Here is a 66,309-nt window from a genome sequence, read left to right as displayed (position 1 = left end):
CTGCTGTTTTTTTCAAGTATATAAATACTTATTAAATTATTTTTGTCATATTTTCGGAAATAATTTTTAAAAATCTTTAACTTTCGCGAAATTAAATTCGCTTTTCACCCGTCAAGATTTTTAGATAAGCTTCTCTAATTATCACAGCTTTTGATTAATCTATATTTTATTACAGATTTTTATCCATTCTAATATATAGAGAAAAGTTTGGACAGTTATCAAAATAAAATTCTATTTAACTAATGAATCAACTTAATTTATTTTCTATAAACAGTTATAATAATCTTACGGATGATACACAATAAAAAAATCATTATAAATATTACAATCAATATTAAAAGAAATAAATAAACCACATACAGTCACAGTCAACCTTCCTTGAACACATCTGCAATTTTCTTCCATCAACGTTCATTTTTTCCTCGGTTAGGACACTTCGTTTAAATTAGGAGTGAACAGTTAACAATCGATAAAATAAATATATTATCATTAACAATTAATACAACGAACGTGAATAAATTTTTCAACGATGAAATCAATCGAATTCTCATCTAAAAACTAAAACAGTTAATGACGAATGTGCTGGTCTAATTCTCGACATACAATGTCATGAATGTGTGATTGATAATTGTTGCCTTTTTAAATAAAATATAAAAATTATTATTAAATTGTATTTAAATATATTTTTTATCATTAAATTTTAAATATATATATATATAAATTAATTATTAATTTTATTAAATTATTATAAAATAATTATTAGACTTATATGTTCTGAAAATGATCTTTAAATTTATTAAAATTTATTATTATTTTGTAATGTATAATAATAATTTGATAAATTTAATAATTATTTAATAATAAAAAATTATTTTAATTGAATATAATGGTCATTTGTATAATGTTTTTTTCTTCGAAATATATTACGTTTTAGGGTAAAATACGTCATTTGTTGTAAGCCTCTTTTTTTTAAATTCAAAGTAAAGGAAACTTGTTTCCTCGTACTGAGGTTCAGATCTTATGCTTGTAAAATTGAATGGGTAAACTACACATTTAATGTCTGAACTTTGATTTTTATTCTGTTTTATTACCTAAATTTTATTTTATTTTCAAAATTATATCTAACATTTAGTTTAGATTTTAGTTTGGTACCCATTGTTAACAATTTAACAGTGATGTTGATGTGTCACCATAAGGTAATTTTACATCATCATTAAAAAATTAAAAATGTCACGTCAATATTACTGTTAATTATTTAACAGTAAGGTACCAAATTGAAACATAAACTAAATATTAGGTATGATTTAAAAAATATAAATTTATGTACCAAATGAAACAAAAATAATAGTTTAAGTAGTATACGTATAGTTTACCCAAATTTTATTGTTTCCAAGTTAATTTTTTTAATTTAAATAAATCCTAACTTTGTTTTGGGTTTTGTTTCTCTAGTTTTCTACATGTTGTATATAAATTCTGTTTATGTGAAAAAGAGTTATTCATACTCTCACTTAAAATTTTACATTTTTCACTCAAGTAAATCCTTTAAAAACTCTAAAGGATACAAAAGATAAAACGTGTTTAATTAACAGTAAATCTTTTTGATAAAAAAAAGAGAGCCTTTGACTTGGTCTTTGGATTGACAAAAGAAGTCTTGTTTTTGTTGAAGAAAGCTCTCGAGTAAAGTAGTAAATCTTGATCATGCTTCGAGACCTAAAAGATATAGATAATGATTAATGAAGGGAAAGATGGGTTTAAGAATGTAATTACATAATTAATCTTTAATTTTAGATTTAAAGAGAAAAAGAAAAGGTATATTATAATTATGACAAAACTTGTCTTTTAAATTCCCTATATATTTTGTTGTCTACTCTTTCAACGACAAACCGCACAAAACCGTGTTGTATAAAGTTGTTGCCTAACCTTATAAATTAGAGAAAATAAATTAAGTGAACAAAAATCTCATATAATATACGATTTTAACCAATTTTTTTTCGGATTTGCCAAAATGACCAAAAAAATCGCAATGCGATCGCTAATTCGCAATGCGATCTCCATTATCGCAAATCAGTTTCTAGATTCGCAACGCGATTATGACTATCGCAATGTGATTTTCCAATTTCGCGTTGCGATTTTCCCAATTCGCAATGCGAATAAGTAAATCGCAATGCGAATTTGGAAAATCGCAACGCGGTACTGACTATCGCAACGCGATAATACAAAATCGCAACGCGATACTGACTTTCGCAACTCGGTACTTAATTTCGCAACTCAATACTTACTTTCGCAACGAGATAATACATAATCGCAATGCGATTTTCAAAGCGCCATTAGTATCGCAAAGCGTATTTTATTTTCAAATTCCAAACACGAATATTTAATATATTGGAACACTGAACCGTCCACAGTATATCCCGTAATCGCAACTCATAACCTAAAACCTAAAATCACAACTCAGTCCCATCTCCATCTCTCACTCTCTCACCCATCTCCGACGAAATCCGTCTCCATCTCCGGCGAAATCCGTCTATCTCCATCTCTCAAAGCCACCCTCACAATCAGAAATGGAAAATCAACCAAATCAGCCACCGAGGGTTAGTTTTTTTAATTATTTTCTTTTTGAAATTGTTGCATTATTATTAAGTTTTTCATATTGAAATTGATGATAAGTTTACTGGTAATTTCAATAATAGATTAACCATTTCACTTAGATTGCTTATTAAATCAACCGAGAATCGCAACGCGAAATGAAAATCGCAACGACAAAATCGCAACGCGATTTTATTCTCTCGTTGCGATAGTCAAATTTGCGTTGCGATTTTCATTTTCGTGTTGCGATTTTCATTTTCAGAAATTATTCTTCTTCTGCAAATTGAAACTTGAATGAATTGCATTACTTCAACCAAAAAACAAAGACAAATAAGAAATTCACAGTGTTGCAAATTTAAGTTTGAAGAATAAACTACTACTCTTTATGTTTATTATTGTTTTTGGTATATCTTCACAGTGTAGTTTTTGGTATATCTAACTTAGTATGTTTATTGTTTTTGTAGAACTTTTATTCGGCTCAATTGATCTTAAGAAATAAAGTCAGCCTGGCCAAAACAATTGCGTCGAAGCTTTCACCTGCACAAAGAAAAATGTTTGAGGATACTTGCTTCGGGCCATGGCTGAAAGTACAACATCCCGGTGGAGATACGATGTTGACACACCTGTTTCTTCAAACCATGACTAAGGATCTACCAGATACTATACAACGTCGTGATGAAGAGATATGGTTTGATTTTCCACCGGCGTATACGTGTTTTGGGCGGGAGGAGTTTTGCTTAATCACCGGTCTACGCTTCGGACACGATGATGTAGGTCGGTACACTAGACACATTACCCGCCCATCATGGTTATCCCGGGTTTTTCCTGAGCTGGAGAGACCGAATCTACACGTGGAAGACCTGACGATATTATTGAATAAGAAAGATGGTTTTACTCGGATGGATGACGTCGATGTTGTCCGAGTATGCCTTCTATACTTTTGCATGTCGGCTTTTTAGGAAGAGGCCAGACAACCTATTCCGAATGATCTAATCAAATTGGTAGAAGACCTAATGCGTGGAACCTGTTTCCATGGGGCTCGTATTTATGGAAAGCTACATGGAATAAGTTATCGTCTGCCTTGGATGATCGAAAAAGTTTGCATGGCGATGGTTCCAAATACACTTTGACAGACTTATTTGGGCCTTTAAGGTAAGAATTTTTATATAATGTTTCCAAAATTATAAGTAATTATTTAACAATTACTAATGTTTGTTATTATATTGTTTGTAGATTGGATATTTGAGGCCTTTCCCGCCATGAAGATATGCAATAAAACTTCAAATGATATTCCCAGGGCTATTCCCTGGAAGAGGAAACGGACCCTGCAATGGGAAGATTTACTACGGTATACGACAATAAATAATGTAAGTTACATAAATACTACCATATGTTTATAAACAGTTATTACTAGTACACGTTTAACTTTGTTTGAGCTTTTATATTGTTAGGAGGCCAACACTCCATTACAGAGGCTGACACCCACGGAAGCTGAGCTTGCCACTGATTGGTGGCAAACTAGTAAGCGTTTTTTTTGATGGCACGGATGATGAGCAGCCTCCACTTCGGGAGCCTCACCTCACCCAGAGCTATCACCTCACCCAGAGCCATCACCTGATCGACCCGACTATACACCTCCACAACGACAGCCATCACCTATTCTATCACATCATCGAGCTTCTTCTCTCCACCATCACCGCAAGATAGGCGACCGACAAAGATGCCACGACGTTTATCTCCCTGTTCTCCACCTCCACGGGATGATTAGGAGAGTTACGTGATGAGGTCATGCCTTGCGTGAGGAGGTCGGTACTTTTACGCAAAGACGATGGTGCATGGCGTGTTGAGGTGTCTACTTTACGCGGTAGGTAGCCGCTCTACGTGAGATGGTAGCATCGTTGCAGAATGAGGTTCATACTACTCAACGAGGTAAGTTTAAGATTTTTCATATTTAACTTGATGATAATTACTCGTAATTTCACTTAGATTAACCATTTCACTTAGATTGCTTAATAAATTCATTCGGTTGCTGCCAATACTGCTAAACTGTTTTTGTTAGTATTTGTTTTTTGATTTTGTTTTTGTCTTTTGGTTGAAGTAATGCAATCCATTCAAGTTTCAATTTGCAGAAGAAGAATAGTTTACTTTCGCAACACGAAAATGACTATCGCAACGCGAAATGGCTATCGCAATGCGAAATGAAAATCGCAACGACAAATCGCAATGCGAAATGAAAATCGCAATGCGAAATGAAAATCGCAACGACAAATCGCAACGCGAAATGAAAATCGCAATGCGATTTGTGTTTTCGCGTTACGATTTTGTCGTTGCGATTTTCATTTCGCATTGCGATAGCCATTTCCGCGTTGCGATAGTCATTTCCTTGCAATAGTCATTTTCGCGTTGCGAAAGTAAGTTTCGTGTTTGCGAAAGTAATTATTCTTCTTCTTGAATGTTTATATATGTTGTCCTTTTAAATGTTTATATAAGTGCTTACTTCTGGAATGTTATCTGATGCATTTTGTGAACTATGATAGAATAATAACTTGGGTGAATCAATGCAAGTTTGAAACATATTTGTCTTTGTTTAATATCATGTCTGTTTATTTACTGATTTATGTATTAATTTTTTTTTAGCGACCCGATAAAGTGGATGCTTTACGTCGGGTTTTTTCCTTACACGACGGAGTTCACGCATCAGACGGCGTGCACGTGCTATTACGTCTCCGTTCACCCTAATGGTGCGAAGACTCCGCAAGAAGAAGCCCGACTCACCTGCATTCCTCAAGAGTCCCCTCCAATCGTTCAGAGGCCCCTATCATCCCTCAAGAGTCCCCCCCACCGTTCAAGAGGCCACTATCATCGTTGAAGAGGTCCTTCCCACCATTCCAGAGCCCGATTCACATGGGGTATATATCAAATTATGAGAAACCCCCACCGTTGCCGTACATGATGGATGAGAGTTGGCTCTCGTATGGTTACCGGCTGTACCCTTCCGGTATCTGAAGTGGAAGGAGACCAACTACCGGAAACACCGGAAACAATTCTGGATAATACCCTTTGGGCTAAGACCGCAGTTGATTTTTATCTACATGAGCGGAGCCAAGGGTGTTACACTGACATAAGCAAACTCAACGATGAGATGTATTTGTTGCTTAATCGGTCTTGGTGGGGTGTGTTATTAGGGGTTGAAGACAGTGGCTATTTCGATGGGGAGGTAAGTCTTATATTTGACTTATATATGATTTTGATTAATTTTTTTAAAAATTAATGTAATTCACTAATATATGTCTTTTCTTGTAAAACAACATATCGATGTGTGGGTGTCACGTCTTCTAATAATAAGGAAGCTTAGGAAAAATAAAAAAAATTCGCGATATACAATAATGCCGGCGGCTTTTCACGCAGTTCACTTTAAGAATCAACGAGATGAATCATTTCGTTGGGCAACGGACAAGCTAAACTTTATCCTGCATGGTGGGAGGTCGATAAGGTTAGTGTTTATTTTTTAAATTTTTTAAAAGTGTTCATAAATAAGTGCGCAAATAAATGAATTATTACTTATGATTGTAGGTGTTTATCCCTGTTTTGGAACGTCGTCATTGGCTTCTCGTCCAACTTCAGCTCCCATCCCTGAAGATAATAGTATATAACAGCATGATAAATTACATATCACTGTCTGATTTGAGAGATATTATCAAGGGTTGGAGCTCTCATTTGGTAAATTCTTGGATGGATTAATTATTGGACTCATTCTGGACACAATAAGCCAAAGAAGTTCAATGTCACAGTTGTCAGAGACGAGACCGTGCCACAACAATCGTCGGGAGCCAGAGGGGATTGTGGTCCTCTCGTATGCATGTTCTTGGCGCGTTTGACGACGGGAAGCACAGAGTTTCTACCTCCCACCGATAGAGATAGAGCTGCAGTAGGCTTGTGGTTTCGGCATTATATGGCTAGAGCGATATATTCTAGACGCTGCCTACCTGCATCCGCGTTATGAAAGTATCCATTGTTAATTGGTAAGTCAAATGCAAGTTTTGTTAACATATATACTCCTTTTGGTTTGAAAATGTTTGGTTAAGTACCTATAATTCATAATTTGCTGTTTGTAGGTTTAGATGTGTAGGAAGTCTTGTTTGAGCAAATGTTTGGTTTTTGCAGGTTAATCCTTAAGTGAGTGCGTGAAATGGATGTACGGGTGCAAAAGTTGATTCATTGATTCAATAATTGATGAGGAAATAAGAATTATTATTATTTTTGATTGTTTAATTGATTTAAAAAATGATTTGTAAATGTTGATTTGTTTAATTGGTGTGTACATAATTCTTATTTGTGCTTGTTTAATTGATTGAAATGTAATAGTTGATTTGTTGATTTTCAATCTGCATTATGTTGAAGGCAAAACAGACTATCGCAACACGAAACTGATTATCGCAATGAGAAAATCGCAATGCGAAATGAAAATCGCAATGCGAAATGAAAATCGCAACGAGAAAATCGCAATGCGATTTTCATTTCGTATTGCGATTTTCTAGTTGCGATAGCCATTTTCGCGTTATGATTTTTCATTTCGAATTGCGATAGCCATTTTCGCGTTGCGATAGCCATTTTTGCGTTGCGATTTCCCCGTTGCGATAGTCAAATGAATGTCTAATAAGTGATAACAACTGAACAGATCATAGCAATGTTCAAACTCAAGTTACTAATACATGCCTAACTGAAATGTTAAAAGTGACACATAAAATACACATAATACAACGTTTGCATTTAAAAATCACCTAAGTTAACAGTCCCAAAAGGTGAAGCCGGTTGTGATTGGGATTTTGAAGATGATTGCGATTTTCAGAATCTCATTGCGAAAGTCAGAATCTCGTTGCGATTTTGTATTATCTCGTTGCGATAGTCAGTATCGCATTGCGATTTTCCAAATTCGCATTGCGATTTACTTATTCGCATTGCGAATTAGGAAAATCGCAACGCGATACTTACTTTTGCAACGAGATAATACAGAATCGCAATGCGATTTTCAAAGTTCGCAATAGGTTTTAGTTTCGCAACACAAATATTTTGTGTATATATCTACGCAGAAGCAATAACTCATAACCTAAATCCGATAGATTTGTGTTTTGGAGGGTCATAGGAGAATGTTCATGGTGTTTACAATATATGCCTTTACCTATGAATCTTCAACTAAAACTGTCATTAAAAAAGTTAACTTATGAAACTCTAATGTTACGTTTTTCAAAGAAATTGAATTTAGAGCCCCTAAGTGGATTTAGGCTATCTTATTAGAAATGGTAAAGTTTATTTGTTAACGACAATGAAGATGTTGAACGATTCATTGCTTACATTAGTGTTTCAAGTAATGATGTTTGTATGTTGAACCTAGAAGTAGTATGTTGGGTCAGTAGCGGGTAGTAATCAACTAAGTTTTTCTCAAAACCCACAACCTTTCTCTAATCCAAATCCCAATCAACTTTCAGCACCAAATTCTGGTTTTCGTATTGACCAATTAGACGATGATGAGCCAACAGAAAAAATTGTGAGTACTAGTCAGTATTCGAAATTTGATCTTGGTCAATACCGGACTTGATATTGGTCAATACTCGGATTTTGATGTGTTTCAGAAGAAGAAACAGACCCTGCGTGTAATGATTTGATATGGTCAATACCCAAATTTTTGATGATGAAATAACCGTTGCGAGGAAGATGTTGTTGATGATAATGAGGAGGAAGTTACGACTGTGAATGAACATGTTGAACATCCATTCTGTAATTCATATAATCCTGAAGAAGAAAAAGAAGAAGAAAAAGTCCCCGAAGAAAAGAAAATGCCACGGGAGTATAACTGGAATAGCCAGAATTACTTCAGATACCGGAAGAAGAGTTGGTAAAGAAAAACAATGATTGTTACACAAAAGTTATTCGTATCAAGAAAGATGATTGTTTTGATACAAAGGAATACTTGAAGATAGCTTTGTATACGAAATGTGTGGAAGATGGCTATCAAACTAAAAGTTAACAAATCAAGCAAAAGATCGTTTCGAAACAAGGTGTATGATGACAAAAATGTACGTGGCGTATGATTGCAAAGAGGATAAAGATTGCGAAATATTTCAAGTTAGGACTTTTATTGATAAACATACATGTTCAAGAACCCAAGTTTTCCTCACCATAGACAGGCAAACAAAAAGGTGTTGGGTGGTTTTCTGGCTGAGTTAATGTTTTTGAATGGCAGGGTATATCGGGGACATGAAATTATGACTGACATGAATGCTCGGTTCAAGATTAGTATATCATTCTCAAGCTTGGAGAGTCAAATGTTATGCCTTGGAATTGTTGAGGGGGTCGCCAGAAGCATCGTTTGCCCAACTGCCGGCTTATTGTCACATTTAAAGCTGAAAAATCCTGGGTCGGTAACTCATATCAAAACAGATAGAGATGGACGCTTTGAGTTGCTGTTTATCGCCATTGGTGCTGCGGTTAGTAAATCAATAATTTTGTTGACTCATTTTTGTTAGTTACATGCATTTCACATTTAAATGATTATATTTCTTGTGTATATTATTTTGTAGATTCGTTCGTTTATTACTTGCATGCGCCCAGTTATTATAGTTGACGGAGCACATTTGAAAGGTCGATACCTTGGAGTAAACTTATTATCAGTAGCCATGGATGCTAACAATGGGATATTGCCAATAGCTTACGGGGTTGGCAAATCTGAAACCTCTGATTCATGGACATGGTTTATGGGGCATCTTAGGGATTATATAGGTCTTATTAGCAATCTGACAATCATATCCGATAGGGCAAACTCAATTGACAACGCTGTTAGAAGGTGTTTCCCAGATGCTTTTCATGGACTTTGTGGTGTTTATTTGTATAGAAATCTAAAATCAAGGTCTGCTGGTATAAAAAAGCACAAATGGACATACTGGAATGCTGTAAAAGCTTATCGGGAAGTGGATTTCAATAAGCATATAAACTGTTTAAGACGTGTTTTGCCTCAGTGTGCTCAAACACTAGAAGATGTCGGGTTTGAAAGATGGTCAAAAGTACATCAACTTGGAGCAAGATATGGTTTGAAAAACCCGACGTAAAGCATCCACCTTATCGGTCCGCTAAATAATTAAATACAAATATCAGTAAATAAACAGACATGATATTTAAACAGTGAAAACAAAGACAAATATATTTCAAACTTTCAACCAAAAGACAAAACAAAGACAAATACTAACTTCACAGTGTTAAAGAATACACAGTTTAGCAGAATTGGCAGCAACCGAATAAATTTACTTCAACCAAAAGATAAAACAAAAAGACAAATACTAACTTCACAGTGTTAATAAACAGTTTAGCAGTATTGGCAGCAACCGAATAAATTTACTAAGCAATCTAAGTGAAATGGTTAATTTAAGTGAAATTACGAGTAAATTTATCATCAAGTTAAATATGGAAAATCTTAAACTTACCTCATTGCGTAGAGTATGAACCTCATTCTGCAACGATACTACCATCTCACGTAGAGCGGTAACCTCACCACGTAAAGTAGACACCTCCACACGCCATGCACCATCGTTATCGCGTAGAGTACCGATCTCCTCACGCAAGGCATTGACCTCATCACGTAACTCCCTTGACTCATCCCGTGGATGTGGAGAACAGGGAGATAGAAGTCGTGGCATCTTTGTCGGTCGCCTATCATGAGGTGATGGTGGAGAAGAGGCTCGATGATGTGACGGGATAGGTGATGGCTCTCGTTGTAGAGGTGTATAGTCGGGTCGATCAGGTGATGGCTCTGGGTGAGGTGATGGCTCTCGAAGTGGAGGAAGTGGAGGCTGCTCATCATTCGTGCCATCAAGAAAACGCTGACTAGCTTGCCACCAATCAGTGGCAAGCTCAGCCTCCGTGGGTGTCAGTCTCATTAAATGGAATGTTGGCCTCATAAAAATATAAAAACTCAAACAAAGTTAAACGTCTACTATTAATAACTTGTTTATATATGATAGTATTTGTGTTAACTTACATTATTTATTGTCGCATATGGTATTAAGTCTTCCCAATCCAACAGACGTTTCCTCTTCCAGGAAATAGCCCTGGGAATATCATTTGAAGTTTTTATTGCATAAGTCTTCATGGCGGGAAATGCCTCGAATATCCAAATCTACAAACAATATAATAACAAACATTATTAATTGTTAAATAATTAATTATAATTTTGAAAAAATTATATAGAAATTCTTACCTTAAAGGCCCAAACAAAGCCTGACAAAGTGTATTTCGACCCATCGCCCCGCAAACTTTTACGGTCATCAAAGGCAGACGACAACTTAGTCCAGGTAGCTTTCCATATATACGAACCCCACGGAAACAGATTCCATGCATTTAGGTCCTCTACCAATAATATTAGCTCCTAAGGAATAGGTTGTCTGGCCTCTCTGCCTAAAAAGCCGGCATACAAAAGTAGTAGAAGGCATACTCGGACAACAACGACGTCATTCATCCGAGTAAAACCATCTTTCTTATTAAACAATTTCTTCATGTCGTCGACGTGTAAGTTCGGCTTCTCTATTGACTCATCAGGAAAAACCCTGGATAACCATGATGGGCGGGTGATATGACGAGTGTACCGGTCTACATCATCGTGTCCGAATCGTAGACCAGTGATTAAGCAGAACTCCTTCCCGCCCAAAACAAGTATACGCCGGTGGAAAATGAAACCATATCTCTTCCTCACCACGTTGTATACTGTCGGGTAGATCGCTAGTCATAGTCTGAAGCCACGAATGGGTCAAATTAGCATCTCCACGTCATAGTCTGAAGCCACGAATGGGTCAAATTAGCATCTCCACCCGGATGTTGTACTCTCAGCCATGGCCCGAAGCAGGTTTCCTCAAACAATTTTCTTTGTGCAGGTGAAAGCTTCGAAGCAATTATAGTGGCTAGGCTAACTTTATTCCTTAATGTCAATGAAGCCGAAAAAAAAAAATTTCTACAAAACAATAAACATACCAAGTTAGATATACCAAAACTACACTGTCAAGATATACCAAAAACAATAAACATAAATAGTAGTTTATTCTTGAAACTAAAATTTGCAACACTGTTTTGTTTTTGGTTGAAATGAAAATCGCAACGAGATAATGAGAATCGCAACGCGGAAATGACTATCGCAACGAGAGAATCGCAACGCGAAATGACTATCGCAACGCGAAATGAAAATCGCAACGAGAGAATCGCAACGCGAAATGAAATCGCAATGCGATTTTTATTTCGCGTTGCGATTCTCTCGTTGCGATAGTTATTTCCGCGTTGCGATTTTCATTCTCGAAACTATTCTTCTTCTGCATTACTTCAACCAAAAGACAAAACAAAGACACATACTAACTTCACATGCTAAACAGTTTAGCAGTATTGGCAGCAATCGAATGAATTTAATAAGAAATCTAAGTGAAAGGTTAATCTATTATTGAAATTACCAGTAAACTTATCATCAATCTCAATATGAAAAACCTAAAATAATGCAAAATTTTCAACAACAAAAAAAAACTAACCCTCGGAGGTTGATTTTCCATTTCTGAATGATTGTGAGGGATTTTTGACTGTGAATGGTTGTGAGGGATTTCGTCGGTAATGGGGACGGAAATCTTCGGAGATGGGGACGGATTTCGCCGTAGAAAGTGAGAGATGGAGATGGGACTGAGTGTTGTGATTTTAGGTTTGAGGTTATGAGTTGCGATTACTGTGGACGGTTCAGTTTCCGATTTATTAAGAAAAAATTCGTGTTTGGAATTTGAAAAAAAATACGCGTTAATACGAATGGCGCTATGTAAATCGCATTGCGATAGTAAGATTCGCATTGCAATTTACGTATTCGCATTGCGATTTTCCTAATTCGCATTGCGATTTACTTAATCGCGTTGCGATTTACGTACTCGCATTGCGAATTATGAAAATCGCAACGCGAATACGTAAATCGCAATGCGAATTAGGAAAATTGCATTGCGATAGTCAGTATCGCATTGCGATTTTCCAAATTCGCATTGCGATTTACTTATTCGCATTGCGAATTGGGAAAATCGTAACGCGAAATTGGAAAATCGCATTGCGATAGTCATAACCGCGTTGCGAATCTGGAAACTGATTTGCGATAATGGAGATCGCGTTGCGAATTAGCGATCGCATTGCGATTTTGTTGGTCATTTTGGCAAATCCGGAAAAAGTTGGTTAAAATCGTATATTATATGAGATTTTTGGTCACTGAGGTTATTTTCTCTATAAATTAACAAGTGGCAGTGGCGTTTATTAATAATACCGGTCGATACAAAATAAATATAAAAATATGTAAGGTGATATTTTTTTATGTAAATAGAAATTATTAATTTTATTAAAGATTAAATATTTAAAATTATAATAAAAATTTTATAATGATAAGCGTAAATCAAAAAAAGAACGAACATATTTTTATATAATCATTACACAAGAAATTAATTATTTGAGATCATATAATACTCATACAAGGAAAATGTTAAAAATTCGAACAAAAGATCGATACGAACATATCTGACTGCATCGTAAACAAATCACAACAAATGATGAAACTATTGAAAAGACCATCAACAACCGTAAATCAGAGTCGAGTGTCGTGAGACGACTATCTTCGAACGCAAACCGTGTATCCAAATACAATCTGAGAGTTCAAAGCGGAGAAGATCAGCAAGATAATCAAATAGTTTCATCTTGATCAGTCGATGCGATGTCAAATCCAACTCATCAAAAATTAAACAAAAAGAACGATCAAACGGCAAATAGAAAAGATCGAAAACGTGTCAAAAGAAATAAAAATGTGTCATAAAAATATAGAAATATATATCATAAAAATAGAATTATTAAAATCTAAAATATAATAATAAAAAAATTGACAGCCACCAAATCAACACTAAGGTTGATGTTGTTGTTTGTTAACAAAGATGAAAAATAAAAGAACAAACCAACTGCGCTAAAAAAATTAATAATATAAAATATATATTTTATATAAACGTATATTATAAAAAAGTATTATCAAATAAACTTTTTAATTAAATTTATTTTATTTGTAACATCAAAAGTTTAAATTTTAAATATTATTTTAGAGACATTACATATCATCAGACTCCTTGTCCATATAGGATAATAAGAAAAATGATTTTCTCATATATCATATTATTTTCTGAATTAAGTCAATGCAACAGAGTTAATGGGAAGTCACAATATTATTTTCGTGCGCCTTCAATTTTGTAGAGTAGAAAAAAATGGTGAAAACGTGGAGCAATTTTGAAGTATTTTTAGAAGTCATATAGAACTCTATGTATCTTCTAAAAATACTGTGGCAAACATCCTAATCTAGGAAATAATCGATGAGTAGAACATTTGGGGATTTTTTTTTCAAACACGCTATTAGAACTATTTTCCCACATATAATCCTATTAGCTAATACAAGTTATTCTTATTAATATCTCAAGTTATTTTCATATTTCATATTTTTTTCTTCTATTTTTTCATATAGCATTTTGTTTTTTCTTTATTTTTTTAATGACATATTTTCCTTTTTTCCCTTTTGGCACGTTTCAGTTGTTTAAAAATATTATTTATATTAAAAATATAATTTCACTAAAATTACAAAAAAAATTCCTAACCCTAATTTTATTTCCCCTTTCCCACATCAGTCGTTGTTGCACTTTTTATCTGCTTTGCTGGTAACCACTGTCGTCACCTTTTCCATGAATGGATGTTTAGTTAAAAATTAGGTATGAATAGAGGTTTAAGGTTAAAAAATTAGGGATTTAAAATTTAATTTTCTCGTTGTCATGAATGGAGGTTCGGTCGATAGTAATGTCAATGATGATGAGGTTTGGTCAGGTGACTGTTCATCGTCAATAACAACAGCAAAAGATGACGGCTAACATGAGTAAAGATTTTTGGAATTAAAATTTTTAAAGTTGAGATTTTTTAAAAGATTTAAGAAAAATTTAAGTTTTTTTATAATTATAATTTTTTTATTTAAAAAAAATCAAAATTTTATAAACCAATGTTTTTTCTTTTAACAACCATGACGAACGAGGCACCTAAATGTTAATCTTAGTAACATTAGACATTTAAATTTACAGAAAAAAATTGGCACACCAAATAAAAAATATATAATTTGAAAAATATTTTATATTAAACTTTAATATTATTATAAAATTTATTTATACATAGTTAAAAAAAACAATTTCTGTAATTGGTGTCGTGTATAGGCGTCTCTTGTGCTTTTAAGCGATATGATTACTGATTGAACGTTGAGGAACTAAGTGTGACTCAAACCATCAGCAGCAAATTTCTTATCCTTTCCCCCAATACATAAATGGAAATGAAAAAGAAACAATGGGGAAATGGCCTAATCGTCTTCAAACGCCATTTTTGAAATCCAATGTAAAGAAAAAAATATATTTAATTTGTCTTTTTTCGAGATCCAGATGCCCCAGGCACACAAGTTATCGAAATGGAACATCCAAAAATGTTGCCGAAACATGTAAACGTTCTCCCTTTGCCGCGGGGATTTCTTCCATCATTCATAGCGTTTTTCATCGACGGAACCCCACTCGACGTGTAACTCGAAAGCTCCCCTCCGTCGTACAATGGCGGCAGTCGGTTCTCCACCTTCCCAGTTTCGACTGAAGCCCTTCGATGCTTTCGTCTAAACTCCACTCGTCCGCCACTGAACTCCCCGTCTCTTCCATCCTGTTATACTGTAGGTTTCTAGCCACCGCCGCCGCCACTTCCGAAGGCGACGGACCCAGTTCTGAATCCGTCCATATTATCGACCCACCAAGTTTTTTCGGTGCCCCGGTATCCAAGCCGGTGGTGTTTTCAACCCAAGTTTCGCCCCGTTGCCGCGTTTTTCTCTGTATTTTTATCAAACACGTAGTTCACCATTGAACTCTCTCTTGAAGTGATCTTGTGGTTGTTTTTTTCAGTACCGTTCACAATCGAACTGGATTTTCCCTTGGTGGGAATTTTATGAGACGTGTAATTTACCATTGAACTCCCTCTTGAAGCAATCTTATTGTTGGCTTTTCCCGTTTCAGGGTCTTTAACCATTGATCCACCAATTACAATGGATGATCCTTTAGGCTTTAAATCTGATTCCAAAACGGAACTCGAATCACTCTTGGTTCGTCGAAGCTCGGGTTTGAGCAATCCGTTAAGTAATTGCTGATAGTTATTGCTTTTGTTTGTGCTTGAAACAGGATTGACGCCGGCGTTTTGAAACGGATCTTCTTCGCCCATTAAATGTCGGTATCCGACCGCCGACGACCCCATTTGCCAATACAACGGCATGCTCCTCATCGTATTATCAAGCAACGCCACCCCAATGTTCAAAATCCCTTGGGGTCGACCCGACGGTCGCCAAACCTGAAGAGCGACGAACTGCATCCCTAGTTCGATTTCTTGTCGGTGGCGCCGTTGAGAATCCGGCTGAATAAGGTTCCCGACGATGGCTTGGACGGAGCCGACATGGATGTCACGGAACCAATGCACGGCGTAGATTTCGATCATGACAGCCGACGTATCACGTTGGAGGAAACTCATTGTTGACACGGAAAACAAACTTGTCGTTCCATGTGGGATTGGTGTGGCCTTGGGTATCGATTCGCGTGGAGAGTTTTCGATCGGAATGAACCCAGGCCACCGCGTAAGTTTTCATCTTACGTCGACAAACGGGCTCCAAATCCTGGGCGGAAATCATATTGATTTCCAGCAGCTGGAATGGCGCCGAAACGCTCATATTTCCGGCCAAAAAGAAAAAGAAAAAAATGCTGCTGATGTCGAGGTGTTTGTTGTTCTTCTTTTTGGTCACTAACGGTGTTTATTGGTGACCAAAAAGAGAAAGATGGTGGAAGCGGACTTTGGACGACAACGAGATAATCAAGGAAATTCCGAGGGAGAGGAATGAAACATTGACAGCATGTGGAAATGGTGTGGTTTTACTATTAGAAGATGAAACCGTTGCTTTTGCTATTCATATATGCCTTCTCTATTATACCTATATAAAAATGGACGTTTTGACTCACACAATTTCCTTCTTTAGGACTACAAATTAAGTTATACAAGGAGAAATTATTTTATGATTCATGGAACTTTTTCATAACGTGGTCTCAACTACTTAAAAAATTTCACATCAATATTTTTTATGTCATTTACATATTTCTAAATCAATTTCCTCATTAATACATATTAAAAATTAATAGGAATTACTTTTAGAATCTTCGTTAATGGAATTGTTTTTAGAATCTTCATTTTAAAAAGAGACTTGTGTTATAGTTCATTTCTGTTTTATATTACCGGGGCAAACACAGTTGATTTGGAAATCGGGGTGTTTCTTAGCCAGTATCCTTGCGTAGACGTTCATGGCGGTTTTCGAGACCGACCAAAAGAGTGGGCCAACCGCTTCTAATGAACCTTCCTTGAAGTTATTCACAAATATTCTCAACAGTGTCTTTTGTAAGGTTCTCAGCATCTCCCATGTCTGCTTTAGCCCATTCATTGATATATTCTGAAACACAACACAAGTTTGTTGTTTGTCTCGGTTAAAAAGCACTAATCAAAGCTGTCGCTAATGATTATTGCATCTCCATTAAGTATATGTTTAACTGAGGCAGAGATGTTTATAATTATCGGTGAATCAAATAATTGGAGAAGGGGAGAAGTGTTTCACACATTCTTTTGACTCCATAATAGTTTGTTTTGAGGCATTCATCGGATGACTCGTTTGTATCCATCAATATTTCACTCCAGTTTACTGCAGCAAAAAGTTGTATCAAGGGACAATAAATGTAATGTTTTGTTTGATGTAACACATGATTTTCCCAGAATGATGGCCAAATGCCAATGAAATCATAGTAAATATTACCTTGTCAAGAACAACAACTTTTACAACATTTTCATCTGTAAATTCAGCTATTCCATAATTATTCACCTAATATTTTTTGCTCAGCAATTAAAGATTTTATTTATTGAAATTTATATTCCGATGCTTCATTCAAAACTTCCCTAAAAACCGTTGCTTTTGCTATCATATATGCTTCTCTATTATACCTATATAAAAAATGGACGTTTTGACTCACACAATTTCCTTCTTTAGGACTACAAATTAAGTTATACAAGGAGAAATTATTTTATGATTCATGGAACTTTTCATAACGTGGTCTCAACTACTTAAAAAATTTCACATCAATATTTTTTATGTCATTTACATATTTCTAAATCAATTTCCTCATTAATACATATTAAAATTAATAGGAATTACTTTTAGAATCTTCGTTAATGGAATTGTTTTTAGAATCTTCATTTTAAAAAGAGACTTGTGTTATAGTTCATTTCTGTTTTATATTACCGGGGTAAACACAGTTGATTTGGAAATCGGGGTGTTTCTTAGCCAGTATCCTTGCGTAGACGTTCATGGCGGTTTTCGAGACCGACCAAAAGAGTGGGCCAACCGCTTCTAATGAACCTTCCTTGAAGTTATTCACAAATATTCTCAACACTGTCTTTTGTAAGGTTCTCAGATCTCCCATGTCTGCTTTAGCCCATTCATTGATATTCTGAAACACAAACAGTTTGTTGTTTGTCTCGGTTAAAAAGCACTATCAAAGCTGTCGCTAATGATTATTGCATCTCCATTAAGTATATGTTTAAACTGAGGCAGAGATGTTTATAATTATCGGTGAATCAAATAATGGAGAAGGGGAGAAGTGTTTTCACACATTCTTTGACTCCATAATAGTTTGTTTTGAGGCATTCATCGGATGACTCGTTTGTATCCATCAATATTTCACTCCAGTTTACTGCAGCAAAAAGTTGTATCAAGGGACAATAAATGTAATGTTTTGTTTGATGTAACACATGATTTTCCCAGAATGATGGCCAAATGCCAATGAAATCATAGTAAATATTACCTTGTCAAGAACAACAACTTTTACAACATTTTCATCTGTAAATTCAGCTATTCCAGAATTATTCACCTAATATTTTTTGCTCAGCAATTAAAGATTTTATTTATTGAAATTTATATTCCGATGCTTCATTCAAAACTTCCCTAAACCTAAATGGTAAAAAAAGTACACCATAGCAAGGCTTGAATACAAAATAGCAAACATCATCCCTGATAAAAAACCTCCAGAATTATTCACCTAATATTTTTTGCTCAGCAATTAAAGATTTTATTTATTGAAATTTATATTCCGATGCTTCATTCAAAACTTCCCTAAACCTAAATGGTAAAAAAAGTACACCATAGCAAGGCTTGAATACAAAATAGCAAACATCATCCCTGATAAAAAACCATCGCAGTTCCAAAGCACTCCTGGGAACAATCCTACAAGCATAAAAATTATAAGCATTTAGTTCCCACCAAGCGTTAAACAACATAGTTCGAAACAAACCTTGTTTCGCGAGATGGAACGCTAATCCATTTCTCTTTCACACCTGGATTATTTATCTTGATAATCTATTAATCTCGTCAAATAGATCCCACCATCGTCAGGGCCTCAAGCCCTCAATGACAGATTTTCAATCCAATTCAACACTATTTGAAAATCTGATTCAATAATCAAGTTCATTTTTTTAAACCATCCAGCTTCCTTGAATATCTCCGACACCGTTTTTATTGCAACCAATTCTGCAAAGTCGAAGTTCACTATATCAACGGGACCTGAAAAAGTCTCTCTCACATCAACCTTATACGATCTCAAGACTCCCCCACAACCTGCTGAAGAGTCATTAAAAGCATCATCTACATTAAACTTCACATAACCTTCTACCGGTGGAATCCAATCAATTTGGGGCTTTGGCAATATGATCTAAACATATTGAAATTCGTCTGTTTACTTTCACCTTATGTCTCAAATGCACTCGTTTGTATATAGTGGTGTTTAAATAGTTAATTCCATCACCGACTAAATTGAATAAGTCAAAATAGAATATCTCAAAAAAAATTCTTTTAATCATTTATCAAATCGATTTTTTAAAAAAAATTATTAACATTATCAAATAAAATTCAGTTAATTCAATCGGTAATCAAAGTGGCCTAAATTTTTTAGTTAGATTAATTTGAGTTTAAATAGAAGTACCTTTTTTATTTTGGTTAAAGTTCGACTGGATCTTAGAGTTTAGTGTGCTTAAAAGATTATTGGGTCTTAATTTTTGGTTTAGGATTGCCCCTTAGCCTGGAAAACTTAAATTTAATGTAGACGCAGCAGTTTAAGGTAGCTTCGGCATGGCTGGTATTGGTTGTGTCCTTCACGATCATAACAATCTTTTATTCTTAAAACCACTTTTAATTTATTATATAAACTAACGTTTGAATTTATTTATATTTTAAAATTAATAATTTTTATTTTATATCAATATATATATTTATATTTATAACCTATGATGATATGTGTATTCCTTCATAACTTTATTAACTAGTGGACAACTACCAAGTCGACGTAATTGTTTGAATGCATAATTTTTAAGGAGAATAATATTTCTCTTATCAAAAAAATTCACTTAATGAGTTTAAATTAATATAATATATATAGATATTTTATATATATTATATCTCAATTGTTAATTTAATTATGATGATAAAATTGATCAAATAATAATCTAATTAAATAGTTTGTGTTAAAATTTGATTAGTTGTTTAAATGTTATATATCAATTTTAAAAAATTAATTTAAATATTTTTTCTAAATTTATATATATATATATAGTTAAAATAATTCAATATAAATAAATAATTTGATTTATTTCATAATATGAGTATTAGTAAAAAGAAGAAGAAAACTTCACATATTGCACCACGTGTCATGTAAATGACCACCTCGCTGGCTCCAGCAACCTTTATCATTTAGTATGGTCCCAAGAAATTAGGCACACGTTTCTATGACACATCTAAACTTAGACTTATCTCTCTTTCTATTATTTATTTATTTTAATATATGTTTATATATTTTCAATTAATATTTAAATAAATAAATAAAATATCTGTTAGTACATGAGTCCCTCATACAGTCATTTAAAAAAATTAATGTAGTCACCAAATTATTTTTAATTAATAATTAAATTGTTTTAAAATATAAAATTTTAAATTTAGTTGTTAAAAATTAGGTTTAATGGTACGTGAGTCTCTCAAATAGTCAAACTTTTTTTTATAAAAAAACTTAATGTACATTATTGAATTATATTTGCACTCAATGTAGCTTTCAAATTAAAAAAAATTAATGTGATCATTTGATTAATGATTTCTTCGTTGATCATCACGATGCTAACGTGATAATCCACATAAATTGATGACGTGATTGATAGATAAAACTAATTTTTTTGAATTCGAGGGAGAATTTGATTTTTTTTAAAAAGATTCAAGGATTTATTTAAATTATGAGAAAAAATAAAATATTTTAAATTTTAAATTAAAATATAAAATATTAAAAAAAATAAATATAGAATACCAAAAATAAAAATTAAATTATTAAAAATTTAAATATGTATTAAAAATACTACATCAAAAACTATAAAATAATAAATTATTAAAAATTAAAATATTATAAAAACATATATTATACGTCTTGTTTTAGATCTTTGTGAAATGTGCGTGTCATATATTCTGCTATGCTTGATATTTTATCATTGAGAACATTTGATACTTTTCCTTTTAGTCTCATATTTTTTATGCTTAGATCGAAGTTGTTGATTCATGAGATATTTTGATTTCTTTCCATAACAAACACTGCATAAAATTGTTTTATAATATTTCATTTTATTGAAGTTTGTGGGCATGATCATTTTTCGTATATGTTTAGTTAATATGAATAGTGATTTTCGTATTTTTAATATATATTCTTAATTCTTTTAGTAATTTAATTTAATTTAATTTAATTTAATTTTTAATTATTTTATATTTAAAATGTTTTTTTTATTTTTTCTAAAAATTAATTAAGCTCTTGAACTATTTAAAAAATCAACTTAACTCTTGAACTCGATCAAAAAATCAATTTAGCTCATTAATCACATTATCAACTATCATGAACTGTTAAATCAACACTATTAATTATCATGTCAACATCATGAAGTGCTACATTAATATTATAACGGTCCACGATTAAAACCATTCGTCAAAAAGTCAAATTAATTTTTTTTTGAGTTTAAGGTCAATTGAGTGTAAAATTAGTTTGAGAGTCATATTATTTTTTTAAAAAAAAGTTTGAAAGCCTCACCTACCATTAATCTAATCATTTTCAACTGAAACGTAATAGAAATTAAAAATGTATTTTAAAAAAGTTTAAGATTTTCTTCAAATTATAAAATTTATAAAATATTTTTTCAGTTAAATAATATACGTGGGATCAAAAAATTAGGAAAATACAGTAGCGAGAAAAAAATGTAATATAGGAAAAAATGTCCACAAGTGGGGCTATCATCTCTTTCCCATTACTATCAACTATTTTCCCCCCTTTGTAGCATGAGAGAGCCTCTTTTTTTTTCTTTCAAATTAGTTTCCATTATCTAGACTAGCGGTTCAATAATAATTGATCTGATTAGGTTGGCAGTTGGGTTCGTTGATCTTTTTTTTTTTAGATTCAACAACAATAAATTAAATGGTAAACTTCATGTGAGAATGCTTTAATGAAGTTTACTCAATAAGGAATCACATGCATCTTTCTTTATTCTTTACTTTCTTATCAATTCAACTTCTTTACTTCTTCAGTTTGTAGTTAACTGATAAAATTGTGTTTGCTTTTGTTTTCCCCCTTGGGGTATGTTTAGTTAGGATCAAGGAATGGGATTTTTTAGTAAGAAGTGAGAAAATGATCAAAGATTACTTAAGATTGCAGACATATGCATATGGGGAATTTTCTTTTAATGTATTATTATTGTTGGAAGTCAATTTGAGTTTAGTTTAATCATATTTTTGTTGTTCAACAGCTCACTTGCACAGACATCTAGGCAACGAAAAGATCAGTATTTAAGGTTACTGAAGAAATGCTTCAAAGAAGCTCATCGACCCCAGTTATTGGAAACCTTGTCTTCCCTTCTACCGATGGTTCAAATAAAGATCTTGATGCTACTTACAGGTTACTTCATGGAAAACAGGGGGGAAACCTCAACACCCATTGTCAAGAAAGCCTCAATTTGACATCATTTTCACGTAGTCCATCTCCTGTGTCTCATTCAACGTCAGGGTTGTTTGAATTCGATTCAGAATCACCTAGTTTTTGCCTTACTCGCTTTCGGAGAGCTAAGTCTGAAGGAAGCTTAGAAAGATCAGATTACAGCTCTTGTGGTATAGGTCAGTTTCTTGATACCGGAACATCGAAAGGATCTTTTCATAGGCATCATATAACAATGTTGCATAGTGCACCATCTTTTTCCATATTCAGTGAAGTGGTTGAAGATGGACAAGTAGGGGAGGAGACATTGGAGAGAACGGTTACAATTGGTGAGAGCATTGATGCTGCGGGGAATCCTGATTTCTGCTTCCGGAAGAAGTGTATGGAGTTAATTCAGGAAGAGAAGGAGACGAAAAAAAGGATCAAACCGAATTCAAATTCTTATAAAGATGAAGTTGAACTTGAGCCACCTAGTCCTCCCATATCTGCTGCAGGTCTTGGAATTGATTGTGTTGGCTTTAGTGCCATGGTTGATGGCATTGATTTAAGTTCCATGGAGCTTGATGAGACGGAAGATCCTGAAGAGTTCATAGGCGGGTTGATGAGTACCCCTTGTCATCCTTTGTTCCTAAGGAATTATGCTAAATTCTTGCAGGTGACTATTTGATGTTTGCTGTATATAAAGTAATCTGTTTATGTATGAGATGTGACTGATGAACAAGCTAATCATCAAGATATCCGAAAGTTGATCAAGTTTTAGCATTTTTAGGTGTATTTTAGATCTATCTCAAAGTAGGTTTTACAGAAGATGATCATAGGACCCCATGGGGATTGCTTCATAATGCATAGATAGCTTATGAAACTTGGATTCTTTTTTCCCTTTTTGTTTTCTAGAATAAAAGAACGCTTGGTCTTTCAGTTTTATGGAACATGATTGAATTTCTTCTTACAGTCCAAGGGAGATCTTCAAGGAGCCGAGGACTATTATCATCGAGCAACGCTAGCAGATCCCGAAGATAGCGAAATTCTCATGCAATATGCCAAAATAGTATGGGATCTTCACCATGACAAAGATAGAGCCCTTAGTTACTTTGAACGTGCTGTTCAAGCTTCTTCTCAAGATAGGTCAGTACTTATCTATGCTGGGCAAGTATTTTAAAAATCAGCATTTAATGTCTCACTCAAGCTAATTACTATTGTGCTTCGAAACTTATTGTTTAACTGGCTTGATTTTATTGTCGAAAAGAACAAGGGTAAGACGAACTTACCTACTGGATTTTTGTAGAACTGGTCAGATCCAGATCCCAAGTTTAGTTTGTTCATTTCTTTTTGTTGTTTTCCAGCAATGTCCTTGGAGCATACGCTAGTTTCCTCTGGGAAATAGGGGATGATGGAGAGGAACATGGAGACCAGCAAGAATACCAGAAGGTAGCATTTGGTTCTTCAATTACAGAGGAGCCATTATCATTTCTTATAGAAACTAAAAAATGTGGCATACTGTTAGCAATGCTATAACGGGTCTTACTTTTTCTCAGGTTACAGCAGATGAAATTATCAAGGTATCCAGAAACTTACTACCTGAAGAAACTAAGCCAGCTAACCTATCCATGCACCCTCCAAATCCAGCAGGCTTTGAGGTTCATACTGATATCCAAGATCTTGATATTGAGGATTATTATCGGAGGATGATTCAGGAAAATCCCGGAAACCCTTCGGTTTTAAGCAATTATGCTCGTTTCTTACAACAGGTATAAATTTCTTTCTCTCACTCACATTTTTAGATTCATTTACTTGATATCTGCATGAGTGCATAGGAAATCATAATGCAACAGAGATTTGTATTCATCAACATAAGTGGATGGTTCTCACTTTGACCATCATTTTCACCCTTTATTTGTTAACTGTACTTGGATTGACAGTCTAAAGGAGATCTCGAGGGAGCTGAGGAACTATATTACAAGCCATACAAGCTGACCCCCAGGATGGTGAAACCATGTCACAATATGCCAAATTGGTCTGGGATCTTCGCCATGACCATGACAAAGCTTCACACTACTTTGAGCTAGCAGTTGAAACTAATCCTGGAAATAGGTACTTGGATTCAGTTATTTGAAACTTTACTTTTTAAGAACTCAACTCTAGTTCCATTGTTCTGCAATGCCTTGGAGATCTAAACGGATTTTAGTTATCAATAAAAATTATTATTTTTAAGAGAAATGATTCCATCCACCATCAATGAGTACTCCATAAACGAGATTAGTAAACTGACATTCTTTAATGATTTTAAGAAATGTGGGATCTTTTAATCTCGTTTAAATTTAAAAAATTCATTATCAGGGTATCAGTTACGAGTTGTCTTTAATGATCTACCTAGCAAATTCTTATCCCGTTTTGTCCTTCACAGCAATATTCTTGCAGCATATGCTAGCTTTCTCTGGGAAACAGAAGAATATGAAGATGACAACACAAGGCAAGATCAAATTCAGGTGTCTCTTCAGAATGGAGCTTTGCCTACAAAAAACTCATAAGCCATACACTCTTATGCTTCATAAAAAAGCTTATATTTTAGGTACTATATCAGTAGTTCAATCTCCAATGTTTATCATCTATCAAATAATATAGAAAAAAAACATATATTAATGTTTTTTCTTACATCTTTTTGCTGTTATAGCAATAGCTTCCGTTTCTCAATCTTTTTAATGAGCTTGTTGATTAGATAAATACGTCCAAAAGAAAGAAAAAGTATCAAACTTTTGATCAAGCATGAACATTGTAGGGGAAAAAATGGGGCTAGTTTCCTTTAGATTGAAAAATATACCAAACTATAAAAGCAATGAGCCCAAAAATTGTCTATTAAATATTGAAAGAACAAATTGTATATAATAATGGAATCCCTTCCTTAAAAAAATTGTAGTTCCTATTCATTGTATGCTACCTAATGAAAAGACCTGATATATTGTTATTGAATCTAACAATAAATATGTTGAATTGTGGTGGTTGCAATCACAGTTTGATACCTTCATAGATGATAAAAGATGCTTGCTTTATGAACTTTGTCCAATTTGAGATACTTGTTGGCCGGATAAGCCACGATCTTGACGAGGAGTTGGGTGGTAAAAACCATTTCCTCTCACCTACTGTAGACTCGCACACTTCTATCATTGACACCTCCCCTGCCATAACTCCAAGCGCCAAAGCTCCCCCTCAGAGCTTCTGTCTGGGAGCTGCCCCAGCCTCTACCCGTCCCTGTCCAGAACATTTTAACAACAGAATACGTATGGGAAACAAATGTATCAAATTGAAAATATAAAACATATTCCAATACGAAAAAATACATCCATTAAAAGAAAAGAGAAGGAAATATGTACTTCCTCCTCGAGATGGGATATAGCTGTTTAGTCTCCGCTCTTCGATGTACACTTGTTGTCCAGCAACCTGTGCAGTCCCTGCCTATATGCACATATGATTTAACTGAATTAGTATACAGTATTTATCAAGATGAAAATTCTATATGAACATAAATTAATTACATTGATATGATTTAACTGAATTAGTATACAGTATTTATCAAGATGAAAATTCTATATGAACATAAATTAATTACATTGATATCATATCTTAAACAACAAAACAAATAGGAAGGACACAGTGTGAAAGAAGAAAAATGGATGAAAAGGCTAAGATATTACTTAAACAACAAAAAAAGGTGTGTTTTCTCTAAGTAAATTCAGACCTTGACTGCATTTCGGACTCTCCCCATATCTTCAAACTCAACGAATGCATAACAAACACCAGCATCCTGCACACGCATGGAACATTTTAGCATCAAAAGCAAGATACCATAATAGGAGTTCAGAAGAAGCAACAAAGTGTACCTTGCGACTACGGATCACCACTCCATCAGGACTGATCTCACCAAATTTCTTGAATTCCTCAATTTCAGATTCCAAAACAGTAGATGGCAAGTTCCTTACATAAACGGATTTTATTTCACCTAAAGAACACGAGCAGCAAATTAATCGAACTTGATTAGCTTAAAAAATATAGCAAACATGTCCCGTTCTATAGTTTCAAGATAGACCAATGTTTTCAGATATTGGACCGGCAAAATCTAGTGGAATTTAATAAACTTGACATTACCAACATCCAGTGAAATAATTGAGCATAACTGGAGTACTTGAAGCTTTACCTTCACATTCTATGGCTGAAATTTCATCAACGGTATCAGCCCCGGACATTTCAACTACATTTGAGAGAAAAGGCTGCTGGTGTTGGGGAGTGTGGTCCCAGTCAGAAGCAAGGGGTGAATTCTTGTTTGCAGAAACTTTGGAAGCAACTGATGGTGCCAACTGTCCTTTAGCAACCCGTAGCTTCAACAACCATGCAATAAGAACAAAAGAAAATAAATCAGTATCGAGAAGAGAAGTTGATTTTTAATTAAATAAAAATAACAAATTTATGACACATAGAATAACTGCTGCATGTAGAGCATACAATAGAAGCATAAGTGTGCTTTTGGGGTTCCTCAATGGGTTCCTCGACAAGAGGAAGATGCTCTTGGACAGTATTCGCTGTATGCAGAATTGAACCATTGGACTCTTGCACAGAACTGTTGTCCACAATACTTACAGATTCCAGAGCTTGCTGAAGTTGTTGTTCCGGGAGACTAAACTTGTCAACCAGACCATTTTCTCTGACATCAACGTGATCCACAATCTCCTGTCCTTGGATATCTCCACCCAAAAAATAGCTTGGCACTACGAAGAGAACTAATGTTATCAGCTAAAACAACTAAAATATCCTAGTTTCCATGCCATTTTTTTAGAAGAATAAAACAATTACTTTTAAGACATGCAAACCATATGATCATACTCGTCCCAAAAACTATATTTGTAATTCAATTAGTTTCAAACAAAGCCTTACATCAGGTCAACTGATAAGGAGGATCATAAAATTCAAATGTCAAATTGGATGGAAAATACCTGGTTCAGGAATTGGTGCTGATGCATTGAGTTTATGATCAAGATAGTGTTGGGTTAATAGGATAGCTGGATGGTGGTGAATTTGTTCCTCGTCAATAAAGTGAAGGATGTCATTTAGAACAAAAAAGCCTTTCTCTTGCGGTGCAAGGAAAAAGGTTGAACAAATTTCCTCCAGGAACTGAAATTCTTTACTAGCACGGAACCAGAAAACATCACTAGAACACCTGCACTCCAAGTTTCAAGGGAACATGCTGTCTTGATCTCAATCCCGGTGAAGTTGAGAGCCATAACAAGAGTGTGAATTTGCTTCCAAATGAAAATATGAAAAAAGGGAAACAATAAACCAATAATTCCATTCATTGAATGCATAGATAAAATCAAAATAACATGAGAATGGGGAAATACAACCACAAATGAAATTGTGCATTGTTATGCACTATGAAAGTAAATTTAAGAGGGCATAAAAGAATACGAAAACTAGTTTTAAATAGCTAAGTGAATATATTACCAACATAGAAAGCATTATCCCATATTACTGCTTGCATTTGCATAGAAGCGAGGACGGACGCATGATTTTATGCTAGGGGGCGAACTTATACAATTTTAGGGCGAAAACATATTAACAATAGAAAATACAAAGAAAATATCTAAACTATATGGGAATTTAAAATTTTCAGGGGTGACCCCCTCGGTCCATCACTGTATTGAAGTGTATAATAATTAAGAAGTAGTTACTAAATACATTAAATGTACTAAATGTCGTGAATTAAGACATTACCCCGTAAAATGTAACAAAAAAAAACAGCAGAATCTTTGTTTTTGCTGAAGATTGCAGCACTGAAACGTGATAAACTAGATAAACAATTGAGTAAAAAAAATGAGAAAGCAAAACTACCGGCATTGCAGCTGCAGTTTCTCTGTGACTGCCATCAACACGAACCATGGTACTCGCATCACTATAAAACTGGTGCACTAAGTGTGGCTGCTGTAAAAGTACCTGATAAGTGATAATATTGCCCCACAAAATATGTTCCAACCTGAAAGAAGAAAAAGAAACCCAGAAATTATTTGTTCTATATTTTCACTATATACTTCAAAATAAAGAAATAAAAACCACAACTTTCAAAATGAGGAAGCAGGTAGAAAAGGCAATGGGTATTTAGAGATCTGCACTAAGCTTCCACATTTTAGCACACTGAAATAAACCAAACAAATAAAACCCCCAATAAGAGATGGGTATTTAGAGAAAGAGGAGAAAGTGTCACCTTTAGAAAAATATATGCGAGGGAAGAGTTTCTCCACTGCTTTATCCCTGGTGCTTCATTGAATTTTAATTTTTAGCTCTCTTTTCTGTTGTTTGGGTTTTTCCTCTTAAATTATTGTTTTCTTAAATTTCCAAATTTTGGTAGCCGTCAATGACTTCATTTGTAAACAGTTGTGGAAATGCGTGTAGGCACCTTAAAAGCAAAAAGAACCTCAAAACTGAAAAAAGGGGAAATCTTTTTTCCTCAAAGGATCAACCTTTTCGGTAAAATCAGCCCAATAATTATAATGGGTTAATTATTTAGTCCAATAGGACGATCCAAAAATTATTTTGAGATCTACATTATTAGCTATAGTATTCATGAAAACATATTAAAAATTAGAACTCTTCATATGATATGGAACAAAATTGTATGGAATTTATCATGGCCGCATGACGAGTTTAAATTTTTTAATATATTTTATGAAACTCGTCGTGTACACTGTAAAAATATCGTTGATCTCAAAATAATTTTCAAATTACCTTATTGGGCTAAATAATTTACCCGTTTAAATTATTGGGCTGATTTGGCCAACCTCTTCTTTAAGCGGGTTATATTCTAAAGATAATGTAAAATGGTGTTAAATTATCTAGAATTTTAATATTATCTGATTATAATTTAAAATTGTAAATAGTTAAAATTACTTGAAATTATATTATCCAAAATTTTAATATTATCTGGTTTTTAAAATGGTTGTTATATTATCTGGAATTTTAATAATATGTTAAATCTAAAATTTAGATAGAGTCTAATTATAACACTTCAAATTTCTAATGATAAAAATAGGGTAAACTACATGTTTAATACTTAAATTATCAGTTTTGTTTTATTTTAGTACTTAAACTTTCATTTGTTTCAAAATCATACCTAATATTTACTTTTTTGTTTTGTTTTGGTACCTCGTCGTTAAAGATAATGTTACATCATGATACTTTTTTATGGGTAAATTATATTATTCATCACTGAATATCTTCTCACTCCTATTTTGATCACTGAAGTTTAATTTTTTTAATTTAATTACTTACCTTTCAAATTATTCATAATTTAATCACTCTAACTTTCAAATTTTTTTATTTTACTTATATATGATTAAAATAATAATAATAAATTTCATGTCACAAAAATTATTAGTAAAATAAATTAGAGTGATTAAAACATGTGCAATTTGAAAGTTGAGTAGTTAAATTGAAAGGTTTTAAACTTTAGTAACCCAAATAGGAGTGAGAAGATAGTTAAGTGATGATTGATGTAATTTATCTATAAAAATGCCATGTGCAGTAGCTCCGTTAAGATTTTAATGGCATGTTACTAAAACTAAACAAAAAATAAAAGTTTGGTATGATATTGAGACAAATGAAAGTTTAGATATTAAAACGAAATAAAACTAGTTGTTAAGGTACTAAACGTGTAGTTTACCCTAAAAGGTATTAGCCGATCGTCTTCAGCTATTGAAAAATCGTGTATCGAAGCTATGGATGAAAGTTTTTATCTTGATGTCATAATGCTGTAAAGTATGTCGAAAATTAGAATTCAATCACTTCAAATGAAATTATCAAGGACTAAATTATAAAAGTGGATAAATTTAAAGGATCAAATATCTTTTTCAATTTAGATATAGTAAATTCATCAATAATTTTCATAGAACAAACCCTTAATTTATATGACATGAATTTATTAAAAGTACAAATTTAAATCTTTTATTGGTAAATTCTTCGAGTTGTTCTCAATAAAAACATTTAAACTTCTAGGATATGATATACTCATTAATAATACATATTCATTCTTTTTTTTTTGTCGATAAATTCATCGAGTCACTCTCACAAAGATCCCCCAAGACCTATCCTATTATATGAATTCATTAATAGTAAAAACTCAATTTTATATATGTTAATTGTTTTTCAAAAGGATAGGTAAAAATATGCACTATGAAAGTTTGTATATCTTCGTTTGACAACATTAAACTTAAAGAATTAAATTGGATATCCATCCTGAATTTTTCAACCGATAAACTTAAGACACATCCCTTAATAATTCATGAACAAATTTTTGCTAAATCTTTTGACTAGTATATTAATTAGGTTCTTTTATGAACTCTCGTACTCCAAAGAATATCTCGTTCTTTTTTTAATGTCTCACAAACTCATGTCTTATACAAATATATATCTTCTCGCTATTGTAAATATGGCTATGAGCTATACAAATTTTGAGCAACTCGATATTTTACCTAGTTAAATCAAAAACAATAAACTCTAACTTTATGGTAAAACGAGTAATACATGTTTACTTAATAAATTTTTACAATACAATTGTTTTGCTGAAGGTAAAAATATACTCACCAGTGGAGTTAATTTCATCGTTGTTGATTACGTAATTTGTATCACAATATCCACTAAGACTATAAAAAATCTACCAAATTCCAATCATTTTACTTTTAAGAGCACATTAGTTTAAAAATTTTAAATTCGACCTAAAATTAAAAATTGAAGCTTGATTTAGTTTGAAAAATCTTAAATTAGAAATATTCTCAGATTTAACTCGATTGAAGTTCAAGTTGAACTCGAACATAAATCTTAAGTACATAAAAATCTTATATTATATATATATATTGAAAAAGAACAACATATAAATATTAATATTATTAATAATTTAATTTTAAAAATCTAAAAAAATATTAATATTTTTTTTCGCTCATAATTTTTTTGAATCGAGTATCAAGTAATTTATTTCGACACGTTAAAAATACGAGTCTAATTCAATTTTGAGTTCAATCTATTCAATTCAAAATTAATTAAATTTTAATCAAATTAATTTCGAATAATTCATAATTTGTCACGTCAAGTCCTAGAGACTTAAGAAAATTTATAATTTACTGCTACTCGACACTTCTGAGGTTCCTCGCGAAGTTGAGCATTGGATCATCAGCCGACCTAATTGTCGCACACTCCTAACATTTTTCTTTACCTTTTTCTCACTCTCTGCTTTCTGGGAATGTTATTCCCTAAACTAACCCGAAGTTTTCACACAAAACTCAGCAGACACCTCTCTTTTTCAACCCCGGCGTTCTTGAAAACCGATCAAACATCCATAACAATCTCAAACCTTAAACCCCACAACTCCGAAATTTCTGTTTTGATGAAAAACGGGCTTATCCAAGAAGCTCAGAATCTGTTTGACAAAATGCCTCACAAAAACGTTGTTACCTGGAATACCATAATTCGTGGGTACTTTCTGAATGGGTATTTTAGTAAAGCCATTTCTTTGTTCCGGGAGATGCCAGAACGTGATATTTTCACGTACAACATAGTGATTTCAGGGCTCATGCATGGCCGAGATGTACAAGGTGCATGTGAGGTTTTCGAAGGGATGGTTTGTAGAGATGTGGTAACATGGAATGCTATGATCGGAGGGTATTTTATGAATGGAATGCCGGACAAAGGTTTGAAGTTGTTTGAGTTGATGCCTGTAAAGGATGTTATATCTTGGAACTTGGTGATTGAAGGGCTTATGAAATGTGGAAAGCTCGACCTTGCAGAAGAATATTTTAAAAGAATGAGTTATAGAGATGTAGCTTCTTGGACTGTTATGATTTCAGGGCTTTCAAAAGCTGGAAGGACGGAATACTTTGAAGAGATGCCGGTGAAGGATCTTCGTGCATGGAATGCAATGTTGGAGGGTAATATAGGGGTTGAGTGTGTTAACTTGGCAGATAATTTGTTTCATGAAATGCCAGAGAAGGATTTGGATTCCTGAAAATTATTAATAAATGGTTTGGTTACGTGTGGGAAGGTTTACAGATGCTTTGGGATATTTCATGGAAATGCCCTCAAAATGTTGTAAAACATTGAACTCAATCTTGTTGGGGCTGATAAGAAATGGACTTGTCAAGGAAGCTCATGCATTTTTGAAGAAACAACCATATAATAATGTTGTTTCATGGACGGATGTTATCGTCGGGTATTTTGGAATCAATGAGGTTTGGAATGCTACTAAAATTTTCAAATTAATGCTGATTCGAGATGCGACTGTGTGGAATGTGATGATATGTGGGCTTTGGAGAAACTGATTATGGAGTTGAAGGTTTTAAGTTTTTCATCAGAATGAAAGAATCAGGTTTCCACCCTGATGAATCTACATTTACTAGTATTCTCACCATATGTTCGAATTTGCCAAGCTTAGACCTCGTATACCAGATTCATGCTCAAGTAGCTAAATCGGGTTTAAATCATTTCACCGCCGTTTCAAACGCTTTGGTCACTATGTACGAAAGATGTGGCAACATGCACTCTGCTTTGCTGGGGTTCTTTTCCATGCCAAGCCACCGGGATGTTATTTCTTGGAATTCTATAATATGTGGATTTGCGCACCATGGAAATGCTAAAAATGCTCTCAAGATATTCGAGCGAATGAGATTAACTGGTGTTAAGCCTAACCACATAATTTTCGTTGGTGTATTATCGGCCTGCAGCCATGCTGGTCTGGTTGAGAAAGGCAAATACTACTTCGATTATATGAAAAGTAAATGCTGTCTTGAGCCTACAAGTGAGAATTATACTTGTATTGTGGATCTTTTGGGGAGATCCGGACTCATAGACGAGGCAATGAGTTTTCTTAATGAAATGAGAGTCGATGGTATCGAAGTTCCGGCTAGTGTTTAGGGAGCTTTGCTTGGAGCCTGCAGAATACATAATAACATCGAATTGGGTGCGATAGCTGCTGAGAGAGTTTTGGAAATGGAACCTCATAACTCTGGTATATACTTAATTTTAGCAGAAATGTATCTTCTTGTGGACGAAGAGATGATGCTGAGATTATTCGAGCTCGCGTGGAGGAGAAGGGAGTTAGGAAGCAACAGGGGCGTAGTTGGGTTGAGGCCAACAGCGGCTAGTTGTTGACAACCTGTTGTGCAGATTCTTGCATTTTAAGACTTGCTGCACCGTGAGGTTATATACTCAAATTTTAAGCTCAGATTAATTGTTGATGAAGTAATATTGGTTGATGTATGTATGTATATATATACGAGTTCACTACTCAAAATAATGAACTTTAGTAATGGCAACTTAACAACGTTAAAATAGTAGCTATTTCCAGTATTCATCAACAACATGAAAATAACATGTAGTATTGAAAAGAATTGGCGTTTCAAAGAATATCTATATAATTCTTTGATGCATCAAGATGGCACCAAAACCTGTATCTCAAATTCTGGATCATCAATATGGCAAAGAGTTATCCAAACTTTTCAAGTGTTATGGTAAAGTGACCTCAATAAATGATCCTAGTGATAAAAGATGACATTCTGTTTACATGTTTCGAGTTCAAATAACATTATCTATAAGGTGTGCGTGAATTTTTGAATTCAAAAGTTGTCCGTCCAAGTTATTCCCAAATGCTTCTCAGGCTGATGATCAATGTACCAATCAAAGGCTTTTTCAACCGATCAAACTACTTCACCACGAGAACACCATCAATGCCAATGTTACTAGAGGTTCCCACAAAGTACACAACATGTTTACGTAGATTTTCTTTGCAATACAACTATTGCAACATGTTTTTGATGTATACATATGTGGTTGTAATTGCTCGTAATTACTTATATTTGATTCAAAAAATTTAATTTAATAATTATTGAATCTAGTTTAAATTTAAGTAACTTAACCATTTAAGTTCTAACATCAAAAATACTTAGAGTAAACTATTAAAATGGTCACTTGCCTTTTATATTTGTATATTTTTGCTCACTAAATTCAAATAACTTAAGTTTTGGTCACTTGTGTTATCGTTTTATTAAGTTTTGGTCACTATAATGTCAAATGTTGTTAGCCTAATGACGTGACATGTTAGTAAAAGAGTTTAATTTTTATTTTAACCCCTAAAATTTAGATAAAAATACTAATTATGGACCTTTTTGTAAACTTAAAAGTAAGAAAACATATTAAAAAGATAAATTGAAATTTTATCCTTAAACTACTTTAGGTTTATAAAAAACCCATAATTAATATTTCATCTAAAGTTAAAAGATTAAAACAAAAATTAAATCTTTTTACTAACATGTCACATAGTCAAACTAACGACATTCAATGTACTATATATATATATATATATGCAACTTTCTTTAAACTTAGGGGGATAGGTGGATATTTTTTGAAATTGTAGGGAGCTAAGTATATTTCAGACCAAACATTAGAAAGTTCAGGGTTTAAGCCCTTAGAACAACCTGTGAAATCAGGGGTTTTCATGAAAAAAATGTGGAGCAGAGCAGGCTCGAGGTGGATATGCAACACGCTTCGGCGGTTGGTCAGCGGCGGCGAGGCGCGCCGGATATTGGACGAAGGTGATTGGATTTACTCACCAGAGTGGTGGGGGTCCGAATCCCAATCAGAATTCAACGGAAACACCGTCTTCCGCTCCGTCTCCGATAAAGGGAACGGCGTCGTCTCCGTCCTCGCTTACCCTTCTTCTAGGCCCGTCAGTTTCTTCGCATTACACTCTGTTTTTAAATTTATGCATCGTAAAATCACTCAACTTAATTGATTTTGACAGTATTATCTGGTTTTCAATTGTTTTGGATTTGGGTAAATATTGGTTCTTCTTATTGAAAAGCTTATTTTTTTCCAATTTTTTGCTGCGAAATTCTTTTCTGCATCATGAATTGGTTTATTTTTATAGAACAAAGTTCATTGGCCAGAAACAGAGAAATGGCTTCAGCAAAGGTATGAAGAAATATATCCAGGTTATGAACAGAGTGGCAATTTTAAGATACTTGGATATCAATGGCGTGTTCTTCGTTTTAACGATCATACTCGCCAAAGTACAGCTAAAATAATGGCTGCTTATCGGGAAACTGAACCTGGCTCTATATGTTTTATGCAGCAGCCTCAATGCCTAGCTATGCCATGTAAGTTGCTTCTCTATTTCTTTTCTCAAATTTAGTCATTTGTATTATGTTTCTTTCAATTCTATATCTGCTTGGCTGCTCTCTGTTAACATTCAAATCAATAAAAGGGATGCTGGCAAGAATAATTGGTGTGTTCTAGTGAAATTTTAAGGATCTGATAAATTATAAGTTTCTACTCATTTGTATGTTTCTCGGAATGACCGCTAATACTATACGAACTCATATTTTCTCACACAATACACATCTACAAATTATTTCGTAAATTAGATTGCTGGCAGATGAATTATGTTTTCTTTATTTATGTATATATATATTTGTATATACCTGTTTCCTGCATTTTAATGTTTATAATCTTATGTTATGTTTGATGGTACTTTTGCAGATGTTAAAAGCATGTTGTCACTTGGACTGTCTACTATTGCATCTTCTAAATATGATCTGATGGCAGCAGTACACGGGAAGAAAAGGATGAACATTTTATGCATTGGTCATGGCGGGGGGAGTTTGCCGTTGTTTCTGGCTAGTAAAATTCAAGGTAGAAGTTAGTTATCGGTTTTGTATCTCTTTTGCTTGCTCAGTGTCATTTGGTTGTTGAATTTTTTGCCCCTTTTTGAACAAGAGAAGGTTCAATCAGCTAATGTCACCTTAGATTGAAGATACAGGTTCTTCATACTCTGACATATTACGCCCGTTTACCATCTCAATAAAGCCTTTTATTTTGATATGCATCCAAATCAACTGACCATAGATTCTCTGCATCTTTCAGGTGCTGTGATCCATGTTGTCGAAATTGACACTGTTGTTATCTCAGCATCTGTGCAAGCAATGGGCTTTCCAGCCTTCTCAGTCATGACACCATCAGGCGGTCGTGCCTTGCTAGAATCCAACATTATCAACGAAGTAATGTGGAAGGGCATCCACGAGAGGCTATACCTCTCCGAAGCAGATGCCGAGAAGTATGTTGTCGGGAACAATGATCTGTATGATATCATCTTCGTTGATGCTTATGACGGTGATGACATCTTCCCTAACAAACTGTGGGATCCACACTCCCCATTTCTCAATTCTCTCAGTGATCATCTCCATCCTGAATACGGCACCGTAGTGTTGAACCTCCAAGCAGACTCCTATAGTTCAAACCCCGACGAGTCTGTTTCCTACTTCAACCAGCGACCTCTGCCGTTGGGAAAGTATGTCTCTAGAGTTTGCAAAGCATACAAAGACGTCCTCGTCGGAAGCAAGTGCACGAGCTATGGGAAATCCGGGTGTGGTTTAGGGTTCACTATATCAGTACCTTTGGTGTGCAACAAAACATTAGTTGTGAGCAGAGGATTTGTTAACAGGGATATGGTAATGAATACCCTAATATCTAATTCTGGTAAAGTAGATCATATGTTAAACTTACCATTCTCATGCTTACAGTATATAAAGAGTGATCTTATACTTATTGACTAATGTTTCAATTTCATTTATGAAGTTGTGTGTGTGTATATATATATATATATATTATTGACAGAATTGTGTAATATCTTTGATAAATCAATTATGGGTTCTATTTTATACATAATCTGCATGAATCAAACTATTTTGATGATTAAGGAATTGTTGTTGTAAATGATAACACTACTAATCAGTAATATTCAAAGTTTGAAATGAAAAATGTGCAAATTCTTGAGCTTTGGTTATCCTAAAGGCCAATTACAAGACAACCCACAAGTTTAGAATGAAAAATTGTATTAAATAATATTTAAATATTAAATATTTAATAAACTTAAAATTTCATCTTATTAGATCAATCATAATAAATAATATCTTTTAATTAATTAAAAAATTATTTAACTGATAGATAAATTTTAATTAGTAACAAATTTAATAAAGCATAATTTTTTAAATATAATCCGGAGACATATGATAATTTTTCAACTTTGTTCTTCAAATTTTTTGAATTGCATTATCAATATAACTTAAGAACAAATATGATTTATTGATGATGAATTTTGAATTAAAATTTATCAAATAGTTATTTTTATTTATTTTATTTTTAAAAATATAACTTAAATAACATTTAAAATTATCTCAACTTTTTTTTAATTTCATTAGTATGAGGGAAAAGTACACAAATGGTTCCCCAACTATAGGGTGTTGCTTTATTGAATCCTTTGACTATTAAAAACTACAAAATGATATTTTAAATATAAGAAAATGTTTTGTTTAGTCCCCCGACTATTAAAAGTTATAAAATAGTCACCTGACTATTCATATATTCCAAAATCATCAGTTTTCATTAAAAAAAATTAATGTCTGTCTAAGTTGGACGTTAACCTATTGAATAAAATATAATAGAATTATATTTTAATAATATATACTAGTATAACTGATGATTTCAAGCACTGACTCCTCAACATAATGTTTCAAGCATTGCTTCGACGATATAATTTAAATAGAGATTTGATCCATAAATACAACTAAAATGATTATGAAATCATATTTATCATATCTCAGTCAACTAGTTAACGTCTATCTCAAACAGCCACTAATTTTTTAACGAAAAAGACGAGTTTAAACCATATAAATAATTAAATGAACCATTTTATAATTTTTAATAATTATGAGATTCAATAAAGCAACGTTGGAGACCATCTTTGACTTTACCTTTACCAATACACGGTAAATAATAATAGGCATTTTTTAAGTAGAGTAAAAGTAAATTTTATCTCTCTGAACAAAAAAAAGAAAATGAAATTCCCCAACCATGTTAAAACTAAAACGTTATCTCTAGGACAAAACCCTTCACTTGGTTTTCTATCCTCAATATTTCATATATCTCGACAAAGAAACCATGTCGGTCTTCGGGCAAGGCTCCCCCGCAAACGACGACTAGACTGTCCCGCGCAGTATCCGAGTCCGGAGCCACCAAGAGGGTTGCCAACGCCGCCGCCTACGTCTCGAAGAAGCTGTTGAAGAGCACGGGAAAAGCGGCATGGTTCGCGGGGACAACGCTCCTTATACTTGTGGTGCCACTTATCATCGAGATGGGCCGTGAGCAGCAATTGAATGAGCTTCAGTTGCAGCAGCAAAGCCTCCTTTGCTCACGCCCTCTACCCGCCGCTCCAAAGTAAAATGAAGAGAAAAATCGCTTCCATGGATGAGTTTGAGGGGTATTTGAAAATTTGCAGACTTGCTGTTTTTAACTGGCATATGGAGATTATGAAGTTTTATTGTTTTACAAGTATTGAGCTTTATGATTTTGTTGTGCTGAAATTCACGAAATAATTGAAACTAAAGCAATGCATGAGGAGTTGGATGAAAATTGGGAGTAATACCAGTTTGTTGGTTCGGAAAAAATGTTGGTTTTTTTATCAAAAGATTCTAATAAGATTATAAGATAGTATTAGTTTGTTTATAGAGATGTTGTCTTCCATGAACAGACATTTCCTTTTCATTTTCGTGTTCAAGAAAATCTTTATGTTTTCCTTCCTCATCTGGTCATTCAGATTCTGATTTTATTGTTTTGGTACTACCTCCTCCTTCTAGTCCCGAATTATTATCCTCAACAAGTGATCTTTCTTATGTTCCTAATCTGTCACATGGGTCCCCAGAACCTTCCACTATGTTGCAGGGGTCTCCAATATCTCCTCCTGCTATTCCTTCATTTCCTAAAGAAGCTCTTGTTGTTGCTAGGAGGTCTTCTAGGGTCACTCGTCCTCCAACATGGTTAGGTGATTATATTTGCAGTAATCAATCCTCTTCCTCTGTTTCATATCTTATTTCCTCTTACATTTCATATGCTCGTTTACCTTATTCAACACAATTTTTTCTTTCTTCTACTTCCACCTTGGTTGAACTTACCACTTATAATGAAGCCATTAAATATCCATATTGGGTTCAAGCCATGGATGAGCAGATTCAGGCTTCAAATCAAATAGGACTTGTTGTACCTCTTCTTGCTGGGAAAGTGTCCATTGGGTGCAAATGGTGAAGTGGAACGCTTTAAGGCCCACTTGGTGGCCAAGGGCTATACTCTAAGAGAGGGTGTAGATTATGTGGATACTTTTTCTCCAGTTGCAAAGATGGTTACTGTTCGGCTTCTCATTTCCCTTCCTGCAGTGCATCATTGGCCATTGTTTCAGCTTGATGTCTATAATGCTTTTCTACAAGGAGATCTTGTGGAAGAAGTGTACATGGATTTAGCTGCTGGTTTTTGCATTCCGGGGGAGTGCAAGGTTTGTAGGCTGCAAAAATTATTGCATGGGTTGAACAAATATCACGGCAATGGTATTTAAGTTGACAGAAGCCCTTGTCATTGCTGATTACAAACAGAGTAAATTTGACTGCCCTTTATTTTCAAAAAGAGGAGACAAGATGGTATTCATGCTAATATATGTAGATGATTTGATGATTACTGAAAACAGTTTAGACATGGTCAATGAGTTGAAAGGAGTTTTGCAAAAGATTTTTCGAATGAAGGACTTAGGAGAGTTGAAGTTTGCACTTGGTCTTGAAATCTTGAGATCAAAGGAAGGGGTGTTGATTAAACAAAGAAATATGTCTTGAAACTCATCGAAGAAACAAGATTGGGAGATGCAAAACCAGTTTTAACTCCCTTAGAACAAAACATCAAGTTAACGACAACAAAGTATGATATTAGTCTGCAACAACAACAAAGTGATATGAGGTTGCAAGCATACAACAACAAAATGATGGTGATGAGTTACCTGCAGACAAAATTGTTTTCCAATGACTGATTGGGAAGTTAATCTATTTGACACACACGATACCTGACATAACTTTCTCAGTACATCATCTGAGTCAGTTTATGTAAAGCCCAAAACGGTCACATTTGGACGTTGCCTTGAGAGTAGTGAGGAATATAAAGAAGGATCCAGGTCAAGGTATATTGATGGATGCTACAAGTACTTGTGAGCTTGCTGTATATTGTGATTAAGACTGGGAATCTTGTCCAATTACTAGGATGTCAGTTTCTGGTTTTTGTGTCAAGTTGGGGAAATCATTGATCAATTGGAAATTTAAGAAACAGAACTCAGTGGCTAGATCATCCGCTGAAGTTGAATATCGAAGCATGGCCATAGCTGCAACAGAAATAGTTTGGTCGACTGGTTTGATATAATTGGGAGTCAAAGAGAAAGGGCCAATAACACTCTACTGTAACAGTAAAGCTGCGTTGCAAATAACTGTAAATCCTGTTTTCCATGAGAAAACCAAACACAGAAATCGATTGCCTCTAGGTTTTTGAAAAGATACAAGGACTAATAAAGACAAGCCGCGTTTCTACCACAGAACAATTAGCAGACATCTTCATAGAGTCTCTGAGTGTGAAGCAGCACAAGTGTTTAATGTCCAAGTTAGGGGTTAGAGATATATTTAAACCTCCAACTTAAGAGTGTTTTTGAAAAGATACAAGAATGACTAATTAAGACAAGCCACGTTTCTACCCCAGAACAATTAGCAGACATCTTCATAGAGTCTCCGAGTGTGAAGCAGCATGAGTGTTTAATGTCCAAGTTAGGGGTTAGAAATATATTTAAACCTCCAACTTAAGAGAGTGTTAAAACTAAGTTACTAATTAGTTAGGTTGTTGGTCCTTTCTGTTAGTAACAATTTCTCAATTAGTCACAACAGTAGTTTTTTCTTTAAATATATTAGTTAGCAAGTTTGATGAAGTAATGAGAAGTAAAGTAATTCTTGAAACTTTTCCTATTTTAAACACAAATATGAATAAACACGCACACCTACACACAAAATTACTTGAATTCGTATCATCTAAGAAAAAACAACAATCCCTAATACCACTCTTTGAGTCTACTTTTCAAAATGAATTAAAATTTCATTAAATTTTTAAAAAATTTAAAAATTTATATTTTAACGTTATTTTCATTAATTTAAATAAAAATATTTTTATATTATAAAATTTTTTAAACGTATGGACCAAAACCTTTGTTTATCTATTTGAATGCTTCAAGGATGTTGTGATCATCCTATCTTCATGGCCTTCAAAATTGTCAATGCTATTCCCCTAAGCGGTTAAAAGGAATGTTATTTTTCTTTGAAGTATTGGATTCAAGCAGCTGTGTCTGCAAGATATGTGTGCGTTGTCAATAACTAAATAAAATCTTGAACAAATACCACCCTTATAATCACTCCAAATTATTAGTAAAAAAAAAACTTCTACAATAGTGAGAAAGATACTAAGATGATAGGATCATATTGCAAACTTTTGAATTAAAATTGACATTGCTACAACAAATCATGTTGATCAGATACATGAACAACTAGTAACATTGACAAATAATTTCAACAATTCCTTTAACAAGTAATCATGAAAGAAGCAAGGATTTGAAGTTAATGAACCTTCTAGAAAGAAAGTGTCCTTTGAAGAAAAGAAAAACAAATTAAATGCCATGAATGCAAGAGATATAAACATATTCAAGCTGAATGTGTCAATACTATAAACAAGAAAAGAAGTAACTAAGTGACGACTCCTCTTGTGAAGAGGAAGATTGGTATGATGAGCTTAGCAAATAGCTATGTTGCTTTCAATGTGACCAAAGAGAATAGGGAACCTAGTCAAGTTGATAGTGTCATAAAAGGAGATAAAATCTATCCTCTAGTAGATTCAAATGAAGAGATTGATCTTTATTACTGCCTATGAAGGAGATATGTGATTTTAATTCTCAATAATTAACGAGAATAAAATGTTCAACCATGAGAATCACAAGAAATTAGAGATTATCAAAGATTACAATGACAAGGTTCAAATGATGGGTAAAGAACTTGGGAGTGCCAAAGATTTTTTTGTTAAAAGGTGAAATTCAAGTTTCACATGGATTTAGGGATGGATACAGAGGTGGACAGAGGCAGTTGTCCATTGGAAAATTTTAAATTTTTATATATTTTATGTTTTCTATTAATAATCTATTTTTCTCTTCTTAAAATTTTATAAATTCTACCCTCCTAAAATTTTATAAATTTATCTCCTAACATAAAATCATATGTCCGTATTTACATGGATTAAATTTTTATGTGCAACATCTAAATTTTTTTGGATGCTTAGAAAGTTGCATAAACAACTAAGAAAGTTCTAAGTTCGAGCAGCTGTGTCTGTAGGGTGTGTGTGCATTGTTAATAAGTTAAGAAAATTTTGAACAAATACTATCTTGTAATCAACCCATACTATTTATTACTTTAGTGCAAGATTTGTTATTCTTGATGATATTGAGTATAGAGTGAAATTCAAAACCTACAGTGATGAATGAATCTTCCTTGGATACTCTAAGAGTAGCAAGGCCTATTGTGTGTTTAATCATCTTGTAAAGACTTTCATGGAATCAACTAATGTTATTTTCAAAGATAATTAGGGACGAAATTGATAAATTAGTGTTTCATACATATGTTATATGATCAATTACTCGTATAAAAAAATTATTATGAATTTCCAAAATTTTATAGTTTAACCTATTTCTACGGGATCATCTATAGAAGAGATTCATTATAAGTTTCTAATACGAGTAATTGGGGATAAAATAACTAAATTAGTGTCAAGGAGGTCGAGATAGAACTATAAAATTTTGGTGGGGGGCAATGTTAAAAAAAATTGGTTTGAAAGGACTTGAATTAAATAATTACTTTTAGGAGGGGTTGAGAGTGTGATTTTCCATTTAACTAAAGGATTTAATGGCTTAAAATAAAATTTTAATATTAAAAGACGGTTGATTTAAGATCTAAGCCTAAATACTAGAGATTGTGGTTTCTCTAATCGGATACTCGGACTTTCATTAATTGTTTCATACGTACATTAAGGTTCGGGGTAAACTACACGTTTAACATTCAGTCACTTTTGTTTTGTTTTGGTAATTCAACATTTTTTTTCAAAAATTATATTTAACATTATATTTTGGTTTATTTTGGTCACATATCATTAAAAAAATTAACAGAATCACTGATGTGGCTTTTTTTTTCCTTTTTTTTAATAATGATGTGACATTATCTTATGGTGACTCGTCACCATTAAGTTTTTAGGATGGATGACCAAAACGAAACCGAAACGTCAGACATGATTTTGAAAATAAAAATATAGTTAGATGACCGAAAAAGAATAAAAATAGTAGTTAGAGTACTAAATATGGAGTTTACCCTAATATTTTATACCTAAACTTAGAGCTTAATGGAGTTTCACCAATAGAAAAAAAGTAACCCATTATTTTCATGTTTCCAAAATACAGTCTTGCTCAACTCAGTAATTTCAATTGAAAATGGAAAAGGGAAAAGAAAGATAACTTTCCTTTAGGGGGGAAAAAGGTATAAATGTGCAGTTTAAAGACAATGCTCGAGACAAAAGCCTAAATTATTTGGTGTTTGTTTCGGGATGAAACAATACAAATTTGATGAATGAAAGAGACATTTAATACAAAAGAATGCAAAATAATCTTTTTGGTCTTCCAACTTTACCAATCAAATCAATCAAGTCCTTAAGTTTTTATTATATATTTTTAGCACTTAAACTTCTATTTATTTTTATCAAATTGACTCAAACGTTTACAGGACATTAACCAAAGAATCGATCAAATGGGGCATTGGAAAAAAATTGATCACGTATAGGGTGGGGGTGGCTCGTATAAGGTTGGGGGGAGGGGGTTTGGAAATTTCTTTTTATTTAATTATATATCTGTTTATTTCATATAACAAAAATATTAAAAGAAACTATATTGATTTATTACGTATCTGTAAATTTTCATAGTTTAATTTATAACGAAAGTGCACGAACTAAATGACATTAGTGGTTAAATAAATGATTGTTATTTCTTGAGGTCTAGGGTTTGAGTATGACGTTTGTAGGGTGTATAAAGTTCATTGTCAAATGATTAAGAACCTTTTCAAGTATATATTACCTTGTAATCATCCAAAACTAATAAATAAAATTTATAATGAAAATATAACTTAAAATTAATATAAGAGGTAAGTTAATATTTTACCGTACTTTATCTACTAAAATTTTAGTTTTAATATAATAATAAACGTTTTCTTATGTTTAAAAACAATTTAAATTAAATTTTTTTCTCAACAAGTATTTTTTAAAATTATAACAAACTTATAATTTAAGATGATATAAAGTATAATTTAATATTTATAGATTTTATCTACTCTTTTTTGTATTTATCTGTCATATAATATTTAAAATTAAAATGCAATATAGTTTAAGGTGAATGTAAAATGTAATGAAATATTTTATTAAACTTTGCTTATTTATTTTTTATTTACTATTAATATAATAATAAAATTATTTTTATGTCCAAGCAAGAAATAACATTAAATAGTAAATTTTTTATATGTAAATTTGTATAGTTTAAATAAAAATATGTATACAATTTAAGAGGAATATAAGGTGTAATTCAAGATGATTTTATCCAATTAAATTATTTTAAGTAATATTATTTTTATTATATAATAATCAGAAATATATTAAAATGTTCTTTCACAACCATGGCGGCTCTCTTTTAAATTATTAATTATGAACAAATCTTGCTGATAACGTATTATATAATAAGAAAGAACGAAACACTTAAAAGAACAAGATGAAGATATAAGAATAAGAAAACAGAACTGAATTATTATTTCAATTTAAGTTACATACAATGATTTCTTTAACTTCTATCTTTATAGCCATAAATAATAGATATAACATACACCTCTAATACTATTGAATATACATCCACGTAAATAAATATACATAATAAAATATTTTTTTAATGTCAATTTAGTAATAGAATTAATTATAAAGGATATTTTCATCGATTTAAAAGTTTCTATAAACTTCTGCTTTTATATAGATTACAGATAAAATTATTCTTTTATTTTTAAATTTTTAATGACGGAAGAAAATGAAAAAATAACTAACAACATCCCAACAGAGTTGTTAATGTTTCATAACATTTGGGTTAATTTAACAAGAAATAAAAGTTTGAGGTAAAAAATGATAACATTTGAAGGTTAAAATGTCTAAACTAATAAAATTGGAGGTTAAAACGATCATTATATCAAAGATTACTTATTTGATATAATTTAGGAATGCTTATTGAGCAAATCGTTCGCGAGTTAAACAGTGTTACACTCGAGCTCGTTAAAAAGCTTTATCGTTCCACTCGACTCGTTGTTTATTTAGTCTATAACATAACATATGCTCAACATCATAAATAGTTTATTGTTTTTGAAATTTTCAGTTCTCTCTTCCCTTTCCTCGTAAAATTAAAGTTCTTAGGAGTGAAAAAATTATTTAGTTGCAAATCACAACTACCATTCTTATCAAACTTTTAATATGAAAATGACTACCAAAATTACGTAAAAGATAGTACATTACTATTTAATATATCGGTTTAGGATCTCAATGATAAAAAAGAGAATAATTTTATCCTTAGATAACTTGAGTTCTTGTGAATGTGTATGTTCAATAGACTACAAATCTAAAACATATAAGTTATAATAGAATAAGAAAAGAAAAATACTTGCTCAATCTAGGGTAGCATTTTGGTTGTATAATTTAATCAAATAAAAGAGGAAGCACCATGGCTAAAGTGCTTTATGGAAAGCATATAAAGACATGAAGAAAATGGAGGATGGAAAAAACAAACACCCACATGGCCAGAAAATAAAAAGCTGCTAAATTAGGAAGAAGGAAAAACAAAACAATAGTTGTTTTACAATATATCCTCTCTTTTTTCACATTTTGTGAAAAAAAATATTCATGTTTACATTTTCATTGAAAATAACAAAAATTAGCATATCTTCAAATACAATTTGATAGGTGAGACCCACAATTCATATGCTTCTTCTTCCTCACCAATAAACCCATTTCAAAATTCAATAATCTGAAAGGAAAAAAAGTCATATCATCAATCTCACAAAAAAACCCAATTTTTTTCAACATTGAGATCAAATTTTGCACATACCATCATGTTTCTTCTTCATGACATTCCTTGCAAACATTAACAAAATGACAAGGAATCCCACACTTGCTGCCCCTCCTAAGATTATAGCCACTGTCCTCCCTGTGTTTTGCCCTGTTCCTACACCAATCCAATACATAATTTATACCCAAATTTTATGCAGCCATTAGGATTCAAAAGAAATCAAATTCAATTACCTGATGAAGATGAATGTGGATATGAAGAAGAAGATGATGACCTTCTAGGGACCCCATTAGGATAATAATTGTAACTAATAAAGCATTTGTGGAGATAGATTTGACCTGAAATGGAGCTCCCACACTCAACTTGAGCTCTCTGAACAGCACTCTTCACACACTCTCCACAATCCGTAGCCCCCACATCTCCTTCGCATTGCCCCAAAAGGTAAACAAATTGGTAATTTGTGGTGTAAAAACCATTGTTGCTGACAACCCCACTTTCCAGCACCGAGAAGGCAGTGTCCCTCCTCTCTTCAAACCCAGTCCCGGCGACGTTGGTGGCACCACAAGTCTTGAACAGCATCTCCATGCCGGAGATTTGAGCAAAGCCGGCGACTTCGTACAACATGTAACAGCCGTAAAGCTGGATCCTTGAAGCTAAAGTCTTGCCACAAAACTTGTCGGCCAAAGTCGGGAGCCTGCTAGCACAGTTGTAACAGTCGCCGTTGCTGAGGTCTCCCCTGCATTGAAAAAGACCGGTGATTGTGGTTTGGCCGGTGCCCGTTGTTGTCTTGTAGAACTTCACTTTCATGGACTGTGAAACCAGGGTTTGGAACAAGGTGGATAAGGCCTGGGAGTAAACCCCGGCTGGATCTGAGAAGGACTGCTTTGCACAGCCTTTGTAGACCAGTGTGGTGTAGTCTAAAGCTGATTCAACTGGAGAATAAAGTTGAAGAAGAGAAGAGAAAACGAGGAATGAGAGAAAAAGAAAAAAGGGTTTTGAAGAGAAACCACAACCCATTTGTTTGGGGTGTGTTTTTTGGATCAAATCATGATCTTTTGGTTGCAGGTTTGGTAGGGATCTAAATGAGCTTGATGGGTTTTGTTTTTCCCAGATTCACTCACCCTTTGGTAAAAGGGATTTGAGATTTTTAACTTTACTTTTCTCAAATAAATGAGAGAGGGGATAGACAAAGGTTTATCTTTTGCTATTCACAAGACATGAGAGAGAGAGAGCGAGGACAATGCATAAAAGAAATCCATTTAAAAATAAAATCCCATTAAACAACTGTGTTTAGTATTTTCAATGTGTTTAATATTTTCAAGAGAATGAGAACAAAATGAAAACCTTTTTTTTTTAAATGGCAGAGAAGGTTAAAGCAATATTCCCGTGTGTAAAAGATGGCAAGGAGGTATGAATGTAGGAGTGTGATTTTGTGTGAGGAAACAGAACACTGCATTCAAGTTTGACTAGACCACATCTCACTTGACAACAGCTTTCATAACATTTTTTTATTTTAGGGTAAAATATATAAAAGTTCTTAAACTTTTGAGGTGATTGCATTTTGGTCACCTAACTTTTACAACTTACAATACAGCCACCGAACTTTTAGTTTGTTTTCAATAAGATCCCTGACATTATCTTCCATTAGTTTTATTTGACGTGCCATGTTAACTCCATTAAACCAACCCCCTCGGTCTTCTTCTTCTTTTTTCATCCTCCTCCTCCTCCTCCTCCTCCTTCTTCATTCTTTCTTCATGCTTCTTCTTCTTCTTCTTTCTTCCTATTCTTCTTCTTCTTCTTTCTTCCTATTCTTCTTCTTCTTCTTTCTTTATATATCTTGAAGCTCATAACCCAAGAAAACAAACTAAAAGCTTTTTGAAAACATTTTACCCTTTCTCTCTATTAATGTTCTTCAACAACTACTGCTATAGTATACTATACTCTGTACACCTTATCTATAATTACTCACCTTACTAGTATGGATTCTTTGAGTATTTACTAGTATGAGTTTCTTTCGGAATCGTGGTTGCATTAACATGTGAGGTGGCAAAATGGATTCTCATGAGGAAAAAAACAATAAAGATGAAAAAGTAGAGCGGTGGCAATACCCAGGATAAGAGTGGATAGTGGAGGTAATCTTACTGCACTCACAATTCAAGTTCTTCTTCTGTCAATATAACATGAAAGGAACATGTACATACATAGCTCTTTCTCTTATTTCTACAGACAACTCTATCACCATTAATATGGAAAGAAATAAGAAAAATGAAGCAAATCTTGAAACATACACCAATATCATGCTTCCTTGAAACAAAATCTCATTTTTCAGAATCTCATTATACCAGTCAAAGTACAAGGGAAAAAGAAAGGTCGAGTCTTTATTTCTTCCAAAGGTTAGTGAAGCAAACAGAAGAAGAAAAGAAAGGTTTTTTATAGGAAAAAAAAACAATGATCTGAATGAGAAATAAAGAGAACCCATATCAAATAATATGGTGCAAGTTAAAAGAAAACCATTTTAACGGAGCTTGAAGCCATGGAGCAGAGAAGGCAAGGTTGAGAAAGAGAGAAATGTTAAAAATATTGTTTTCCCTCACTTTGGTGTGTCTTGGAAGGATTGTTCTAGTTCTAGAATTAGAGTTAGATAAAGTAATTTGTAGGGTAAAAACTGAAGTAGAAAAATGTTAACATACATTGCTTCAGTCAAGGAAGAAGGAAGAAGAAAGAAGAAGAAGAGGGGGTTAACGGAGTTAACGTGCCACATTAGATAAAACTAACTTCAGGAACCTTATTGAAAACGAACTAAAAGTTCAATAATTGTATTGCAAGATTTAAAAGTTGAGTTACCAAAATGAAAGTGTCCTAAACATTTGGGGACTATTTATATATTTTACCCTTTATTTTAATATGTATTCAGTAATCTAATGAATCTAATCAATTTTCATATTTTCATTATTAATATATATATATATATATATATATAAACATTTTAGGCTTATTTACTCAAATATCACATATAAAATAATTAATTATTGTTCCTTTTTTCAAAATGGCCCTCGTTTGATCAAAATGTTTTCTACAAAAAGCATTTATTGTAAAAGTGGCAAAGACACTTTCCACAAATATAACATTCGAACCATCGGAACCACTCACAAATGAAACTTCAGAATTTATTACTTCTAGCAGAGAAACATAATAAATCAAAACAAATTAAAAAATCATTCACGAACGAGTTTTAAAACAGTTTATAGAAAAGTGAAGTTCTAAGATTAAAAAAGTATGTATAATGCGGATCTAAACTGTGAGTTTACAGGGTAAAATCTATCAATAAGAGTCCTACAAATCATACATGTCCTAACTTGTGTAACCAAAAATAATTTTGAACATTGAGTTTTACGATTTCAGTAATGCACAACTACTTTATTGTTACTATATAAAGTAGGTATCACAAGTGTACTTACATGAATTATGAGTTGACATATGAAGGTCGACCTCAGAAGTTTACAAGTCGATGAGAGGGTATGGTCTAATTCGTTAGGTACAATATGAAGAAAAATTGACCTAATTGGTCATTAGATAAGAGATTCTTTAATTGAGATCAAATGGGTAAATAGATTATTGAGGAAAATTGTGGTTGATTTCCCCTTGAATTTCTCTTGTCATGCATGGGAAATTAAGGGAAAAGGCTAATTTTGCTCACCTACTCTTCTCTATTTCATTTTACTTCCTCAATCTTCTTCTTCAAACCTTAGAGACTCTAGAAATTTATAAGTCTCATCCATTCTCATGTTTTTAATGTTAAAAGTCATCATGGGCGGCTAATCTTCTAGATGGCAGCCAACTACTTTGATTTAATTCAAAGATGGTTGCATTTTGTTGAAAAAAGGGGATAATTACAACATTTTAATCATTAAACTTTAGGGTATTTACAAGATTAAGTCCTTAAGATTTAGCTATAAATACCCTATCCCATTTAGCTTCAAAATCATCCCAAAGCATTCTAGCTTTCTTCCAATACTAGAGAGAATTTAGAGAGTTTCTTGAGAGTTGTTTTCTCCTTTTTATCTAGAGAGAATTATCATTGTTTTCTCCTTGGTAGACCGAGAGAGGTTGTAATTCCTATTTTCTCATAGTGAAATTCTTCTACCGTTGCCCGTGGTTTTTACCCTAAATTTTTAGGGGTTTTCCACGTAAAATTTATGTCTTCTTTATCTTCATTTTTATTTTCTCAAATTATCAGTTGCGATTTTGCTCTATCCGATAGCCGTCTTCCGCAACAATTGGTATCCGAGCTAGATTAGAGTGTGTAATATCTGCTTATTGTCTTTGTGGTTGCCACCAAAAGGTGGATCCTCCAACATAAGAAAATAAGAAGTTATTACCCATTCTTTGAAGGTTCCAGAGAACTATTCACGATAGTAAAATAGTGGGAGCTATTCGTAGAAGAAGCTATGGCAACGAAATTTGATATTGAAAAATTCAATGGGAGAAATTTCTCATTGTGGAAATTGAAGATGAAGGCCATCCTAAGGAAAGATGAGTGTCTAGCGGCTATCAATGAAAGGCCGGTGGATTTCGCAGATGATATTAAATGGAATGAGATGGACGGGAATGCTATGGCAAACTTTCATCTAGCATTAGCAGATGAAGTATTGTCAAGCATCGAGGAGAAGAAGACAGCTAAGGAGATATGGGATCATCTCACCAAATTGTACAAGGCCACATCGCTGCACAATAAAATTTTCCTTAAGAGGAAATTGTACACTCTCCGTATGCCAGAATCTACTTCAGTGACGGAGCACTTAAATACACTGAACACCTTATTTTCTCAGCTTACATCCTTAAGCTGTAAAATAGGAGAACAAGAACGTGCTGAACTTGTACTTCAAAGTCTACCGGATTCGTATGATCAACTCATCATCAACTTGACAAACAATAATGTCACCAGTCTAGTCTTCGATGACGTTGCAGCTGCTGTTCTACAAGAAGAAAATCGGCGCAAGAACAAGGAAGACAGACAAATAAATCTGCAACAAGCAGAAGCGTTGACAACGACGAGAGGGAGATCAACATAACGTGGCCAAAGCAGCAGTCACAAACATGGTAGATCGAAGTCAAGGAGCAAGAAGAATTTAAAGTGCTATAACTTTGGAAAGAAGGGTCACTTGAAGAAGGATATTTGGAGTCTAAATAAAAACTCCAATCCACAAGGCAATACCGCAAACACTTCAGATGATGGAGATGCTCTATGCTGTAAAGCGTCAACCACCGTGGAAGGCAGAAAAAGATTTGCAGATATATGGCTCATTGATTCGGGAGCGACATATCACATGACCTCAAGAAGAGAATGGTTCCATCATTATGAACCTGTCTCAGGAGGATCTGTGTATAGTTGCAATGATCATGCCTTAGAGATCATTGGTGTGGGAACCATCAAATTAAAGATGTATGATGGAACAATTAATGTTGTTCGAGATGTGCGGCATGTGAAAGGCCTAAAGAAAAATTTATTATCCTACGGATTGTTGGATAATAATGCAAGCAAGATTGAAACACAGAAAGGAATCATGAAGGTGTTCCGTGGAGCGCTTGTGGTGCTGAAAGGCGAAAAAATAGCTGCAAACTTGTACATGCTGAAGGGAGAGACTTTGGTAGAATCAGAAGCCTCTGTTGCCTCATGTAGTTCAGATTTGGCAATGCTATGGCATCATAAACTTGGACACATGTCAGAACAAGGAATGAAAGTTCTTGTGGAGAAAAAACTACTTCCAGGCTTAACAAAGGTATCACTTACTTTGTGTGAGCATTGCATAACAAGTAAGCATCACCGGTTGAAATTCAACACGTCAAATTCTAGAGGCAAAAATGTTCTAGAATTAGTTCATTCTGACGTATGGCAAGCACCAGTTACATCCCTAGGTGGAGCAAAATACTTTGTCTCATTTATTGATGACTACTCTAGGAGATGTTGGGTGTATCCTATTAAGAAGAAGTCAGATGTGTTTTCAACTTTCAAAATCTTCAAAGCGCGGGTGGAACTTGATTCTGGAAATAAGATCAAGTGTTTCAGAACAGATAATGGAGGAGAATACACAAGTGAAGAATTTGATGACTTTTGCAGGAAAGAAGGCATCAAAAGACAGTTCACAGTGGCAAACACTCCTCAACAAAATAGAGTGGCAGAGTGGATGAACAGAACCTTGTTAGAAAGAACAAGAGCAATGTTGAGGGACGCAGTCCTAGAAAAATCATTATGGGCAGAAGCAGTCAATACTACCTGTTATTTGGTGAATCGAGCTTCATCAACTGCAATAGAGCTGAAGACACCAATGGAGATGTGGACTGGTAAACCAGCTGATTATTCAAACCTCCATATATTTGAAAGTATTGTGTACGTGATGTACAACTCCCAAGAAATCTCAAAGCTGGATCCAAAATCCAGGAAATGCAAATTCTTGGGGTATGCTGATGGAGTCAAGGGGTATCGCTTGTGGGATCCCACTGCCCGCAAAGTGATCATCAGCAGGGATGTTATCTTTGTAGAGGATAAACTACAAAAAAAAGAAGACGATGATAGCACTGAAAAGTCAGAGACTACACAGATAAATGTGGAAAAGGAGTTTGAACAAGGAGATTCTTCTGAAGCAGAACCAGCACATGATGAACAAGAACCAGAGAGTTCTGAAGCACCAACAACTCGTCAATCAGATCGTGTGAGAAGACGTCCCAATTGGCACTCAAATTATGTTATAGAAGGTAATATTGCATACTGCCTTTTAACAGAGGACGGTGAGCCATCAACATACCAGGAGGCAATAAACAACTCAGATGCTTCACTGTGGATGATGGCGATGCAAGAAGAAATTGAAGCCCTTCATAAAAATAATACATGGGACCTTGTGTCACTACCACAAGGAAGGAAGCCAATTGGTAACAAATGGGTCTTCAAAATCAAGCGAAATGGTGACGATCAAGTTGAGAGGTATCGTGCAAGACTGATGGTCAAAGGATATGCTCAAAAAGAAGGTATTGATTTCAATGAAATATTTTCTCCTGTGGTTCGACTAACAACAGTTCGAGTAGTTTTAGCAATGTGTGCTACATTGGACTTACATCTAGAGCAGCTAGATGTTAAAACAGCTTTTCTTCATGGAAATCTTGAAGAAGAAATTTATATGCTCCAGCCTGAAGGTTTTGAAGAAAAAGAAAAGAAGAACTTGGTTTGTAGGTTGAACAAATCTCTGTACGGTCTAAAGTAGGCGCTGAGGTGTTGGTATAAGAGATTTGATTCTTTCATTATGTGCCTTGGATACAACAGACTTAATGCAGACCCTTGTGCTTATTTCAAGAGGTCTGGTGATAACGATTTTGTTATTTTGCTGTTGTATGTGGATGACATGTTGGTTGCAGGACCCAACAAAGATCATATTGAAGAATTGAAGGAACAACTGGCTAGGGAATTTGAAATGAAGGACTTGGGATCAGCAAACAAGATTCTAGGGATGCAAATTCACCGAGACAGAAGTAATAGGAAGATTTGGCTTTCACAAAAGAATTACTTGAAGAAGATCTTGTCACGATTCAACATGCAAAATTGTAAGCCAATTTCTACCCCTCTTCCTATTAACTTCAAATTATCCTCCAGTATGAGTCCTAGAAGTGAAGAAGAGAGGATGGAGATGTCTCGAGTACCGTATGCATCAGCAGTGGGATGTTTAATGTTCGCTATGATATGCACAATACCAGACATTGCACAAGCAGTAGGAGTGGTTAGTCGGTACATGGCGAATCCAGGCAAAGAGCATTGGAATATTGTAAAGAGGATCCTCAGATACATCAAAGGGACCTCAAATGTTGCATTATGTTACGGAGGATCAAACTTACTAATCAATGGTTATGTAGATTCTGACTATGCAGGGGATTTGGATAAAAGCAAATCTACTACAGGATATGTGTTCAAAATTATTGGTGGAGCTGTAAGCTGGGTTTCAAAATTGCAGTCAGTTGTGACTACGTTCACAACAGAGGCAGAATATGTAGCAGCTACACAAGCCAGTAAAGAAGCAATTTGGTTGAAGATGCTATTGGAGGAGCTTGGGCACAATCAAGAGTATGTCTCTCTGTTTTGTGACAGTCAAAGTGCCTTGCATCTAGCAAGAAATCCAACATTTCATTCAAGGAAAAACACATACGAGTTCAATATCATTTCATTCATGAAAAAGTGGAAGAAGAGACGGTAGATATGCAGAAGATCTATACCAAAGACAACATAGCAAATTTCTTGACAAAGGCGATCAACGCTGATAAATTTACCTGGTGTCGATCCTCTTGTGGCCTGTCAGAAACGTAAGTAACATGAAGGTACAAGGTAGAAAGAATGGTGTGAAGATATGATTGTTCCAATCAAATCTTCAAGTGGGAGATTGTTAAAAGTCATCATGGGCGGCTAATCTTCTAGATGGCAGCCAACTACTTTGATTTAATTCAAAGATGGTTGCATTTTGTTGAAAAAAAGGGGATAATTACAACATTTTAATCATTAAACTTTAAGGTATTTATAAGATTAAGTCCTTAAGATTTAGCTATATATACCCTATCCCATTTAGCTTCAAAATCATCCCAAAGCATTCTAGCTTTCTTCCAATACTAGATAGAATTTAGAGAGTTTCTTGAGAGTTGTTTTCTCCTTTTTATCTAGAGAGAATTATCATTGTTTTCTCCTTGGTAGATCGAGAGAGGTTGTAATTCCTATTTTCTCATAGTGAAATTCTTCTACCGTTGCCCGTAGTTTTTACCCTAAATTTTTAGGGGTTTTCCACGTAAATTTTGTGTCTTCTTTATCTTCATTTTTATTTTCTCAAATTATCAGTTGCGATTTTGCTCTATCCGATAGCCGTCTTCCGCAACATTTAAATTCGTTTTATTATTTCTCCCAATCCTATCATTGATTAGGAATTTCCATTGATGATTGTTTGATTAGTAAAATAAGTGAGAGATCCCAGACAGCGCAAAAGAAAAGAACAAGATTGGTGAGAGTTGAGTAAGTAGCTTCATTGTGTCTTTTGAGCTAAATTAGTACACTTTGAACTTTGATATGCTTTTTGAACTTCATAAATGTGATGTTTTACTTGTTAGTATAATGCATGCCAAGTGTGTTGAGTGCCAAGCATGCTAATTCATTAATTTGATGACCTCGTTGAACATGTATGCCATACCAACAGATTTAACCTCCACACTTACACAAATCCGAAGAACCGAGGCTGCGAAAATTGCCTTAAACACTTAACAATTAAATAATAAAATAATTATAGATATGGTTTAGCAAAATCAACAGATTGTTTGAGATTTATATTTTAAAAAATTAAGAAATCATTAGTTTTTTTTTTTAAAAAAATGATGAAATTTTTTAAAATAATTAAGAGAAAGTTTATTAAAAAATTAAAAATGATAAAATTTTCAAGTTTTTTAAAAAGATTAAATTAATTTTAATTTATTAAAGTTTGAGTGGCCAAGGCTTCCTCTAGCTCTCTATAAGTGCGTACGAAACTAGTGAAAAGAGGTGGGAGGATTGCAAGTAGATTCCTTTTTCAATAAAAGTGCCAATTATTGAAACTTTCACCAACTACTCAACTTGTTAAGAATTAAAAAGCCTTACATGATTATAACCATGCACATGAAAAAGCTTTCAAATGTACGAAAAAGACAGGAACCCATCTTTTTATTCACATTCAAAAACCTATGAAATTATTTTAAAATAGTACTAAATTTTTTTAATACAAGATAAATTACATAAATGATTATTGAAGTATGAGTAAGTTTCTTGTTTCAAAAGTAATGGAACAATCACTAACTTAATAAATTTCTCTTTCTGTCGTTGACAGTCGTTATGCCAATAACAGAAGACTGATGTGGTATGTTAGACTAACTTGCTCAGCACCATTTTATCACGCGTGCCACACGTTAACCCAGTAACAATTTTTAACCGCAATAGGGAATAACCCGCAACGACGAAGTTGAAGCGTATGACATCCCTGTGATCGGTGGAAGTGGGGTGTTTTCTTATGAGGGTGGTGGAAGGCATGGGTTTACTCTTTATGTTCTTTCACCGAGTTAATTTGAGAATGAGATTATGTTTTATTTGAGTTCCTCTTTCCATGCTTGTCAGAGCTGTTTTCTTTTTATAATAAATAAACAGATTCAAGACTTTGATTCTTGACACGATCGAGTAGGTCACTCGGTATCATCAAGCTTTTAACATCAAATAAAATTATATGCTTAAAATTCTGTATGATTCTTTGTAATTGCATTGGATAACAAGCCCATTTTCTGAAACTCATTGAAGTGTAATCTACCCAATCAACGAATTCTTTGGATCCAACTCGTCCACATCAAAACCCATAATCGAGCCATAAGTCAACTGAGTTGACTCACCTTTAACTTTAGTTGAATTACTTGAATTCCCTCGGGCCCCTTTCTTTCCCTAGATAATATTCCCAACTATTTTTCCTAGATTTCCAGAACTTAGACGAGTCAAAACCGAACATGAGGCCCCTTATTATTAGACTCTATGTAGTGTTGAATGAGTTTCAAGAATGACTCATTCTCTTTATGAGTATTGTTGATAGGAACAATAAATGAATGTTATACGAACGGTTCACGAACAGTTATCCGAATGTTTTGTTCATTTAAATCCTTAAGTCAAAGGAATTTCCCGTTTCTATTAGGGAGGAGAGTTAGATGAAGGTTGAGGTAACGAATGGTAGTGGAGGAGCAATCCTGGTGTCGCAACCGTCTTTCGGTTGGGCCCCGGAATTGGGCTTCGACTTAGGAAAATGGATTGGAGTCGCCACCGATCATTTATTTAAAAATAAATGGGTTGATCGGATACCCTATTTCTTACCTGATCTGCGTCTTACCAGAAATATGTCGGGCTCGGGAGTCGGTTACGGTCAAGGAAGGATTAGCACCCTTGAACCGCCCTTTCGGTACTACGTAATTTCCAGTTGTCTTAATTAAGAAAAATAACAAGTTAAATTAAAAGGTAAAGTTTCGACCCTAATTACTTACCCTTTATTGATTTGAAAATATCCTTAAAAAAATCGAGAAATGTGTTAGATAAACAAGGTAAATAAAACAAATAAGGTAAAAGGAAAAAATAAAATAAATAAAATAAATAAATAAGATAAAAGAAAAAAATAGTAAAGTAATAATTATATATAGTAATATTTGAAAAAGGAAAAATATATATATATATATATATATACATCAAAGTATTAAAAAATAGAAAAATTACCCTCTCACTTCACCGAAAGTGAGGAGCTTTAATCAGAAATAAGACAAAAAATGAGTCATCTAGGTTAGTAATATATAATATAATGTTTAATAATAATAATGATAAAGACACAAGATTTTTTTTAAAAATAATATAATAATAAAAAAAAAAACGAAAATATATATATATATATATATATATATATATATATATATATAAAGTTATAAGATATATTACGTAAATAAAAAATAATCAAATAAAATAATTAAGAATATATATATTAATAATAGGTATATAAATCAACCATTAAAAGTATAAAAAATATATGACTAGATAAAGATAATTACAATATATAGTAATAATAGACTTATAAGTAGAATATTAAAGAAATATATATATATATATATACTATAATAATAACATAAATAATAAAAATAAATGAATAAAATATCCATATAATAAATAAAGGGACTAATATAGATTTTTAAAAAGCTCTTCCCCTCATTTAACCGAAAATCAAACCGGTTTTTCAAAATAAGCCTCGGGGTAGATCTAGGTTCGAAACTTCGAAACCCTACCCATTTTGGTCATCGACGCAACCCACGTTTTGGGTTATTCGAACCAAATCTCAAGAAAAATAACGTGCACATGCAAAAGAAAGAAAAAAGAAAATGCTACCTTTTATTTCCTTTTCGAATCCTTTACAATAGCTTTGCCTTTGTATCTTCCCGTGCTTTCCTCTATGTTTTGTGTGTAAATCGTGTGTTACAATGGTGAGTTACAATGGCTATTTATAGTGCTTGTGGATCCTATCTTTAGGAATTTAAATCTTAGTAGAACTCTATCCTATTTTTAGGAGTTTGAATCCTAGCAAAATGTTATCCTATTTTTAGGAGTTTGAATCCTAAAATTCTATCCTATTTTTAGGAGTTTGAATCCTAGTAGGACGAAAAGGTGTGTTGACAGCTGCCCCTCTTTGCCCATAGTCGTGTAACGGGGATAGGGCAAAGATTAAAAGACACACTTTTCGTTCGGTGGAGTTGAAAATTGACTCTGATGTTTCAATAACTCCCTGTCGAATTGAGTTACAGATGACTCCTCCATCGTGAAGTCGAGTTCATCTTGAAATGATATGAAATTAAAGCCGTAGTTCGGAATTTGAATCAGCACGTGGCTTCCCGTTACCCTTCGGTCTTCTTCTCGGTTTAAAGACCTTGGATCGGAATCGAACTCAGAAATCTTCATTGACAGATAGCTTTTTCTTGACTTAAGCTATGCTGTTTGAAAATGGTTGCTTGTCACTAAGGCACGGCTAACCCAGGTCCTCTTCTCGACTTGAAAACCTCGACTGCAACCGGAAAGTAATGTGATTGATGTGTCATCGAGCTGAATGGAGTCGAACTCGACAATTTTGATGGCAGATAATCTTTCTTTGAGTTGGATATCCTTCGTCGTGAAGTTGAAATCCAAGTAAGTAGCATTGTTCCAAGTCCAATATCCTCCGTCGTGAAGTTGAAATTGGCTCTGGAACCGGGAAATTGTTTGTTGACAACCAGCCGTCCCTTCGTTGTGAAGTTGAACTTGTGTTGTCTCGAGTCCAATATCCTTCGTTGTGAAGTTGAAATTGAATCTGAATGAAATTTTGTTGACAAGCAGCGGTCCCTTCGTCGTGAAGTTGAACTTGCGTTGTCTGGAGTCCAATATCTTTCGTTGTGAAGTTGAAATTGGCTCTGGGATTGGGAAGTTGTTGTTGACAAACAGCGGTCCCTTCGTCGTGAAGTTGAACTTGCATTGTCTGGAGTCCAATATCCTTCGCTGTGAAGTTGAAATTGGCTCTGAATGAAATTTTGTTGGCAAGCAGCGGTCCCTTCGTCGTGAAGTTGAACTTGCGTTGTCTGGAGTCCAATCCTTCGTTGTGAAGTTGAAATTGGCTCTGAGATTGGAAAGTTGTTGTTGACAAGCAGCGGTCCCTTCGTCGTGAAGTTGAACTTGCATTGTCTGGAGTCCAATATCCTTCGCTGTGAAGTTGAAATTGGCTCTGAATGAAATTTTGTTGACAAGCAGCGGTCCCTTCGTCGTGAAGTTGAACTTGCGTTGTCTGGAGTCCAATATCCTTCGTTGTGAAGTTGAAATTGGCTCTGAGATTGGAAAGTTGTTGTTGACAAGCAGCGGTCCCTTCGTCGTGAAGTTGAACTTGCATTGTCTGGAGTCCAATATCCTTCGTTGTGAAGTTGAAATTGGCTCTGAGATTGGGAAGTTGTTGTTGACAACCAGCGGTCCCTTCATCGTGAAGTTGAACTTGTGTTGTCTCGAGTGCCACGATATCCTCCGTCGTGGAGTTGAAATCGCGGATGGCCCCTTCGTTGTGAAGTTGAGCCTTGACTTGAATATCCTTCGTCGTGAAGTTGAAATCCAAGTATTGTATGTTGCGAGTGGACACAATTCCCTTTGCCGTGAAGTTGAAACCGTGGAGACCCCTTTATTGTGAAGTTTAGCTTCGAGCTAGATATCCTTCGTCGTGAAGTTGAAATCCACTCTCGAGCAAATTGTGTCGCTTTGAGTGCAATATCCTTCGCCGCGAAGTTGAAATTGACTCTAGCTAAAACCTGAAAAAGTTATGCATATATGTGATGCTATAGATGCAATGCTCTTAGGTGTGCCTAAAATGCATATGCAACATATGTTATCTTGGGGCTCTGGAGAGAAATCTCGATCTCCAGTTGCCTGTCTGGAATCTTGATTCTTGAATCTTCAAATTTTGATCCCTGATCTTGAATTCTTCAAATGTTCAAATCTGATGTGCACATTCTATTTTTGATTTGAGAAATGCTTCTCGACCATCTCAAGTATGTGCCTGAGCTGAGTGTAACAGTTCAGATGATGCTTCAAAAGAAGTTGTCTTGAAAGAGATAGAATTCATTTCATGGGAAACGATCTCAAAGATATCTGTTGTTTCATGAGAAACGGTCTCAAGGGAAACAAAATTATGTTTTAAGGGAAATAAATTTGAAGATTTTGTGTTTCAAGAGTAACTGTCTCAAGGGAGACAAAATTTGTTTTAGGGGAAATAAATTCAAAGATTTTGTTTCAAGGGAAACTGTCTCAAGATAGACGAAAATTGTTTCAAGAGAAACTGTCTCAAGAGAGACAAAACTTTGTTTCAAGAGAAACTATCTCAAGAGAGACGAAATTTATTTCAAGGGAAATGTTTTCAATGTTTATGTTTCAAGAGAAACTGTCTCAAGGGAGACAAAATTTGTTTCAAGGGAAACTGTCTCAAGAGAGACAAAACTCTTCTAGTGAAAACGGTCTCAAGCGAGACAAATCTTGTTTTAAGAAAAACAATCATGAGTGAAATAGATCTTCTTTCGAGTAAAACAGTCCCAAGTGAGACAAAGTCTGTTTTAAAAAAGCAATCTCAAGTGAGATAATCATCTGCATTAAATGAGACTGTCTCAAGCGAGACAAAATTTATATTGGAAATGTCGAATCTGAAAATGAATGTCGATCTTTCCATCTGTCGAGTTGGTTGAAGTGTAGCTTCTTGCTGCTGAGCTAAGCAACCAACATCAATCTTTAAAGGTTCTTTTGAATCGAGTATCCTTCGTCTTGAAGTTGAACTTGACTCTAAAGCTGTAAAAATTATGTATGTGGAAAAAATGATGCTCTAAAATGTATGCATAAGATGCATATAACATGAATTGGTTATATTTTATCTCTTGAAAAAGGCCTGATAATTCGCATTAGGATGTTGAATCCCCAAAGATGCCCAAAAAAATGCTCCAATATTTCATGTTGAATCTTCAAAGATGCCCTAAATGTTCCTCATTTCTTGCTTCAGCATTGATTCTGAGCATGAGGTTTGTGTCTAAGAGTCACATGTCATTTACCAAGATCCACTCTAGAGAGACTGTCTTGTTTGAAAAAAATGTTTTTCTTTCTCTTTTAACATCAATTAAAAGAGTTTCAAAAAATGTTTAATCCCAAGTTTTAAAAATATTGCCCCTTTCACAGTTTTACAATTGAGACAAATCATAAAACTAGAGTTCATTGGATATCAAAGAATTAATTACAATGTTAATCCTTCACTAAATTATAGCTATTTGACAAGTGTCAAGATCAAAGCTATCTTTGAGAGATGGTCAAGTAAGGAAAGGATAAAAAGTCTCAGGTCATTGTGTTTGGTCAAAGGTTTGGCATTTGATGCTCAAAGGATTGATGGGGTAGCTTGCATGCTTCTCTACTGGAAGTGTTCTCTGACTCCCAACCTTCGTTGTCACACTCGGATTGTGCGATGCCTTATCAAGGAATTTGTGTGATCGCTTCAGTTGCACAATTTTTATATTCGAGCCGCCTTTTCAGGTTTTCAACTCGAATCCTCCTTTGGTTTCAAGACGTTATTCAGGATTTACGTCTTGAACCCCCTTTGTTATTTTTCTCTACCATATATTAATTACATTGTTTTTTTGCAAACAAAGATTAATTCTGATGGGCGGGATGAAATCTGAAGATAGTCTCTTCTGTTTAGAAATCCATGTATGATTAGAAGGGACTTTTAAGGCACGTAATGTAGGCCAGGGTTTGTGGTTATGAAAGAAAAGGATAAATAGGCCCAAACAAGTGTTTCAGGGTATTGAACCAAGGATCAATTCATTCTGATGCCATCGATCTTGTCTTGCTCAAAATGTCTCTTTCTCTTGATGCTCTATGATCTTCGAGTGAAGGGATTCAGTGATTCGGGAATGATTGTGCTTGATCAATCTCATTGAAGCTTGATGCACCATTTTTCTTTAGGGAATTTTTGCATGTGCTTTTTGTTCCCTTTTTTATTTTTGTTCTTTCTTTTTTGTTCTTTTGTTTCTCTTTTTTCTTTTTTTTTCTTTTGCTTCTTTTCTTTTTTTTCTTGATTGGATCTTCGCACTTGCCATTTGGTCCACCTTTGGATCGATGTCTTCACTCATGTGAGCAGATTTCTTCCACCTTGCCCCCAGTGTGGAGGGTGATCCTTGGTTAGGGTTGAATCAGAAGAAAAAAATACTATAGGCTCAAAAGGGGACACAAGGGATATATATTTTCTCCTGTTGTGAAGGGATAAAGAAAGAAAGCCATTCATCATTTCATACATGTAAGTCTTCACAGAAGAGGTATCCCTAGGGGGATAGATTTTCAGGATTAGTTCTATTCACATGAAAACAATGTAGTTAATGCATGATAGAATTATTTCGGATGAATTATTTCAGATGAATTCTTCTTCTTTTTCCCCCAGATGTCTCAATGTTCAAGCTCCCCGCGAGATGCCCCAAGTTGTGTCTTTAGAATAACGCTCATGTTCAGATGAACAATTCAATGCCTTGGGTTTTAATGGTATTAAAATGTCAATTTTGAGTCCAAAAAGACAGTGGTGTGATTTTATTGACTCAAAGAAAGGTATGGGTGTATCATAAAGGTAAAGGCAATGTTCAAGAATTTCAAAGGGAGGTAATGTCAAAATTTGGTCTTTTTGATCAAGGTATTTCATTTTGGGGGTTTGAGACAGGATAAGAAAGGTCTAATCTTGTCATATGTCAAAAATCTATAATTCTTGAAGAATTAAAAGAATCCTTAATTCATTCAATATTCAAAGAACTAAAGATTAAAATTTGTTCAATTGCTCCACCTTAAAAAGTAACATGAATTCAATCGTTTAAAAGATGTGTTCAAACAAAATAATCCTCTAAGTGCAAATGGTATATGCCATGCCCCCTTCTTCGGCAAACGCCTTACAGTTTTCAGAAGAATGTTTGGGAATCCTTATGTGGCAACAACTTCAACATCGTAGCCCTTAGGAGATGGGTACTCTTTTCTCAGATCATCCTGGCAGGCTTAGTCCTACAATCAGCTGATCCAGCTCCCCCTGTACTGATTTCAGTTTTTCTTTAATTGTTAAAATCTTACTTTCATGTGGTGTAATGTGGTTAAGACCACTTCATCGAATCATCCGTGACTTAATTTCATGTTTATGAATATGCTTAAAAATGTAGATGAAGATGCAAAAATGCAAGAATGCATGAAATGTTCGAGGCATTGATCCAAGAAATGTGCCTGTTATTATGAATAATCCTTATTGGGGACAAAAATGTTTTATCTTTTAAGAGACAAAAATATCCTGACAGCTTCTGACATGTTGACTAGTCTTCTGCTTTCGTCTTTCACCGGTTGAATAACCTGTCGAACCGCTCCAGCCTCTCTAGATGAACTGTGAAAATGTTGAGTTATTTTTCATACTGGTCCAATAAGTCTTGAATGATCGCATCTCGAGCATTTACTTTTGTTGAGTATGTTCCCAATGAATTCGTCATTGGAGCCCTTAATTGATAGGAACTATGTGAAGTTCATTAATCTGTTTCTTGAATTCGCCAGCAATGGTCTCCAATTTCAGCTATCATTTTGCCATTATTGTGTTCAAAGGGACTTCCGAGATACATAACCTTCATCTTGCCCCTGCAACCTCTGCCAGTCAGTTCTTCAAAGATAAGCTTTCATTGTGCTTGATGTAGACCCGGTTCATTTTGGGTCTTTTATAATGCAGCAGAGTGATATACTCTTCAATTGTGGGCACCACGTATTCTGGATTGAATGTGACACATAGTCGCCTTGTAGACTATCCTCTGTATTTTCATCTCTTGTATTACAACACCTTTGTCCATGGATTCAGATTATTCGAGTTTTAACAAACACGTTTTAGTGGATCAATGACCTCTTTTAATGATGCAAGTGATGAAAATAAAATAAAATAAAGATGAAAAGAGTTAGTGAGGTGAAAAATAATCAAAAACGATCATAAAAATGAAAGTCCTACCCCACATGATATCTACCCCACATGCTTATTATTCCTACCCGGACATGATCTCTATCCCGTATGCTAATTTCAAACAAATCCTAACCGCATATTTGTCTAGTTCGCATGCTTTGAACAGAAAGTAAAGCATGAAATAAAACAGCCTAGGGTTTGAAGTGAGGTTTTGGGGTGGGCTCTAATTCTCCATAGTCTCCCGATTTAGGTTCTAAAAAAACGGTACCCGAGTTCTCCTTGCTGGTGCCCCTTTGGGCTTGCCAGACCCTTAGTCCTAAACCCATCACAGGTTTGTGTGGACTAAGTTAAACTCGAGAGGACACATTCCCTTATGTCTATGCGGAGAATAAATTCACACGAAGACATAAGGTATATGAATCCCGAAGGCTACTTGCTAGGCATATGCGGTGAATAAATTCACACGAATGCGTCGCTTTCACCCCCACTTAAAACGGGTTCGGAGCTCGGGTTTAGAGCCTTAGAAAAAAGACTTTAAGGGCTGAAATCATTGAGAAAACGGTTAGTACAACTAATTACTCGAAAATATAATCAAAAGTAAGTAATAAGGATCGAAATGTTACCTTAAAATTTAAACTTACCATTTTCATTAAAAAGACAACTGGAAATTACCTTAGCCTGACTCACTTACCTGTGTCCCCAGCGGAGTCGCCAAGCTGTCGCAACCGTCTTTCGGTTGGGCCCCGGAATTGGGCTTCGACTTAGGAAAATGGATTGGAGTCGCCACCGATCATTTATTTAAAAATAAATGGGTTGATCGGATACCCTATTTCTTACCTGATCTGCGTCTTACCAGAAATATGTCGGGCTCGGGAGTCGGTTACGGTCAAGGAAGGATTAGCACCCTTGAACCGCCCTTTCGGTACTACGTAATTTCCAGTTGTCTTAATTAAGAAAAATAACAAGTTAAATTAAAAGGTAAAGTTTCGACCCTAATTACTTACCCTTTATTGATTTGAAAATATCCTTAAAAAAATCGAGAAATGTGTTAGATAAACAAGGTAAATAAAACAAATAAGGTAAAAGGAAAAATAAAATAAATAAAATAAATAAATAAGATAAAAGAAAAAATAGTAAAGTAATAATATATATAGTAATATTTGAAAAAGGAAATATATATATATATATATATATATATATATATATATATACATCAAAGTATTAAAAAATAGAAAAGTTACCCTCTCACTTCACCGAAAGTGAGGAGCTTTAATAAGAAATAAGACAAAAAATGGGTCATCTAGGTTAGTATATAATATAATGTTAATAATAATAATGATAAAGACACAAGATTTTTTTTAAAAATAATATAATAATAATAAAA

General features: G+C 34.0%; 4 protein-coding genes and 3 pseudogenes across 6 annotated transcripts; 3 read left to right on the top strand and 4 right to left on the bottom strand.

The window, feature by feature from the left end:
- Positions 1–14,999: 14,999 nt before the first annotated feature.
- Positions 15,000–16,608, bottom strand: LOC120189526 (annotated as a pseudogene).
- Positions 16,609–17,081: 473 nt separating this feature from the next.
- On the bottom strand, positions 17,082–20,503 carry LOC120189594. Its single transcript, XM_039192833.1, has 6 exons — positions 20,477–20,503; positions 19,240–19,469; positions 18,934–18,985; positions 18,567–18,632; positions 18,005–18,212; positions 17,082–17,164 (listed from the first exon to the last, which is right to left on the bottom strand). The coding sequence occupies exons 1-6, from the start codon at positions 20,501–20,503 to the stop codon at positions 17,082–17,084; spliced, it is 666 nt and encodes a 221-aa protein (XP_039048764.1).
- Positions 20,504–22,213: 1,710 nt separating this feature from the next.
- LOC120189481 lies at positions 22,214–25,232 on the top strand. Of its 2 annotated transcripts, XM_039192757.1 has the most exons (6): positions 22,221–23,418; positions 23,716–23,888; positions 24,107–24,194; positions 24,331–24,511; positions 24,683–24,854; positions 25,168–25,232. In XM_039192757.1, the coding sequence occupies exons 1-4, from the start codon at positions 22,636–22,638 to the stop codon at positions 24,343–24,345; spliced, it is 1,059 nt and encodes a 352-aa protein (XP_039048688.1). In that variant the 5' UTR covers positions 22,221–22,635; the 3' UTR covers positions 24,346–24,511; positions 24,683–24,854; positions 25,168–25,232. The 2 variants fall into 2 exon arrangements, with proteins under 2 accessions (XP_039048689.1, XP_039048688.1); XM_039192758.1 differs by lacking the exons at positions 24,107–24,194; positions 24,331–24,511; positions 24,683–24,854; positions 25,168–25,232 and having other exon boundaries at positions 22,214–23,418; positions 23,658–23,802.
- A 438-nt stretch (positions 25,233–25,670) lies between these two features.
- LOC120189528 lies at positions 25,671–28,093 on the bottom strand (annotated as a pseudogene).
- Positions 28,094–31,999: 3,906 nt separating this feature from the next.
- LOC120189542 lies at positions 32,000–34,039 on the top strand (annotated as a pseudogene).
- Positions 34,040–35,237: 1,198 nt separating this feature from the next.
- Positions 35,238–37,418, top strand: LOC120189545. Its single transcript, XM_039192804.1, has 4 exons — positions 35,238–35,514; positions 35,716–35,944; positions 36,327–36,479; positions 36,711–37,418. Exons 1-4 carry the CDS (start codon positions 35,284–35,286, stop codon positions 37,397–37,399), a joined length of 1,302 nt encoding a protein of 433 aa, XP_039048735.1. The 5' UTR covers positions 35,238–35,283; the 3' UTR covers positions 37,400–37,418.
- A 9,258-nt stretch (positions 37,419–46,676) lies between these two features.
- LOC120189450 (plasmodesmata-located protein 2-like) lies at positions 46,677–48,043 on the bottom strand. 2 transcript variants are annotated; one of them, XM_039192736.1, is made up of 3 exons: positions 47,100–48,043; positions 46,906–47,016; positions 46,677–46,824 (listed from the first exon to the last, which is right to left on the bottom strand). In XM_039192736.1, the coding sequence occupies exons 1-3, from the start codon at positions 47,881–47,883 to the stop codon at positions 46,817–46,819; spliced, it is 903 nt and encodes a 300-aa protein (XP_039048667.1). In that variant the 5' UTR covers positions 47,884–48,043; the 3' UTR covers positions 46,677–46,816. The 2 variants fall into 2 exon arrangements, with proteins under 2 accessions (XP_039048667.1, XP_039048666.1); XM_039192735.1 differs by having other exon boundaries at positions 46,678–46,824; positions 46,906–47,022.
- Positions 48,044–66,309: the final 18,266 nt, after the last annotated feature.

Source organism: Hibiscus syriacus, unplaced genomic scaffold, assembly GCF_006381635.1.
Source record: "Hibiscus syriacus cultivar Baekdansim isolate YM2019G1 unplaced genomic scaffold, ASM638163v2 tig00116958_pilon, whole genome shotgun sequence".
Taxonomy (NCBI): Eukaryota; Viridiplantae; Streptophyta; class Magnoliopsida; order Malvales; family Malvaceae; genus Hibiscus; species Hibiscus syriacus.
Note: the sequence above shows the minus strand (reverse complement) of the source record. Positions and strands in the feature narration are given on the sequence as shown.

Bases quoted from the DNA above. Each gene is read 5' to 3' on its own strand.
- LOC120189481 (XM_039192757.1), top strand. From the start codon at position 22,636: ATGCTTCAAAGAAGCTCATCGACCCCAGTTATTGGAAACCTTGTCTTC. The intron at 23,419-23,715 runs GTGACTATTTGA...TTCTTCTTACAG, and splicing joins ATTATGCTAAATTCTTGCAG to TCCAAGGGAGATCTTCAAGG. The intron at 23,889-24,106 runs GTCAGTACTTAT...GTTGTTTTCCAG, and splicing joins CAAGCTTCTTCTCAAGATAG to CAATGTCCTTGGAGCATACG.
- LOC120189450 (XM_039192735.1), bottom strand. From the start codon at position 47,883: ATGGGTTGTGGTTTCTCTTCAAAACCCTTTTTTCTTTTTCTCTCATTC. The intron at 47,023-47,099 runs GTAATTGAATTT...GGATTGGTGTAG, and splicing joins TCCACATTCATCTTCATCAG to GAACAGGGCAAAACACAGGG.
- LOC120189594 (XM_039192833.1), bottom strand. From the start codon at position 20,503: ATGATAAAGGTTGCTGGAGCCAGCGAG. The intron at 18,213-18,566 runs GTAATATTTACT...TTTGTGTTTCAG, and splicing joins AAGTTGTTGTTCTTGACAAG to AATATCAATGAATGGGCTAA. The intron at 17,165-18,004 runs GTAATATAAAAC...GTTGTGTTTCAG, and splicing joins AATCAACTGTGTTTACCCCG to AATATATCAATGAATGGGCT.
- LOC120189545 (XM_039192804.1), top strand. From the start codon at position 35,284: ATGAAAAAAATGTGGAGCAGAGCAGGCTCGAGGTGGATATGCAACACG. The intron at 35,515-35,715 runs GTCAGTTTCTTC...TTATTTTTATAG, and splicing joins CTTACCCTTCTTCTAGGCCC to AACAAAGTTCATTGGCCAGA. The intron at 35,945-36,326 runs GTAAGTTGCTTC...GTACTTTTGCAG, and splicing joins TCAATGCCTAGCTATGCCAT to ATGTTAAAAGCATGTTGTCA.